This window comes from Aulostomus chinensis, chromosome 3, assembly GCF_037954235.1.
Source record: "Aulostomus chinensis isolate RoL2024-O1b breed Wild chromosome 3, RoL_Achi_v1.0, whole genome shotgun sequence".
Classification (NCBI taxonomy): Eukaryota; Metazoa; Chordata; class Actinopteri; order Syngnathiformes; family Aulostomidae; genus Aulostomus; species Aulostomus chinensis.
In genome coordinates, this window is record NC_141322.1 from 190,001 (window position 1) to 252,500 (window position 62,500).

The 62,500-nt window shown below is 44.5% G+C and overlaps 3 protein-coding genes across 5 annotated transcripts; 2 read left to right on the plus strand and 1 right to left on the minus strand.

Moving 5' to 3' along the window:
* Positions 1-15,639: 15,639 nt before the first annotated feature.
* mitfa (melanocyte inducing transcription factor a) lies at positions 15,640-24,687 on the plus strand. The gene is made up of 9 exons (XM_086200538.1): positions 15,640-15,773; positions 16,507-16,719; positions 16,814-16,909; positions 17,003-17,111; positions 17,431-17,514; positions 17,778-17,834; positions 18,165-18,240; positions 18,548-18,695; positions 23,367-24,687. The coding sequence occupies exons 1-9, from the start codon at positions 15,741-15,743 to the stop codon at positions 23,769-23,771; spliced, it is 1,221 nt and encodes a 406-aa protein (XP_086056664.1). The 5' UTR covers positions 15,640-15,740; the 3' UTR covers positions 23,772-24,687.
* A 1,964-nt stretch (positions 24,688-26,651) lies between these two features.
* Positions 26,652-33,316, minus strand: eevs (2-epi-5-epi-valiolone synthase). 3 transcript variants are annotated; one of them, XM_086197152.1, is made up of 5 exons: positions 33,101-33,316; positions 28,168-28,801; positions 27,840-28,073; positions 27,060-27,312; positions 26,652-26,917 (listed from the first exon to the last, which is right to left on the minus strand). In XM_086197152.1, exons 1-5 carry the CDS (start codon positions 33,160-33,162, stop codon positions 26,829-26,831), a joined length of 1,272 nt encoding a protein of 423 aa, XP_086053278.1. In that variant the 5' UTR covers positions 33,163-33,316; the 3' UTR covers positions 26,652-26,828. The 3 variants fall into 3 exon arrangements, with proteins under 3 accessions (XP_086053278.1, XP_086053270.1, XP_086053261.1); XM_086197144.1 differs by lacking the exon at positions 33,101-33,316 and adding an exon at positions 29,773-30,199 and having other exon boundaries at positions 27,060-27,240; XM_086197135.1 differs by lacking the exon at positions 33,101-33,316 and adding an exon at positions 29,773-30,179.
* On the plus strand, positions 31,801-47,287 carry LOC147267330 (uncharacterized). The gene is given in 12 exon segments (XM_086197123.1): positions 31,801-32,552; positions 35,368-35,557; positions 35,658-35,749; positions 35,834-36,066; positions 36,237-36,473; positions 36,561-36,635; positions 37,312-37,528; positions 41,898-42,106; positions 42,989-43,061; positions 45,384-45,427; positions 45,429-45,502; positions 46,823-47,287. Coding segments are annotated over 12 exon segments (1,656 nt in total). The 5' UTR covers positions 31,801-32,536; the 3' UTR covers positions 47,019-47,287.
* The last annotated feature ends 15,213 nt before the right edge of the window (positions 47,288-62,500 follow it).

Below are 62,500 nucleotides of genomic sequence, written 5' to 3' on the forward strand. Positions count from 1 at the left end.
GTTGATGAGGGGGAGTGAATATTTATTTTTGATGGTGATGTTGTTCAGGCCATGGAAGTCGATGCAGGGGGAAGAGAGGAGTTTCTTTTCTTCAAAAAGAAAAAGCTGCTCCCAGGGCTGATGAGGATGGGCAGATGAGACCAGATGCTTTACGCCTCCTTTATGTAGGTCTCCATTGCCTCCTTTTCTGGTTGTGACAGATTATGGAGGTGACTGGATGTAAGAGTGGCATCAGAGAGAAGATCAATGGAGCAGACTGGTGAGGAGGTAGTGACAGTCAGTTCCTTAACTGAAAACTGGGGCAAGATCATGGTATTCAGTGGGCACAGAGGAGAAATAAGGCAGAGGAGGGACCACTAGGGGGCAAGAAGAGAAGGGGCTGACTGTAAACAGTGGGAATGATAATGGGTACCCCAGTTTGAAATGGAAGTTGTCTGCCAATTGATTTGGGGGTTGTGAAGCTTGAGCAAGGGAAGACCGAGTAGTATGGGGAATGAGGTGAGGGAATTACAAAGAGCTGGATGTCTTTACAATGATTGCCAGATATGATGAGTGATGGGGGCTGTACAGAACCTTACTTGGGACTTACTTGATCAGTCTGCCATGTAGAGGTGTGATGTCCTTGGGGCTGGGTAATGACTCTACGGGAATGTTGAGCTGGTTAACAAGCTTGTCCATGATGAAATTATCATCCGCTCCTTCGTTGATGAGGGCCTGCAAGGGTTAGTAAGTCTTTCTCCCAGAGAGTGCAAGAGGGGACAGAAACATGTGCTGGAAAAATGGAGGCTGAAGAGGTTTAGCTCACCAGTGCACCATTCTTCACTGGTGAGCCTGGCCTTTTTGGCATCTCGGAACAGGAGGCTAACAGGTGTCCTGACTCACCACAGTAGATACAGAGGTGGAGATTTATTCTCTACTGCCTCTCACTGTGGCGTAGGTGGGCTCTGCCCAACTGCATGGGTGCCACCAGAGGGGAGTAAGGGCAGGTAGGACTGCAGGAGGCAAGGAGACATTGGAGAAAACTTACATATCTGAGGGGGGAGCTAGACAACGATTTCTAGAGGGCCTGAGCTGATCTCTCTCTGTCTCTAGCTCACCCTAAGCCGATTATCTATGTGGATAGCCAGGGAAATTAATGACTTGAGGGAGTCGGGTTCATCCCTAAAAGTGGAACCTAAAAAGTTTCATCCTTAAGTTGACTAGATAAGCTCCTCAGGGAAATTCCAGAATGACGAAAGTCATTGGAAAAATGTGCAACAGACTGTCAGCCCTGAAAAAGGGGAAAAGAGTCATTTAGCGGCCTCCTGACACTGCAGAGGGTAAATGGACTCAGTTGGACAGTGTCATCTCATTCCCCCGTTCACACTCACACTCACACACTGATGGTGGAGGCTGCCATGCAAGGCACCAACCTACTCATCAGGAGCAATTATGGGTTCAGTATCTTGCTCAAGGACACTTCGACATGGTCACCAGGGTCGAGGACCGAACCAGCAACCCTTTGGTTGCTAGACGGCCACTCTACCCCTGAGCCATACTGCCCAGGGTGATAAAAAATTCTTTAAATCTCCATAGAAAAACTCTAAAAAGAACCTAAAATAGGGGGGGATCCCTGTTCCCAAAGGGCAGTGGCCCACTTAGAGGGTCTACCTCTCAACGAATTTAGAGTCTAGGCAATTTTAGCTCGATCAGTGGTGTAATTCAGAGGCTGCTGATCAAACACAAAGGAGCAACATAAAGTAAAACTCCAGGCTTTACCTATCCCCCCTGAGTAGGGCTTGTTAGAAGGAACATAAGGTGTCATGTGCTGGTGAGGGAGCAGGGTGGAAAGTGAAGGAGTGGGGAGAGGTGCAGTACTCACTGAGGGCAGGTTTGGGAGGGTGCTGCTGTCTGTAGATTACAGTTGAGTCGAGAGAGAGCTGAGGGATTGTAGTGATTCCATCATGTTTTGTAACAGGTTTTCATGTTGTCCAATCTTGATTCCTTGATGGGTTAAGGCAGTTCTGAAGGGATCCGGATCTGCTGGGTCCATGCTGGCCAGAGTCTTCTGTGACGAGTAGTGTGGAATAGAGGACCCAGGAGTGGAAACAGTACAATGATAATTATTATTTATTGACACCAGGTAATGTGCAGGGAAACAGAGGGGTAACCAAAAGTCCAAATAGTGCAGGGGAATCCAAAAAAACAAAAACAAGAGAGTTAGGCTGGGCTGTGAGGGCGATGAGAGGCACTGGAAGAAAAGGGGACAAAAGACAAGTTAGTTACGTTCGCTGGAGACGCTGGTGATATACTATAAGAGATGATTTGAGAGGCCTTGAGACTGCTAATATCACAAGGCATATGCTGGTAGCCTCTGGGCCTTGGAGGAGTATGCAGCCAACTTGGAGGCACTTGATTGCAAAGCAGTGACAGGTGTGATCAATCCTCCTCAGCGCCATGGGGGAAGAGTGAGCATAGGAGGAAAAATACAGGTAAGTGAGCCGCAGCCACCACAACACAGGAACAGGAACTGTCAAGATAAAATCACAAGAGTGAAAATACCACAGCCACCTCATTAACTCATAACACAAACAAAATAATTCATATTGCAAGGCTGTATGGAGATTATTCCTTCTACCTTTATATTGAGGGTACTGACTACTCCAGTAAATTGGTAGAAATGATCTGTGGTCCGTATAGTACTGATAGGTTGCACTGTGATGATGTAAGTGTTTTAGCTTTGAATATTACTGGATCTATTATAGAAAATTACAGCTGAATATTTAATATCGAGGAAACCATGTTATAGAACAAATGAGCATTCTACTGACAAATTTACCACATTTGGGGGAAATGGACCAGGTGGCACAATGGAGCAGTGATCCTCCTTGTGGCCCCCCAGCAAGAAGGTTATGGGTGGAGCCCCGGCTGCAGCACGGGGTCTTTCTGGGTGAGTCTCCATGTTCTCCCTGTTCCTGCTGGGTTCTCTCTGGTACTCCAGCTTCCTCCACAGTCCAAAGACATCAAGAGGGGACCAGGTTAATCCAGACTCTAAATTGACTGTAGGCGTGGCTGGGAGAGCCAATGGTTGTCTGTCTCTATGTGTTGGCCCTGCCATGGACTGGTGACCTGTCCAGGGGGAAGGCTGCTGGGATAGGCTCCACCCCCACCACCCTCAACAGGAGAAGAGGGGGAACATGGAGGGATGGATGGATGGATGGAAAATGGACCAACACAGTCCAGACTATGTTCAGCCCAGTATTATTTTAACCAGTTCTTGACTGTGAACACAAGCCTGTGACTATTGCAGTGATTCTGTCGTGCAGATGAGGAGGACTAGACTAGGCAGCAGTATGTAACATGCATTAAGTCCTAAAGGTGTTCAGCCTTTCTTTTGCTTGCTCTCAAATTTTGTCTTCCTGTGTACATAGAAACTGAGCTCTAACACAATATCGAACACAGAACTGATCTGCCCACAGAGTGTCATCCCAATTTGGGTCATCAACATGATGTGACATCTTACAATGGAATCACAGTCACAAAGTATTTGATAGCCCAGAAAAGCCCTAACTCCCACAAAAAAAAACCCATCAGATTTAACTCCACGTGCAGACATTTGTGGTTAAACACTGACCTTTTCCTCAAACTTCAGGCGTATTAAGTGGAATAATGCTACATCTATGTCCTCTTTGATTTTCAGGGGAGACTCCCAGTCTGAATCTGAGCTGAGGCTGAGCTGAGAGAACCTTTTGTCTGGGAAAGTTGTCAGACTGTACCTTAGTTACTAGTTACTATTTCTTAGTTGATCCTTCAAAGAGGAAGCTGCACAGGGTCTCTAATTCCAAAGAAAAAATATTCTTGTGCTAGATTTTTTTACTGTGATACATATTCTACTTTTAGCTGTTGCTCTCATCTACAAAGTTTGAGTGTTACCTTTGCCCTTGCTGTTTGCCGGGAACACAGAGTAGCCTCTCTTGTATGAATGACTTTACTGTTTATCTCTGTTGAAGCAACCTAAGCGGGTACATTGCATCGCCCACGCCAGTTTTGATAACCAAGCTCTCTGCATAAATGTAGCTGCAACTTTATGAACTCTTGATGGTCTCAAACATGTTTTCAGTGTCTTGAAGCCTTAGATTTCTTACAGTCTAAAATCAGTGTACACTCATTTGTGTAAGGAGGAGGTGAATTTGTACCCGTTTTCATTTCTGTGTTGTTCATGACCTGATATTGTAAATGTCCATAATGTCATTTGAATTTATCATATTCTATTCAGTTTTAAACATTGAAAAATGTGTCCCTGAAATGAGTGATTTCCCCATCATCAGTGACTGGAAAGACCCGAGGGGTTAAGTTCTATTGTTAGTCTCTTAAGCAAGTGCATGTTCACAGTCCCACACAGGCTGGACAGATGGGGTGTGTTTTCTTCTTGGAAAAGGATGTTACATTCTTGCTAATCTTACCCTCTAGCCACAGGCTACGGAGCAAAGATGTCTCTTTGTTTCAAACTCCTCCCTTTGACAGTGGCTTGTCTTCCTGATATTGCTGTAGTGAATTCTTACTCAGGGACTATTCCCTATTTAGCTGAGGGGGGCAGGGGGTGTTTCAGATTTTTTTTTCATCTTGACCCTCCCCGGAGCTACAAATACTTTTCATTGAGGCTCCCTGAGTGATGGGGAAATGCATGACCCTTCCTCCACCATAAATAACTATGTTTTATTATATTCTCAACAAAGTTGGGTAGTGCCGCATGAAATTAAAACAAAAGCAAAGGTGAGTTTTTTCCAACTGAAATACAAAGTGTGACTCACACACCCCCTATGCAACAAACACTGTGGGTATCACAACCACTGTGAGAGTTTCCAAAACAAAGTGAAAGGATCATGGAATCCAGGGTCTGACACTCTTAAGCCTGGATGTGAACACACAAACTCCTGTGAGTATCACAGGGGAGAGAACATCTCAGCAGCACCAGCTACGAGCAGCGTCAACGTGTCTGAGTGTTTTGGCCCAGCAGCCTACGTGAGCACCACAGGTGCAAACTAGTGCTCTTCATCCTGGATGCAGTACAGCTTCTGCAGATTCAGAGACTCGGACATCAAAAAGAGCAACAGTGTGTAGCTCTCACCATCAACAGACTGTGGAAATGATCTGTCATTGACATCGAATATATTAAACATCAAGCATCTTAAAAAAAATGTATAGCCTGCTCAACTTTCCCTTTTTTTTGAGAAAAATAGGAAAGACATTTGTTCTTCTTTACAATCAGAATGATGGCAAATAAAGTTCAGTTGAGAAAGATGAAGCGAGCAGTAGCAGGAGGAATCGTCAGGCACCTCTTCACCCAAACACAACATAAAAAACATCATGTCAAGAAGTTGCTCAAATTTAAAGATATATTACCATCTCTACCAGGTGAAATTAAATAATAAGAGCTGATAGTATCCCACAAATAACAAGTAATGTCTAAGAACATTAGGAAAGAGAGTGAATTCAACATATATACCATACATAAATAATTAATACAGGGACACAGACTGGGAATTTAGACAATGTACTTTTTATTGTTTTAGAAAACTTTAATGAATGTACAGCTTCTCCTATTCTCTAGTTATGTGTATACTAATTTCAAAGCACATATAAGTCTTTCACACTTAAAACAACATGATTCTAACCTGCAAGAAGAATATTTGTGAGCGCTCAAATCAAAAGAAAAACTTTAAATGAGATAAATCCGGCTGTAACTGTGGTTACCGGGAAACAAAGAATATCTGTCCATTCATATCTCTGAAGGCATCTATTCATGAAAGCTCAAACAGCTCCTGGATTCACGTCATAACAACTGTTTTGAAGTGCAAAAAATGAATGCGTCTATAATGTCTTATATTTCTGGTAGTTTTTACCATGACCGCAAGGTTGTGTTATAAATATGGAAATGTTATCTGATACAGTATTTCATCCAATGCACAGATAATAGTTATGAAATCACCAATAAAAGTGTCATTAATGTTATAGTTACATAACAGATCGTTCTACATTTGTTCAACAGTGTGATGTGTGACTATGTGGCTCAAGGGTCAAAGTCAAAAGGCTGATTTTAATTTACACACCCGAGATTTGATGTCCCTGTTGTTGTATTGTTGTGGGTATTTCCAGTTTTTCCAATCCATTGATTGACTATTGTTTCATACCAACTGTGCACTAAAAACAAGCCAACCCTTAGTAGTCAGTCGCCCTTCATAAATTTTAGCCCTCGGTAAATGTTTAGCATCTGCCTGTGACAAAATGCCTCCAAGTGTGGCTGGTTTTCAAGGAAGGAAGAAACAGAGTGAGGTTGTTGAATGGATCCGTTTATTTCCAGAGGTCAAGGAGTGACGACTATCTCTTGAAATGTTAGTGGTCCTGAAGGCATGAGTCTGAAACACAGGCCCATGTGCTCTCCTTGAGAAGGTAATAAACCTCTGCCTTGACTGGCTGAGGGATAAATGAAATACATCCTTTGTTAACAGTTTCCTCACAAACCAAAGGTTTTACTGAAGGAAAATGCCATGCTGCAGAGGCAAAGAAACACTCTACTATGAGTTTATAAAGAATGCTTTCTCTGTTTTATCATTGCCGGCCCTGTCCAGCCAGAGGGCACTTCCACTGTATTTGTGTTCACCTCTCCAGCTCATAGTGAGTTTCTAGCAGCATCACACAAGATACTGAAGAAGACCTTTTCATCAATTAGTTACACGACTGATTCTAATAAGTTCTAATGGCTTAATTTTGTGGGTAGTTTATTATTCCACATCATGAAAAAACAGCTGTACTTCATGATAGTGTTTGTGATTCACACTGTCACAGAAACATGACACTTGGGAATTACACCTGATACTCAATAACCTCATCTGGCTCAACACCAAATATGGCCCTGTTCAGCCCTGGTTACCTCACCATGGAGGTCATGTTTTTAAAAAAAGAAAACAACAACAACTGTGAGGCCGATTTTTACCAAACCTGGTGAAGGGTTGTTGCTTAGGCTGAGGAAATACCTGTTACTTTTTGGTATACAAATGTTTCACATTGAAAAAAGCAGGAATACTTTATATTGTACTGCAATGGTGACCAAGCTAGCTTATAAATTACTTGTTTGGGTGTTTTTTTTTTTATTACAAACTTAAGCACTCATGGGCACCCTACCACCTGTTTATAATTAAAGAGATAGCATCTCTGTGTTGGCTCTATTATCATTTATTGACATATATGGAGAGCCCACAAACTGGATTTGCATCTACACCAAGATGACTACTTACAGAGTTCACCCAAAATTACTTCATTCAGAACATTGGTCCATCTTAGTCCCAAGACCCCCTCTTCACCCCTCTTCTCCTTACAGCCTCACATCTTTGCCTCTGAGGAGGCCAAGGGGGGCATTCATCATTAACCACCAGACTGGGTGCATCTGTGGGGAGCAGCTGAATGGAGCAGTGCATACAGGCTTGCGCATCATCCTTTGTTTTTCAGAAAAGCATTACAAGGCTTGAGATTTGAGATTACAAAACTGAGCCAGGGGAACTTGACGGTGGCCATACCATTGATTTCACATCAGAGCCTGCCAATGTGACTGGAACTGTGCAGCTCCAAGCAACTCCTTTCTTTTGGGGCTAGTGGACTATGTTAGAGATTAACTGGTTTTCTTCCACCTGCCTTCTTATCTGGATGGGCTCATCAAATTGATTTCAAGGGATGACTGTCACATCCTTGCAAGGCAGCTAAAGTGGCAACAGGGTGCCACGGTAATCACAGTAATCACCATGGTAACTGACCACGGTCTTTGCTGAGCCTTCCAGCATCATGTCATGGCCAAATCCAGAGGGTCTTACTCTTATGCAGGGGATCCTCTGCATCTCCCAGTATCCAACAAAAGACAAGACTCCCCTGTAGCGGGGGACGCACTAGTCTGTCACATTCCGAGACAGCCCCCAATCACAGACCCCTATGCCACTCTCAGCTCCTGCAGGCTAGAGGAGCTCATGCCCTTGCTACCTTCATAGACTCTGGTTCTGATGTCAGCCTTATTCATGGGGAGCTTGCCTTGCCCCTAGGTATCAGACAGGTGTCAAGTTCAAGTTGTCCTGCTCCATGCAAGTCCACCTGACCTTCCCATCTCCAAGGTCCAGCCACGCCATAATAGCCCACTGGTCCCTGTAGCTCCTCCTCTTCCATTGTCCAGGTTAATTGAGCCCAGTCCTGCCTATAGTTACAACTATCCCCTGCTTAAAGCAGGAGAGGCCTGCAGCATCATTTAGGTCAGTCATCATGATCTGGAAGCCAGGCTCATCAGGAGCTTCACTGCTGCCATCTTGACCAATCCTTCAAGACTGCTGCACTCTAGAGACTTTGTCTCCCCTCTCATTCAAGACCCTGGACAATGAAGAGGAGCTATCCTCCGCCAAGGATGGAGAACTCCCTGATGCAGAGGGAGAAAAGGCTGACATGGACTTGGCTGAAGAGAGTTAACAAAGTTGTCTTTGTCCCCCAGGACTGTGTTAAAGAGCAATGGTGTGTATATTCATTCATGTGAGCTGTTGGTATGCTTGTACAGAGGACATCAGTAGGTTCAGTATGGTGATCTGATCCCTGAAACCAGAGTGAGTTCACACTTGTTTTTACGATCAGCAGGAGAGGGGACAAGGACGCTGTGCTGAGGGAATCTGACTACACACTCTCTAAAAAACATCTGTCCGGCTCATGAAACTACAATGTGTAGATGGACTACAGAACAGCCATCTTAGATCCGATAATTTTATTGCTGAGGTTGAACTTGAAATCGTAGCTGCCAATCACAAACGTGACAAGAAATTATATCATATTCCATTCTATCTATCATATTTATCCTGTTATTACTGTAGGAAATGATTGACACCTGAATGACTGACAGGTGTGTTAGTGTACTCATGTTCTGTGACTTCATCTCATCATTCTGTGTCACCGTCCTCCGGCTGCCATGGTAACACCTCTGTTGCCTGCAGAGCCGAGGGTTGAATTGTAGCAGTGTGCTGGCAGGTGATCAGAGATCAACAAACCTATAATCTTCATGTATGTAGTAAACGTGTGCAGGAGCAGGAGGATCCAGCAGGAAGCCTCAACATTCATGATGAATGACACCACCGATACCCCGCCGCCCAGCAGCCATCCTCCGAACAGCTGATTGGTTCCTGCTGGCTGTTGATGTGATGATGTCATATCAGGACCCAAGAGGCTGCAGAAGTCCCTCTCCATGTGTCCATGTGAGCAGCAATAGATGTTGTTGGACACAAGCAGTGTCAAAGTTGCAAACTCTCCAGAGGAAACCCTGAACCCAGATACACCTGTGTTGAAACATCAATAATAAAGATTTGTTGAAGCTGTTTTATCAAACTAGTGGAAAAAAAAACAACCTTCAAAGGAGGCGCCAATATATTTGATGATCTGTGTTCCTGCTGCTTCTGAGTGGTTGTTTTGGTGAACAGCCGAGTGTTCATAGTTCCAGTGTCAAAGTTGCTGCTTCAAGGGATTGTAGGATGGGTTTTTTGGACAGGGTACTCCAGTATTTCAATGTGAAAGGAGCCAATTTAGTACTGAACTTCCTTCCTTTAAGTTTTGGAGAATTTTAACAGCACTAATCATAGCAGCTACAGAAATACTTTTAGGTCATGTCACTCAGATGGATTCTTCTGAAGCAGAACTGATTACTGTCCCCTGGGCTGTACCCACTGATCCTGGATCTGCTCCATCTTCCTGCTGGTAAAGGAAGGTTCTGGTGGCTGCTGTTGCAGGATGTGCTGCTGATGGAGAATTGTTGGGTGGAGGTTCATTGAAGGAGGGAGGTGCTGGACCTGCTCTACTTGGACAGAGTCAGGACAGAACTTTGGTTGGGATTTGGCGCCATACAAATAAAATAAAATACAAATACAAAAAAATCCAGACCTACTGACCCAGACTGTTAGTGTTTGCTTTACATGTTGCCTGGACATGCCGACCTGCTGGATCATCTTGCAGTCCAGTCCAGTGCCCATTGAACAGTCAAGCAACCTTCCACACTGTCCACAGGTTCTTTGTTGATTTCAGCTCATACAATAAGAAGAAGAAGGTAATTCAAATGAAAACTCTTGCAGGGCAAGCGAGATACCTTAGTCCATAACTCATCTCATGTTTTGCGGTAAAACTGACCCCTTCACACGCTGAATCCCTCAAAAAAGTTTTTTCTGTTCCCTCACAAGCTGGTAAGTCAAGTGTCTTGCTGCTGACCAGGAACAACATATATACACATACACACACACACACACACACACACACACACACACACACACACACACACACACACACACACATACATATATATATGGTCCATGTATATATATGTATATACATATATATATGTATTTTTGGTCAAGTATTATAGCAGATTATTTATAGGTTAGAAGGCAATTTTCTGCCTCTTTAGGCCAAGACCTGGGGACAGCTAACCCAGTTAAACCCCCCACCACTGCACCGCATCCTCCTGTCTGTCCTTGCATGTCACAGCACAGCCTGACAGCTGGAAAACAGCACAGTTTTATAATATAATATTCATCACTAGCAGCTCATGGAAGCGTGCAGGGAAACATCATTATCAGCAATGAAACCAATGTTTGTTAAAATACTGTGGATAATCAATGCTTCTGTTTTCCTCAAATAAAAACCTTTGATGAGATTTCAGTTGAGTCAATGAAAAACCGGCTGTATTTTGGTAATAATAATAAATTAAAACAGTTAAATTACTCAGCCCAAATAAAATTGATTACCATTGACGCTATCACTGTATGGTGTTTAAATCATAGCTTAAAATACTTTTTATGTTATAGGTGACACAAAAGCAAACCGATTGTCCAGTGTTGCTATGAGATTTGCAAGAAATGAGTCACTATGAAAATAAAGACTTAAATAAGCATTTTAAATACATGGCATCATCCCTCATTATTTTGAAATGGAAGAAGTTGTATAAGCGGCACGGTGGTTTAGTGGTCAGCACTGTCGCCTCACAGCAAGAAGGTTCCAGGTTTGAGTCCAAGCTTGGGGTCTTTCTGTGTGAGTCTCCATGTTCTCCCTGTTCCTGCTGGGTTCTCTCCGGTACTCCAGCTTCCTCCACAGTCCAAAGACATCAAGAGGGACCAGGTTAATCCAGACTCTAAATTGACCGTAGGCGTGGCTGGGAGAGCCAATGGTTGTCTGTCTCTATGTGTTGGCCCTGCCATGGACTGGTGACCTGTCCAGGGGGAAGGCTGCTGGGATAGGCTCCACCCCCACCACCCTCAACAGGAGAAGAGGGAGAACATGGAGGGATTTCTCCCTGTTTTATTTATAGTTTTGTTTGTTTATTTTTCCTCTTTTGTTTGTTTGTTTATTTTTCTCTTTGTTTTAATTTCCATACTTAAATGGTACAAAAAGAAGAATATTGTGTGTCATATAAGTAGAATCTGAACAATTAAAATATGTGGATATGAGATTCTGAAAAATAGCAAAAAAATAAAAAAGAGCTGTAGTTTGACTTTGTTTGTTTCATAAAAGCATCATGTGTAAAACTTCTACAGAGACTAACATTTTCAGAACTGAAAATTAGATGAAAAAATTTGGACATGTGCTGTTGAACGTTGAGAATTTCTTAAAATTTCAATTGAGACACTTTCAAACAATAACAAATGAATAGGTTCTTAATGCTAGAAGTGAATGTGATGTATATTTATGATGTCAGTGACGTCAGTAAATAGCAAGAACATCTATATCAGGAGGAACATTGGGGCAATGGATGGGTTCCTTACAACCCCAGACAGTAGAATGGGAGAATATTTGTTACATGTTGCTAACAGCGGGTCAAGGGTTTTCTGAAGAGCACGAAAGCTTTATTTCTCCAAACCTATGCAGACATTAACTGTAGCACTGACACATAGTAAAACATGATCATTTCTCAACCTTGATTTGAAATAGTGATGCAAAGAGTATATGCTTCTGTATCGGAGGACACATGGCCTTGTGTCATCTGTCTATATATGTCCTAAATGGTCATTTATGTCAGGAGATGACAATCTTTCCCCAGGGTGTAGGTATTAAGAACTTAGGTGGTGTTAAAATGACAGCAGGATTGGACTAGCTTTCCCGTGAGAGCCGGGTATTGACACTTCAATTTTTTTTAACAGCGAAATACTGCAATCTATAGTTGTAATTTTGCTCTTGGCTGAGGGTGTGATTGTCGAACAGATCCATGAAAACTACTTGTTCAAAGTGCTGGTTATGCTCTGTTTATGCCCCTGTTATCCACACTTCACTGCTAAAAAATACTTAAACTGTTTTGATATCAAAATAACACCACTGACAGTTATAAAGAAAAACAGAGAGGAAGCCACACAAGAGACGACCATTACCCATATTCTTTATATCAACACAATATTTACACCAGCCATATGTCACAGATTCACTCAATCAAATATCTTTGTCAGCAGTTTGCTAGGGCTGGAACCTTGCTCGGAGTTCATTGTAATTGACTCTGATTCATCTGTAGTTGCTTGAAGTTCCATCTCTCCCTCCATCCATCATCCATCCCTCCATCCATCCATCATCCATCCCTCCATCCATCCATCATCCATCCCTCCATCCCTCCATCATCCATCCCTCCATCCATCCATCATCCACCATCCGTCCATCCTTCCATCCATCCATCATCCCTCCATCATCCATCCATCCCTCCCTCCCTCTTCTCCTGTTCAGGGTGGTGGGGGTGGAGCCTATCCCAGCAGCCTTCCCCCTGGACAGGTCACCAGTCCATGGCAGGGCCAACACATAGAGACAGACAACCATTGGCTCTCCCAGCCACGCCTACGGTCAATTTAGAGTCTGGATTAACGTGGTCTCTCTTGATGTCTTTGGACTGTGGAGGAAGCTGGAGTACCAGAGAGAACCCAGCAGGAACAGGGAGAACATGGAGACTCACCCAGAAAGACCCCGTGCTGCAGCCGGGGCTCCACCCACAACCTTCTTGCTGGGGGCCACAGGGAGGACCACTGCTCCACCGCGCTGCCCTTGATTGAAGTTGACTGATTTATATGAAGGTTGCTCTGATTTAGCTTTAGTTGATTTTTATTTAGTTGTAGTTAACCCTGATGTAGCTGTACCTGACTCTGATGTGGCTGTTGTCTCAGATTTAGCTGTAGCTGATTGAAGTTGACTGATTTTAAATGTAGTTTACTCTGATTTGGCTGTCACTGAGTCTGGGTCATAACCATGTCCAAGTGTCCTTGAGCAAGATACTGAACCCCTAATTGCTCCTGATGGCCCTGTGACAGACTGGTGACCTTTCCACGGTGAATCCCTGTTTGTTAGTGTGCATCATGGCAGCAACCTACAGGAAAACCTTGATCCAAAACTTCAGTCCACACCTCAGCCATCTCTCCATCCTGGATCTCAAACGGTCTTTCAAGTGTCGAGGCTCATTGCTCATCAGCACCACTGATACAGTTTCTTTTCCCAAGGTATCAGTCATCCCAAACACATCTTCCGACCCAGAGCTGCCTCATCCTTCTGTGGCTCTCCTATTCCATTCACCACCTGATGAAGAAAGCACAATGCCACTGGTTAAAAAATAAATAAATAAAAAATCTTCGAATGTCATTTAAGTTGTATGTCTCTTTATTACTTTTTCAAATGAGATTTGGTACGTTTATCCAAATAACAGTGTTAGCAAGTTGTCAGCTCTGAGGGAAGTTCCATTCTGCATGTCAAAGACAGGAAGAAGCTTTTGCTCATCAGCTGAGTTTGTCTATAACTGCTGGAACTGAAGCTCACCACCAACTTCCTGCAGGTCAGCCTGATACTGTTGGAGGACCAAAACTACATGCCTTGGATTCTTGTTTTCCCACCAAGCTCCCATCAGATTCCTATTCCAGTCTCCTTAGCCATATGTCTCCATTGTTCTGCCCCTGGCCTGAATTAGTCCGAAGCCACTTAGATAGAAAAAAGGCTGAGAACATTGACATATCGTCACTACAGGATCGACATGATCATTCATTCAGAGTCATTGCTCTGTCCACCTGTTGAACTTAAGTCTATTATTCTTGACCTTTGCCCATTCTACCAACTTCTGAGGGATTTGGCTCTTTCGTGCTCCAGTTCTCCTTTAAGGTCTCCTGCTAGTCACCTTATGTGTCTCTTTTCAAGATGTTTTTTTGGAAATCTTGCTGAAGCTAAAAAAAAAAAAAGGAGCTTTAACGGCTGCAAAAGTTGATCAAAACAATAAAGCTGGACAGCTAACAGTGGGCCGGAGCCCCTCACTCAGCTCTATGAAGACTGCAGAGGTGTAGACATCTGGAGGCTGCTACTGCTCTGTTTTCACCAAATACTCCAATAAACTAAATGTAGTATGTTGATATTCAAAACCTTTGCAGCTGAATTCAGCACACACTTTTGTTGCAGGCAGGAGAAATGAGCGACACATTGCCAGACTTCCAGTTTCATGTTAATAATATAATGATAACACAAGTATTAAAACCAGCTCCCAGTCTTCCTGGGTAAATACAGACAGCAACAAAACTTTTTAAGTTCTACACCAAGACACAAGCCCTCACAACAGGTCAAAAAGAAGAAAGGAGAAAGGCATCTTCTCAGAATCCGATACATTTTATTGACTCTTTACTGACTGATTGAAACTTTTCACTTTGCAGATGCTCTGTTCAAGACCTCGATTTCCCTGCTCCATTTTTGGAAGCAACTAACTCTGGATGGAGAGTACGTAGATACACACATACATACATACATATGTTCTTTACTTGATGAACTCTTTTCATTGGCCAAACAAACATGCCATCTTTTACCAGACAGTTGCATTTTTATCTGATCAACTCAATCACTTTTCACCGTCTTTCATTTCTCATTGCTGTTGTGGCAAACAATATGATTGGATCCTCACGCTGCAGTACCACCACACTTCTATGTCACCGCCCCCAACCCCTCAGGTCCTCAACAGTGAATGCCATGGTCAAGCCTATAAAAAGCTCTGGCAGCGATAGGACATGAACTCCCTTTGACTGCTGCTCTAAAAATATGGTGGCAGATGTCAAATACAGTCACAAAGAGCTGACCATGTCCAAACAAAAACATTTGTGAATGGTTGATATTTTTCTGCTTGAAAGACACTCCCTTAATCTAGTGGTTCACCTTCTTCAGCTGACAAAAGTTACTGGACAACAATTGATGGTTAAACATAATTTTCTTTAAAAATCCCCCCAAAATAGGTGGGGGCTGTTAAACACACCGTATACTGGGGTTTTCATATGGTGAGTTTGTAGTGGAACACTAGCTTCAATTGTGTTCCTGATGATCAGAACAAACGATGTTTTATACTAGATGAGCAGAACGAAAGAATAAACGTTAGTTGGCCTTAAGCAAGCTTTAGTTCGCAGACTACTGGACAACCAGTAAAAAGACGCCTTTGTGCGCTGAGAGCGGTGACGTCAAAAGGGCTCTATAAAGACATAAATTCATAGTTAAGAAGGAACAACACAGCAGTGGGAGGATGAGCCTCTGTGTCCTCCTCCATTTCTTAACTTGCATAACTAATGAGCCTTAAACCCTTGATAAATTAACGGGGACTGGTGACTGCTCTCATTTGCACAGGCTAGCTTGCTGCCCCCACAGCAGACTAACAAGATAAAAGAATCATACAGTGTATGTCGCTACTGTCCGATTTGCTCCACTAGAAAACAAATATCATGCTGGAGATGCTGGAATACAGCCACTACCAGGTGAGGTGGATCGGTCTTTGCATGTTTGCTGTTTGTAGTATTTCTCTGTTATTTCAGCAGACTGTTATTTGGCCTGTAGGAGCATCTTTATCTGTTGACCACATGGGTTCAGTCTAAGGGTTTCGGTGTTTTGTTTTTTGTCATGGACATTATAACTGCAACTGTTTACACCACAGGAAGCATCCAGTAACAGGAGAGAAGCTATAGAGGCTGAGCTTGTTTCTATGTTGGCTTGTTGAAGTCCTGAATGATCTGTGGCGGATCATGTGACACTGCTTCATAGTCCCTTCAGTGGGGAGTTGAAGTCTTCACCCAACAAGTTTTTGGCTACTTGGGGATTACCCTTAATTTCTGGAAATTTAAAAAAAAAAAGGTGTTTTCAGATCGAAAGATTTATACGAAACCGTTTACTGAACCATGGCAGTGCAGCCTGATTGTTTTCCCAACTAAACTAAGACCTCAACGTGAACGTGAAGGAGAATCTAAAGGTTAATCTTTGGGTTACATGGTGTCACATACTTTGTCAAATCAAAGTCCTGATGTTTAAGTTTCCGCTAAATCCTAGAAACTGTTTTTGGAGATTGCTTGATATTTTCTGAGATATTAATCATCAGTTATTTGTCATCCTTAGACCTTGTTCACTATTTTAAGTGCAAAACCCTACGATCTATCATAGACCAGACAAGTGGAGTATCTCGGCTTGTAATGTTTAGGCCTTCCTCTTGCTCATTAGGTGCAGCCCCATCTTGAGAGTCCCACCAAATACCACATCCAGCAGGCTCAAAGGCAGCAGGTTAGGCAGTATCTGTCCACCACTCTGGGGGGTAAAGCCGGCAGCCAATGTCCCAGCCAGCCCCCTGAACACGGTATGCCACCTGGTCCCGGCAGCAGCGCCCCCAACAGTCCCATGGCCCATCTCACCCTCAGCTCCAACTGTGAGAAAGAGGTAGGTCTCATTTTTTAACTACATGTGGGTGCCTGTTGAGGAGATGAAATCTTGGTCTGCATTAATCATGGAATAAATATTGACTGTCATATAGATGGATGATGTCATTGATGACATCATTAGCTTGGAGTCAAGTTACAGTGATGATGTTCTGGGACTTATGGATCCAGGACTCCAAATAAACAACTCGGTAATATTCCCTTCTGTACAAATACTATACATTTGATGTCTGAATTTTTTCACATACAAGTGTTCATTAATGGCAGCATGGAACATCTCGTAGCTCTCTGTATCAGGCAACCTTCTTGACCTGTACGGCAATCAAGGACTTCCACTGCCAGGTCTGGCCATCAGCAACTCCTGCCCCCCCAACATTAAAAGGGAATACACAGGTAAAATAGTCAGACACACATGATCAGTATTTGCAGGTCAATTGAATATTTAGCCTGTTGTCTTGCTGTATGTTTTTGGGTTGAGCTGAAGCCTGCAGATACTTTAATCTCATTCCTCATTCAATCAGAGTAGACCAGCTTGTAACTGTAGTATTACTCTGTAATGTATCTTGTTTTTATCAGTCAGGGAGAATAATACCCTTTGCCAAAAAAATGTAGATGAGGACACCACAACCGTAGCCCAAATGTGGATATTGTGTGCAATTTGGAAAAGCACAAGATACTATTAAGTCAACCATTTACTAAATAATTACTCCAGCTCCTGGCATGAAGCAAGTACTGGACAAGCCAGGATCCTGTGGCCAGTATGAAAACTATCAAAGGCCAGACGGCTTTCCAGTAGGTAAGCAAAATGGAATTAATTACAATTAACAGCTGTTTCCTGTATGAAGAATTTTGTGTATAACTAAATCGCACACAATATGAATAACGACAGGACTTCAACTTTATTTTGTAATTCTGAAAATGTAAATGATTTTGTATTTCCTGTGATTAAGTGGCCTAGGATGGTCCAGTAAAAGATATCCAGTGTGCTAAAGACAGAATAAAGGAGGTGTTGTGAAGACTTTTTATGACTTTGAGTTGATGTTGGTGTTTCTTTCCCAGAGGCCGAAGTTCGTGCACTCGCGAAAGAGCGGCAGAAGAAGGACAACCACAATTTAAGTGAGTCCACAGAATCTCAATTTTAATTATTTAGTGAGTGACTTGATGCTTTCAAATGTAACACAATTAATTTTAACAGCTTTTCAGTATTTAAAAGCTGTAAATGTGAAACCAGTCTTGATTGTTATCATTTTGGAGATAATTTAATGTTTAGTGATGTGTATTTTCTCTGTCTCATCATCAGTTCTTTAGTTGTAAATCTGAGTACAAAATTTCGGTAATTTGAATTAAGTTCTAATTAAATATGAATTTTGTCCATGACTCGTCTGGTTTTCCTGCCAGAAAAGCTACTTGGCTGGCTGGACTCACGTGTGTTGTGTTCAATTGCAGTTGAAAGAAGGCGAAGATTCAATATAAACGATCGCATCAAGGAGCTGGGAACCCTGATACCCAAATCTAATGATCCGTAAGTACTTTTATGATCTTGAGTCTTCTTTTTGATTTACATAATGAACATTAAATAAGAATTTGTGTCTCACACAACCCCCAACCAGTGGTTCAGTTCAGAGAAGCTAAAGTACTGAGCTAAAACACTCTAGTCCATGATGAGCTCCAGGTGTAGGAGCGGCACTGAAATGGCCTCTACAGTGGAGCCATGACCCTACGTCATGGCCCCCTTCAACCACCCTCCTGTTCTCATGCCCAACGGCTCACAGAGCAGTGACGGACCTGACAGTCAGCTGACTCTGACTTCGCAGCTTTGTGTCCCTCAGAGACATGCGCTGGAACAAGGGCACCATCCTGAAAGCCTCCGTGGACTACATCCGGAAGCTGCAGCGGGAGCAGCAGAGAACCAAGGAGCTGGAGTGCAGACAAAGGAAGCTGGAGCACGCCAACCGCCACCTGATGCTTCGTATACAGGTGGGTCACCTGTTCCTCCCTGCTATCTGTGTCACGCTTCAGTACATTGTGGTTGTGGAGGCCCCACCCCTCCAGTTCAGCTTCACATGGAGGAGCATGATCTGGAGGAGAAGAGGAACTTCTGACCGGGAGACTGAAACTTCACATCCCCTGATCAACGGAACCAACTAGTTTGATGTGAGACTGAAAAGAGAAATGAAGGAAGTGGGAACATGAGCTCGCTGGTATGTGGTCAGCAGGGCTGATGACATCAGTGGCAGATTTATCAATGACCAGAGTTGTTGATAAATGATTAGTCGGTAGTTGGAGGAGGCGGGGCTTGTATGCATCAGCAAGCGGTGGAGGACACATGGAAGCACCACTGTGAACATGTAGTACCTGTACTGCAGAAACATAGTACTGCAGGCACATAGTACGATAGACTCGTGACACTGTTGACTCATAATGCAGACACATAGTACTTCAGCCATGTAGTACTGTAGACCCCTAGTACTGTACACACACAGTACTACAGCCATGTAGTACTGTAGACCCCTAGTACTGCAGACCCCTTTGCCTTTTGAGACAAACTGTTTGTGAAAATGGGCTATACAAATAAAATTGCCTTGCCTTGCCATTGCCTAGTACTGCAGGCACTTAGTACTGCAGTCATGTAGTACTGTGGACCCCAAGTGCTGTAGACCCCTAGTACTGTAGACCTCTAATACTGTAGAAACATAGTGCTGCAGACACGTAGTACTGCAGCCATGTAGTACTGTGGACCTCTAATACTGTTGCAATGTAGTAATGTAAACCCCTAGTACTGTAGACCCCCAGTACTGCGGACACATACAACTGTAGACCCAAAGTACTGGTTCTACACCTGCTCTACTAGGAGGGAGGTTCTACACCTGCACTACTAGGAGAGAGGTTCTACACCTGCTCTACTAGGAGGGAGGTTGTACACCTGCACTACTAGGAGAGAGGTTCTACACCTGCACTACTAGGAGAGAGGTTCTACACCTGCTCTACAAGGAGGGAGGTTCTACACCTGCACTACTAGGAGAGAGGTTCTACACCTGCACTACTAGGAGAGAGGTTCTACACCTGCTCTACTAGGAGGGAGGTTGTACTCCTGCTCTACTAGGAGGGAGGTTCTAGTCCTGCTCTACCAGGAGGGAGGTTCTAGTCCTGCTCTACTAATGAAAAATGCAAAGAAAACACAATGCAATAATTTACAAATGTTATAAACGCTTATCTTAATCACTCTAGAACATAGAGAACATATCAAATATTAAAAGTGAGAAATTTTACAAATTCATAAATTGTAGCTCATTTTGAATTAGATGGCAGCAACACATCTCAAAAGAGTTGGGATGAGCTTGGCCAAAGGCTGGAAGAGAAAGTTATACTGAAAAAAAAAGCTTTGGGTGAAATCTGGAGAAACCTCTGTGCACAAAGGACAAGGGTCCTCGGGTGGCACTGCATTAACGGGCCAGATTCTGGCCAGGGACTCAGGAAAACATCAGGAAATCATGGTCACTTACACACAGGCAGATCGAATGAAATAGAATCTACATCATGAAACACCAGCAGGTCAAAGCAGACGTCCGTCCCCACTGATCCTGGATCAGCTCCACCTTCCTGCTGGTAAAGGAAGGTTTTAAACTCTGGTATCTCAAATGTGCTTGTTCATGAAAGGAGGGAGGTTCTAGTCCTGATCTACTTGGAGGGAGGTTCTACACCTGCTCTACTAGGAGGGAGGTTCTACACCTGAACTACTAGGAGGGAGGTTCTACACCTGAACTACTAGGAGGGAAGTTCTTGTCCTGATCTACTAGGAAGGAAGTTCTTGTCCTGATCTACTAGGAAGGAGGTTTTAGTCCTGATATACTAGGAGGGAGGCTCTAGACCTGCTCTACTCGGAAGGAGGCTCTAGACCTGCTCTACTAGGAGGGAGATTTTACACCTGATCTACTAGGAGGGAGGTTCTACTCCTGATCTACTAGGAGGGAGATCCTACACCTGCTCGACTAGGAAGGAGGTTCTACTCCTGATCTACTAGGAGGGAGGTTCTAGTCCTGATGTACTTGGAGGGGAGGTTCTACACCCGATCTACTAGGAGGGAGGTTCTAGACCTGCTCTACTAGGAGGGAGGTTCTACACCTGATCTACTAGGAGGGAGGTTCTAGACCTGCTCCACTAGGAGGGAGGTTCTACTCCTGATCTACTAAGAGGGAGGTTTTACTCCTGGTCTACTAGGAGGGAGGTTCTACACCTGCTTGACTAGGAGGGAGGTTCTACACCTGCTCTACCAGGAGGGAGGTTCCCACACAGAAACCTGACTGGACTTGACCTGACACATAGTACTGCTGACATGTAGCTCTGTAGACATGGAGTACATAAGACACGTAGTACCATAAATATGTAGTACTGTAGACACATAGTACCATAGACATGTAGTACTATAGAAATGTAACACCACTGACAGTACTGCCATAAAAACATAGCAGTATCAACACATAGTACTGAAAACATTTAGTAGAGTAGAGAGGTAATACTGTAGCCATGAAGTGCTGCAGGCACATAGTAACGTAGACAGGTTACTACAGACACATGGTACTGTCGACATTTAATACATTTGGCCAGAGGTGCTGCAGACATTTAGTACAGCAGGCATGTAGTACTTCAGGCACACAGAACCATGAACACATAATACTGTAGGCCTGTAGTACTATAGACGTATAGTGCAGGTGACCTGCAGGGCGAGAGCACAGACACCTCCAGGAAGAAGTTGACGCTGATGGATGATTGACACATGAGGTTGTTGTGGATAAAGATGGAGAGAAACAGAGAGGAGGAGGAAGCTCAGTGCATCATGGGAGTCCCCCGGTAGTCTCAGTCTATAGCAGCATAAACTAGGAGCTAGTCCAGGATCAGCCTGACCGGCCTATAAGCTTTATCAACAAGGAAGGTCTTAAGTCTGCTCTTAAACCTAGAGAGGGGGTCTGGGTCCTGGACTGAAACTGGGAGACGGTTCCACAGGAGGGGAGCCTGATAGCTGAAGGCTCTGGCTCCCTTCTACTGTTAGAACTCTAGGAACCAGCAGGAACCCTGCATATAGTAACATAGTACCATAAGTTGTACTGTAGACTCATATTGTTGACACATTATACCATAGACACCTACTGTAGTCATGTTTTATCATAGACATGTAGTATCAGAGAGTGTCAATAGTACCATAGACAAGTACTGTAGAACATATTGTAGCCACGTAGTGCAAGAGACATGTAGCACTGTAGACATAGATTACCATAGACACGTAGTTCTGAAGACACATAGTAGTGTAGGTGCATAGTACTATCGACATGTAATACTATCGACACATAGTACTATAGACATATAGTTCTATAGACACATAGTTCTGTACACACACAATTTAATAGACATATACTATCATGGGCACGTAGTACAATCAACAGCTGTAGGCACACCCTTCTGTACATAGTACTACTGACACGTGGTACCATGGACATGCAGCATTGAAAGCACATAGTATCATAGACACATAATATTATTGACATGTAGTACCGTAGACACTGTCCACACACAGTACTATCAACATATAGTGTCATAGACACGAAGTGCTGCAGACAAGTATTAAATCAGACACATACTGTAGATTTCACAGTCCTATAGACATGTAGTACTGTAGACACATAGTACTGTAGGCATGCAGTACTCAACACACCTGTTGCTGTATACATGAAGTACTGCAGGCATGTAGTAATGTAGACATATAGTACTGCAGACACATAGTATTGCAGGTACGTAGTGCTATAGACTGTAGGTATGGAGTACTATACCCACAAAGTATTAAAGATAAGTAGCGCTGTAGACATGTAGTACTGCTAGTTTAATTGTCTTGTATTGCTATGCTGAACACACACACACCTCCTTCAGTGTCGTAGGGAAGTCGCACCCAAACGCTAACCAGTTTACAGTCGACATCCAGCTCACTGCCTGAACTCTTCACGGTCAGAACCCTCAAACTCTGACACAGCATCACTTGCAGATATTGAAGTACTTAGCCAGATGGTTTCTTGTTGTGTAAAAATATATTTTGCTCATTTTCTTTTAACTTCTAAAACATTTCTGTCTAGTTTTATTTGTTGCTCACGTACTCATTGCTTTTTCTCTGCGGGTGTTTGGGATCAAGTGAATTTGCTTTGTAACAACAATACCCAGGGCTTGAGTTGTAAAACTACATTGTTACACTTTCAGTTTCTAATCATTAATACAAATGGACATCAAAACGCAATGAATGAGATTTTGCTGTGGACAGTATGCTAAGCTAACAGCAGACTGGTTTTACCTTCAGTAGATAAATAGTCCCGTCTAACTCGGCAAGGCAACAAATACACTTCTGAAACATTAAGTTGTTCAGTTGGATCTGGCCACTTGTGTGTACAAAGGATCAGATAGGTGCATGTTTTATTTAATTTATTTATCTATTTTAAACTGTTGTACGGCGACCTTGAGTGCCTTGAAAAACGCCTTATAAATAAAATGTATTATAATTATTATGATTATTAGGGGCACCAGAATTTACTGCTTTTTATATGTTACACAGATAAATGGCCGTGTTGTAGCATGTCAGCTCCATTCTTTTTTGTTTCTGTGTCTACTCAGGAGTTGGAGATCCAAGCCCGTGCGCATGGTCTCACCGTGGTGTCGTCCCAGTCTGTCTCTGCATCAGAGTTAATGGGCCGGGTCATTAAGCAGGAGCCCGTTCTGGACTCCTGCACCTCAGACCTCTACCAGCATACCTCCGCTCCTGACATGTCTCCTCCAACCACACTGGACCTCAACAATGGCACCATAACCTTCGACCTGATTCCAACAGATGCTGGGGTCCCTGACCCATATGGAAACTCCAGGACCTGTAAAATGAAGGAATTGGTGAGGGACAACGCCCTGTCGCCAATATCCCCCAGTGACCCCCTGTTGTCCTCGATGTCCCCTGATGGCTCTGTCAATGTCAGCAGCCACCACAGTTCCAGCTCCAGCATGGAGGACAAGGAGCTTAGCTGTTAGCAGCACGACACTCTGGAGCGTCACATCAGTGTGCCCATAAAGGAACTATTTTTTATCCTGCCTTTGTCCAGGTATACTTCCAGAGATTTATGGCCCTCTGCTGAGCACTGTGTTAAAGTTCCCATTGAACCCACTGAGGATCATTGAGCCAAAGCTTAATGCACAACATGCAAAACCATCAACACAGTAACACTTTCATTAGTGAAGGATCAAGTCAGTGTGTCCAAACATCTCCAAATGTATGTTAATTGTATGCTGTACTCCTATTACAATCCGATAAAATAACAAATGAAATACTAAAAGATAAATATCACCATATTATAATTTATTTGTAACAATAAGTTGTTTTTTTGTCTGATTCACTGAGACCATGTTTTGTTTGAGATGTAACACATTTATGATGTCAGATGTCGTCTCATCCTTTAACTTATTTTGTTTTGTGCTAGTTTTGATGAAAGAGCAATGACAGAATCTATGGTAAATTAACTCTTTACTGGTAATTTCCCAAGTGTGGATGAGATCTTTCTCCTCCTTTGTACTTTCTCAATCTAACATTTTGTGAAAAGAAAAGAAAGTCTTTTGATTCTTGTCTCTTCATAAAGAATGATTGAAGTTTTGCTTTATTTAAAGTTGCTGCCATGTCATTTTACCTTTTCACAAAATGATAAATATGTGATATTGAAAGAGTGTATTGGACATTTTAATGGAGGAGGAGTGATGGCAGGTGGGTCACTTAGCAGCTGCTTGGGTGTGAACGTAGTAGTACCAGGCGATTATTCCCACAGCATTGCAGCGGGATCTTCATCCATTGACCTTCCTCATGTTGGCTGCAAATGGTCAAAATGGCCTCATGGACATGTCATAAGGTGGACTAAAGGGCACTTTTAGAAGAACTTCATCCACGGACAAGAAATTATATCAATTTAGCAAAATAATTGGCTTTTGAACTTGAGTGACCTTATCAATACACAAACAGTGGTAGAAGAAGCTAATGAATAAATTCAGACACAACTGAAAAGTGATGATGAGACATTACAAGACTAAATAGAAGCTGCATGAGGAGCTAAACCATGGCGGTGTGTCTGAAAGTCAGCGCTGGGATCCCAGCCTCTCAAAGCCAATCCTCCATCCCTCCATCATCCATCCATCCATCCATCCATCATCCCTCCATGTTCCCCCTCTTCTCCTGTTCAGGGTGGTGGGGGTGGAGCCTATCCCTGCAGCCTTCCCCCTGGACAGGTCACCAGTCCATGGCAGGGTCAACACATAGAGACAGACAACCATTGGCTCTCCCAGCCACGCCTACGGTCAATCTAGAGTCTGGATTAACCTGGTCCCCTCTTGATGTCTTTGGACTGTGGAGGAAGCTGGAGTACCAGAGAGAACCCAGCAGGAACAGGGAGAACATGGAGACTCACCCAGAAAGACCCCGTGCTGCAGCCGGGGCTCCACCCACAACCTTCTTGCTGGGGGGCCACAGTGAGGACCACTGCTCCACCGCGCTGCACTCTTCTGCAGGATATAAGCATTAAAGTAGTAGTACTGATACTTGTATTACCAGGATGCTGATGTTGCTGCTAGTACTAATCATACTTGTACCAGTGGTAGTATGACTAGTACTCATATTAATGCTACTAGAGGTAGTACTATGTGTACCAGTACTACAAGTGGTAGGAGGTGTCAGCCTGAGACTCTGCAGGTCTGCAGCATTAGTCAGGGATCTGGAAGGTGAGAGAGTCAAGTCAGGTCAGTTTTATTAGTGTGGCACCAAACCCCAACCAAAGTTCTGTCCTGACTCTGTCCAAGTAGAGCAGGTACAGCACCTCCATCCGTGGAGCAGATCCAGGATTAGTGGGGACGGAGGGAGAGCAGGAGAGACTGATGCACAGAGACAAAGACAGAGAATGGAGGAGGACAGAGAGACAGAAGGAAAGAGAGGGACAGAGATGAAGAGAGAGAGAAAGGAGGAGAGACTGATGGACAGAGACAAAGACAGAGAATGGGGGAGGACAGAGACAGAAGGAGAGAGAGGGACAGAGATAAAGAGGGAGAGAAAGGAGGAGAGACTGATGGACAGAGACAAAGACAGAGAATGGAGAGAGACAGAGAGACAGAAGGAAAGAGAGGGACAGAGAGACAGATGGAAAGAGAGGGACAGAGATAAAGAGGGAGAGAAAGGAGGAGAGACTGATGGACAGACGGGGACGTGAGCAGTGGGGAAACACAAAGGCTCCAGAGAAGCAGATGAGTTCGTAACACTTATGAGGACAGGAGGACAGAAGGAGAAGCCCAGTGCATCATTCGAGATCCCCACCAGTCCAGGCCTATGGGAGCAGAGTTAGAGGGCGGGGATAACTTGAGCCCCCCAAACTGTCAGCCTTATTCTACGATTGTACAGTTTCATTTAACGGACCATTTTGTCCAAAGCGTCGTACATCACAAGCAAGAAATTAGACTGGAATGTGAAACCTTACTAAGTAGAGAAAGTGCTTTAAGATTGATTGCCCGCAGGTGCTGCCATCTAGTGGCAGAAGCAACAGGTTTGGGGTTTCTTTCTTAATATAATGTAACCACAACTGACCACAGCCAGTAATTCAACATCAACAATATCTTCAACATTCAATATTGTCAGTGCTGAGTGTTCACTCAGAGCCGGTCATAGACCTCCAGACTCGTTCTTCCCCGAAGGACAAAGAGGAGGAGGCTCAGGTTTGAGTGTCTTGGTGTTCCCTGAACAGTTGAGTCTTTATCCACTTGAGTAAATCTAATTTTCATCTTTTAACTCCCTAATTGCTCAAATGCTGATATATTATGTGAAGGCTGTCAACAGTTCCAACACAACAACACGTACAGATTGTTCATCAATAGAAAACTCTTTAATGTGTCAAACTGCTGCTGTTACATGCTGATCAAAAACGTTGACAACAAAGGCGCCATCTACTGTTGGCTCTATTGAAATAAATCAATCAAATACACTTGCAGTTGGCTGTCAATTATTACATTTCCCCTACAGTATAGCAGAGTGGACAAAGCTGTAGTTCAAGCTGGTTCCAGGGCTCAGTGGCTGTCAGACGCCACACTGAGCTCATCACACCACTTCTTATACGCTCTGCACAGGATTTCATGAGATGTGCTGTTAAAAATATCTGCGAGGAAAGAAACAGAAGAAAAGACGTAAAATTACAACTCACGTAACAAAACAAAAACCTTGTGGTCGCATTCCAACCCTTAGTCGTTGTATGTCAGTACTCAGTACTTCATGTTTAGACGAGCACTTATGATTTGTACCTGCTTGTCCAAGACCAACAGGCAGCGGCATGCGGACCAGGCCACCAGAGTGCTTGAGCCTGTCCTGCAGAGACTTCTGTATGAGCTCCATGGTGCAGGATTGATGCCACACAGGCAGCTCCAGGCCTACCATGCAGCTGAGGATCCTCTGCTTCTCCTCCTCCGTCAGAAGCCCTCTCTCCTGGGACACGTACACCATGTAAGACATGTCAATGTTCACCGCCTCTCCATGCAGCAGAGATGGAAGAACTTTCTGTCAGGAAGACAGTGAGACAGTAGTTGTGCATCCAATTAATGACAAAGTGACTTTTTTACAAACAGTGGAAATGTGACAAAAAAGAAAAAAACTCATCAGTGTGTTTCAGTCCGTTCAATCATATATTTGGAGCTAATTAAACAGGCAGTGCTGACAGAAACTGGTGGTAAGGCAGTGTTACAAACAGCTGATGCACAGTAGTAGAAGAGGTCATGTCCGATTGTATCAGCCATGTTGCTGCTGTCCAGACATGAAGGAAAACTTTGGGAAAAGTTGGTCGCAAAGATGCCAGCAGCAGAAACAGCTGATCGTCATCTGAGTTTAAGAGTCAGAGCTTGTTTGTCTCCAATTTGGCACATTTACTCTTTTTCTTTTTAGGAAACACAAATGTCACCTCAAGGGAGCATAAAACCATTTTTGTGAAACTGAGGGTGATTTTACTTTATTTTACAGTTTCCATCAACTTTTTCTCATGCGATACATTGACAGAAAGGAGTGCCGTGTTGGACTGCAAATGTCGTTACCATCTCTAATGCTGGGCTGATGAGGTGGCCAAAGTCCACAAGTCTGTTTAAGTCATCCTCCCAGAGGTTAGGAGCAAGCTCCTCCAGCATGGTTGTGATGGCGATGCGAGTCGACTGGGACGCCACCTGTAAGCAATTGCAGCCACTCCTGTCAGCCTGGAATTTAGTATCCAACAGCAAACGACCGTGTTTCTCCAGAAGCTCAAAGAGGCCTCTGTGCTTCATCAAGGCCATCTGCCAAGGCAAAGACAAAGACACCCGTAAGAAGCTCTAATATTCACTGGACAAAAGCAATAATATGAATATGGTTATGAGGGCTTGAACTTACCTTCAACATCTCTGCCAGGCCGTTGGAGATGTGTCGCCTGGGAACACTCTGTATGAAGGCCAGGTCAAGAAAGGCAGCGGCTGGTGGGATGTAGGAACCCAGCTTGTTCTTGCAACTAGCAAAGTTAACCCCATTCTTGGCCCCCACGCTGGCATCAATGTAGGAGAGCAGTGTGGTTGGGACCCTGATGTAAGGAGTGCGCCTCCTGTAGAGTGAAGCCGCCAGGCCAACGATGTCCAGACACACTCCTCCCCCAATGGCAATGATGGGCTCTGTGCGGCGGTCGAGGGAGAAGCTGTCGATCTCCTCCAGGATCTTCATGACCATTTCCATGGATTTGTTCTCCTCAGTGGTGGGTAGAGCCAAGATCTTGTAGAGGACATTGTGCGCCTCTAAATATTCAGCCAGCTGGGCTCCATAGGTTTTGTTGACCTCCTGGTCAACAACCACAAAGCGCCTAAGAGGCAGGTTTGTTTTTTTAATGTCCTCCAGCTGATGGGGGTCGGTGATGTGGCCCAACAGTAGTGTGTCATTGGTCGGGTCCAGCAAACCCAAGGTCTCAACTACCTGGTATGTCAAGATGATGGGGCTGACCACGGTCCAGGTAGTGCCCTTCTCCCCAGTGCTTTCATAGCTGCCAGAGAGCACGGAAAGATGTGTGTGCAGTTAAAGTTCAAAGGGAGTTCTTAGTTTGTGAGAAAAATCCACAACACAATCAACTGGAGCACAACTGTGATCCCTGCTGGGATCTCTTCTTGTTAGAACGGTGCAGACTTGGTCTGGCTTCATAAACATACGTAGGGTGGATCTTAATGTTAGAAACACACTCAAAGTCTGAATTAAACAATAGTTGAAGTTTGTAAAAACTTGGACTAAACAGCAGCTCTTATCTCGGTGCCTGGAGAGCTGCGCTGCCTTGACCTCAGCACAGCTGATATGTCAGAGCCTCATCACGCCGAGCTGATTAAAGGACATCTGACATTCTTGCCTTGTTTTGGCTGGAGAAGCAAATCTGGGCTCTTCTCTGCATTTCTCTTCTCACATCCCTCAAGTCCCAACATTAAGACAAAAACTCTTACATTTGACTGAGATGAACCTCCCTTGAAACAGAGGATCATGAGGAAACATTCAAATGACATTCTTTTTAAAAAGGCTTCAGAGTAGATTGAATTATTGAAAATAGTCAGAGAAAAGGGTTTGTTGTGTTTTTGAACTCTCCTGTCTGCATGTCATGCACTGCAATGCGCTGCACTTTCGCAATAATGGGACCCGGTTATACCCTGTGGCAGTTACAGTTACTCACAGGCTGGAGATTTGAACATGTACTTTAAATAGTTAAATAGCTAAACAGCAACTTCACATTGGCCAGAAATTCCTGGAACATGAGAAAAAGAATTCTGTTTTCACAAATCATAGAGGCTACAGATTTTGTCAGTAAGTTTCAGTCGGACAGAATATTTCTACATTTGTTGCTGTACAAGCAATTAAATACTGAGGCGAGAATCCTCGGTCAGTCTCCATGAGTCAGAGCATTTCGAACATACATCATTTCAAACACACGCATGTGACATGAGATTATTGAGGGAAGAACATTCTGACACTCACATCTTTGCGGCAGACACACAGTCAACTGAGTCCTTATTGACCTTCTTCGACACTCTGCTCATCCACGCACCTTCAACCCGGACTAAACTAAACTCGGTTTTCTCATCTTTGCTACTGTGGTCCTCAAGTTGAACTGGTCCCATTATGCTTATTGGTATAAACAGAGATTTTCCCAGCACCTCTTGAGTATTTAAATGATCCCCTGAAGTGAAGGAGGGGCATCTACTTTGACGACCTCACATGTCCTGACATGCCAAAGGAAATGTGTGAGATAACTCCTGATTCAGGATCAGCACGTGGGACTGTTACCAAACGCCATTAACACCTCAGTCTGGTGGAACCAAGGGGAAACGTGGTGTAACCGAGTTATCGCAACTTCTACCAACGGGGTTCAGATAAATGTTGGTTCTACAAGTGGAAACACGCATGCACACACGCACGCATGCACACACGCACTGAGCCGACCTGAGCACACTTACATTACCACCGCGCTGCACACAGAGGCTAACACGACGCTGTGCCCAGTGGAGTCTCCAGTTCTCGGCAGCTTGATCCTGGAGCAGAGGGGCTTCTCCCCTCAGCTTAATGAAACTACTGAGCTGAGGCCCGCCTCCTCCGGCGAAGCAGGAGCATGAGTCTCGTGGCCTGGATGAGGGGACACTCAGATCCACACCTGCCTCTGTCTGTGAGGCAACAGAAAAACCTTAAATCACAACTTCGTTTGTTTCCTTCAACAACGGAGGATTTGTTTTCCCATTTAGTGTTAATCACAAACACTTCCCAGTATGGGGCGCACATACACACACACACACACACACACACTCACACACACTAATACAAGTGTTGCAGATGAACAAACATTCAGCACTAACCTTTCTAGAGTTGATTTTGACTAATTTAACCTGGTAGGCTACTTTGGGTTGTAGTGGGCAGGGAAAAAATGCTGTATCCTAATTTTACTTTTTTCTGTTGCTGTTCTTTTTCCTCGGGTTCCTCACGAATTCCTCCGAAAAACGTCTGACAACTCAATTTAGATGTTAATGACAAAAAGTTCATTGAAGTGCTATCAGCTAATGTTTTGATTCTTTAATTCTACAATCAACTGATTATTCTTTGTTAGCATTCCCAACCTTACATGCAAATTGGTAATGTAGTTTAATACTTTTACTAGTAACATATAACTAATAAACTAACAGTATATCAGTGTGTTTAACTGCTGTCAAAGTGCACCTAAACTCAAATGCAGGTTTATAACTTGTTAGCTTGAAACATGCACATTCAGTCGCTGCATAGAAAGAAAGTAATGCACCTAAGCTTACTTCCTTTACAATTACGCACTTAAAATGTACATTTATCAATAATTAAGTGTTAAGAACAACCAATACACATCAGTGGCATTAGAATACCATGGTATGCAGTATAGACAAAAATTACTGAGGAAATATACGTCAGCACATCTAACAAGAGCTCCAAGTGAGTTCCGTGGCCCCCCTGGGGAGACGAGGATGACCGTGGAGAGGAGCGTTCCTCGCTGCTCCGTGTTTTCAGAGTGGGAGCAGCTGCTGGGCCACAGCCTTTCTGCCACTAGACAATACGACCTTCATGACAATGTTGAAGAAAAATACTGATAAAAGCAGAAATGTGAACTAAACATCCTGTGACCTGGTTCCGCCGAAGGCCTCTGGCTCTAACGTCACACAGGGAACTGGCTATTCCAGATGCTGACAGCTGTACGGTCAAGACCTGCTATATTAACAACCACTATGTGGCGTGAATTACAGAGTTTTCACCCTCAACCCTACAAACTCTGTTTGATCTGTAAATCCACTTCAATCGTCCAAATAAACACCTTCACTTGGGACCAGTTACTCATTTACTCTCAAAATCTCCCGAATATTTGACCCGTGCTCATCACTAGAGCCCACGTGATGCCCTCAAGGGGCCACTGTTGTCTTCCAAACAGTCCAAAGCCCAAAAAGGCTTCATTTATTGTCATCAAAGGCAAAGAAGCAGAGAACCCTCACGTGAAGAGTCCTGCACCAAGAGATGATTGATAACCAGTCAACCGAGTTATTGGCAGTTTACTGTCTGATCGATCAGTAGTGAAGTATTCAGCTGTGACACTGCGGACCGTTGCTTGTCTGGAGCAGGAGGGGCGATGCCTGACCCCGTCCAGCAGGCACCGGACGACAACTCCCTGCGCTGACGAAGGAAAAACAACCGGCGCGGTAGGAAGACCACGCCGGGACTCTGACGTCCAGCTACCGAAGCAGCAGCAGAGCTCCAGCAGTGGACCAACGGAACCAAGTTCTCATCAGTTCCAGGTGCTGTTACAGCGCTCATCGCGCCGGCCTTCTCTTCCGGGTTCTGAGGACGAAAAATACAGAAAAAAAAAAACGACAAATGACTGAAACTGCAAATTCGGACTCGTGCGTTCAGGGTCCGAGGGTTGGAACATCTGGACTGCAGGGGAGATCAGACACAGAGGTTCTGGTTTAGGGACATTTTGGTTTTTATTTCTAAAAAGTGTTTATCATCATAGTGAACACGAATGAAATACGAATGAGGACGTGTGACGTGACACGCCCGCGGCTGACAGCAACACCTGCTCTCCTCACGGGGAGCACGTGCGGGCGCCGGTTGGATAACAGCACCGTCTCCTGTTGTGCAAACTGTCTGTTACCTCATCTCGTCTCATCCCTGACATAAGCGCTCCTGCACCTCCAGCCGCTCCAAGTGCCCAGCTGCCGCCACGCCCAAGACCATGTCTGCAGACAAAGGTAAGACGGCGCCTCTTCACCCGGTCCAGCTGCTCCAAGCCCGGGCCGCGCTCATGAGACTCACGGGGAGGCAGCAGGTTTCGTTCAACTAGCGCGCGTGTGCGTGTCTGTCTGTCTGTCTGTCTGTCGACGCTTTAACATCAAACCAACGTGCGACTTTCAGCATTTGGTCCGCCGTCAGTTTTCACACCGAGTTTTTTTTCTGAATGGAATGAATTTTCCCTGAATGTGACTGACGAGTTTTCCAGGGTTTTCGTTTAATTTCACTCTGAAGAACAGGCAGGTCAAACCACGTGGGAATCTTGATCGTTAACGTGTCCTGGCACATACCTGTTTCATTTCACTGGGGATGGAGGCAAAAAGTCTCCATCACGATGATGCATTAAATGATTGTTGTCAATTGTATAGAAGAAGTATAACATTTACCCCGAAAAATGAACGTCACATGATGGCCAGCGAACGTATCGCGTGAATTCCAGCAGGGTCCGACAATGAGGTGTTTAACTTTGACTCGGAGCCAGTGAGCAGAAGTGGTCCAGGAGACTTACCTGAAACATGTCAAGACCAGCAAAGAGTCAGGAAGTCTCAGAGTCCATGGGTTTTCAGTCATACACCTGAAATAAGGTGTGGAAGTGGTGACTACAGGTTTGTTATTTTTTGCCAGGAGAAAAGATACTTTGTTCCAGATGATAGCGGTTTGCTTATTTATGGCTGTAGGTCAAGAGAGAAAACAGTAAAGTAGGACACAAAATACACACAATACAGGTGTGTGTCAAGTCACATGGCATTTTATACCTGCACCTCCACCCACACATATGTAACACAGAAATTCAGCATAAGCAGCTTTGAATGTTAGAGATGGAAAACTAAACCATTGTTGGCTGATGTTTCAAGGATTTCTTCAGTGGATCAAAATATACCAGTAAGTATCAGAGTGTTGATCATATTTATACTTCAAACATGGTCAAAGTTGTGCTCGTTTGTTTCAGATTATCTTGAAACATGTAAGTGACAAACTTTTGTCCACCACAGAACTCATTTTCACCAATAATCTAAACGGGCTTCTTTGTTTGAGTTCTAAAAACCTGGGTTGCTAACAAGAGTCTAAAGGAGCCGACAGAGGTTCTGGAGGTCATTAAAGTCATCAGGGGGAACACAAGAAGCCTGAACCCTAGTGGTGGTGACCTTGAAGCCATGTGACACTGGTGTAGCTCCTTTATTGGCTAACAATAGCTTTGTTTCATTAGGACCTGAGCCTGAAGAACCTTCAGGCTCAGGTCCTATCATGTTTGCTCAGCAGAGCAACACATTAGCAGCACTACAAACACTACAAACACCCACTAGCCAGTGTCCCAGTCCCCCCCCCCCCCCCCCCCAACACCATAAATTATTAGGGCCTGAGCCTGAAGAATGTTTGCTCCACACACTCGCCACTTCAAATGTTAATGTGACCCCCTAAACACGCTCAAACTCACCAAATTTGGTACACACATCAGGTGTAGCGAAAAATTCGACAATTAAAAAAAATAAGAAGCGCTCTACTCAATAGCGCAACCTACATACACAAAAAACTACGCCACGGCCTGGAGGAATGTCCTACAGACATGGGACCAACACCATTTTATTCGTCTCGTCAAGACGGACAAATCGTACACAGACACCCCTGACCTCACTCCAACAGGACGTCCACAAATTGGACACGAATGTCCAGTTTTGGACAATTTTGCGCCCCGAACAAACGCTATCTTTTCCTAGGGAGATGGCTATATGCTATCGCTTCCAAAACTTCATACATGACACTCCAAACTCTGCTAATTAAAAGTTATTAAAAGTTTTATATAGCGCCAACGGTTTGGGTTTTATAAGCCCTCAAAGTGGGGGAGACACGTTTCACGCTTACAATGGAAGCCTATGGGGAGACGGTGTCCACTGCATTCCTGACAAAAACCCCTCCAAGAACATGGTGTTCTGTGTCCCTCTGGACCAGCGTATGCTGACTTCTTCCTCTTGTCCCACTCCAGTTCTGGTGCTCCTCCTCTCTCTCCACTCTAGCACAGATCAGAGACAGAGCAGTGGGGGAGGGGTTCTTAAAGGGCCAGCTCTCAGCTCTGCTCTCACTGTAGCACAGATCAAAGACAGAGCAGTGGGGGAGGGGTTCTTAAAGGGCCAGCTCTCAGCTCTGCTCTCCACTCTAGCACAGATCAGAGACAGAGCAGTGGGGGAGGGGTTCTTAAAGGGCCAGCTCTCAGCTCTGCTCTCCACTCTAGCACAGATCAGAGACAGAGCAGTGGGGGAGGGGTTCTTAAAGGGCCAGCTCTCAGCTCTGCTCTCCACTCTAGCACAGATCAGAGACAGAGCAGTGGGGGAGGGGTTCTTAAAGGGCCAGCTCTCAGCTCTGCTCTCCACTCTAGCACAGATCAGAGACAGAGCAGTGGGGGAGGGGTTCTTAAAGGGCCAGCTCTCAGCTCTGCTCTCCACTCTAGCACAGATCAGAGACAGAGCAGTGGGGGAGGGGTTCTTAAAGGGCCAGCTCTCAGCTCTGCTCTCACTCTCTGATCAGACTCAGGCTTCTAACTCCTCAACTACAAGGCGTCCACACTGGACCAGGACACCCTGGGGTTCAGGCCAGGGCTCAGGCCCTCACAACGCTGCTTGCAGCTTGAATTACATACATTTTTGTTATCTGTCTGAAATGTTCCATCAACGTCATTAATTGCCCTCATCAGCTCAGAGAGGCGCACAGCCAGAGGACGTATGGATGTGCTGTGATATTATTAAACTGAAGCTGCAGCACAGTCTTCTCCTCCTCCACCAGTTCCAGACACTCCAATGGAGGTTCTTGTGAGTATTCTAAGGAGCGCCAAGGAGATGGCTGCAACAAGTGCTGATGTCCCAGCGGAACTGGCGAGCTGCCTGCAGGAGGCGCTGGATATTGCCAGTGGTCTTGATGACTACTTGGAGAAAATGACCACAAAGGAAAGCGAACCCCTGGCAGAACTTTTCAAGTATGACTTAAAGTCCTATGCAAACTAGCTGAAATTTTTAATAAAAAGGACCAATGTTGTTATTGTATGTGTGTTTGTGTGTGTGTGTGCACGCATGTAGGAAAACAATCTCTCATGATTGGGACCAAGCACACAAGGAGGGCAAGACCATGTTCCGTCTTCCCAAAGAGTGCATCACAGGCCACGTGGAAGGTTAGCTGTCAGCTACTGACTGGTTGTGCTTCCTTGTGTGCTGTGTAGTGATGGGAGCTGTCTCGTGCTGTTTGTACCTGGCAGGCCAGACCCTGAAGATGCTTGTTCACATGAGTCAAGCTAAGAGGATCCTAGAAATCGGTATGTTCACTGGCTACGGCGCTCTGTCCATGGCTGAAGGGCTGCCGGAGGACGGCTGTGTCATTGCCTGTGAGTTGGAGCCTTACCTCAGAGAGTTTGCTCAGCCCATTTTTGACAAGTCTCCACACGGCAAGAAGATTATTGTGAAGACAGGACCTGCAATGGATACTCTGAAGGTGTGAGTCCAGGATCCAGACTGTCAAAGATCCTTCAAAAAAGTGATGTGGACACTTCCTTTTTAACACGTTTTACAGTTTGCAGCGTGAGAAGCTTTGTGTAATCAGACCAGGTAATCAGCAAACCCTCTAGAAAACTGTCCTGAGGGTTTTGTTTTGTTTTCTTTTAGGAATTGGCTGAAGCTGGTGAGCAGTTTGACATGGTCTTCATTGATGCTGATAAGAACAATTACATCAACTACTACAACTTCATCCTTGACAACAATCTACTGAGATTGCGAGGTGTTATATGTGTAGATAACTCACTCTTTAAAGCCCAAGTTTATCTGAAAGACACCAGTGACGAGAACGGCCTGGCTCTGCGACGGTTCAACCAGTTTGTCTCTGATGATCCGCGTGTGGAGCAGGTCAGTTTCACACCAGCACCCTGATTCTGCTGCATGGGTCTGGCAGTTGTTGTTTTCTATGTTAACTCTGTTGTTACTGTTTTCAAGGCCATCATCCCTCTTAGAGACGGCATCAGTGTTATTCGCCGGGTGTCTGTGGCGTCTAAGGGGACAAGCATGCAGGTACTAGGCAGTGATTCCAGTAATCTAACAGCACTGATGGTCCCATGAGCTGCTTCAACTCTTACCTTGTTTAGTTTGGTTGAAATGATCTCTGGTCTGTGTCCCCTTTCGGCGTAGTTCACCCCAACTAAACAAGTGGGCAGAGACCTTGTTGATGATGAGAATGTAATCCAACTTTGGTGCAACCCAACTGCCAGTGTAATTCTCGGGTTTGCACCTTACAGGCTCCTTAACCAACGGTACTTTGCATCATACCTGTGTTCAAACATTGGCTGTCCCAAATTTAACGTAAATGTCTGTTGCAGCTCATGGATGAACTGAAGCGATAGTAGTCAAAGGTCAAGGTCACAGGCTCTGGTGTCAGATCATCCAAAATCTAGGAGCCTACACTGCTCACATAGCAGCACACAGGAAATGTAGAAGAAAAATGCCCCAGTCCTGAACCCTGAACTGAATGTCTTGTTACCGCATGTCTGAAACACAGTGGAAGTTCTCATGCCCCTTGTTCTGGTTTGCTCAGATTATTTTTTTTGTGTGAGGAAACAAACTGTACCAAGGAGTAGATGCACAAAGCTGATGGACTCGTCAGCTGATGTACACTAGAGCAACTGAACCATAGGTGAGAAAGCAGCCCACATGATATTGTCTGGTATAATTGTCTTCTTTACATGAGCAGAGTAAAATAATGGATGACAAGGTCTTCCGTGGGGTCCAGGGGCGCCCCATCCTGGACCGCATGCGCCTGGATGGAAAGGTGGCCTACGTGACAGGGGCTGGGCAGGGCATTGGCCGAGGCTTCGCTCATGCTCTGGGTGAGGCAGGTGCCAAGGTGGCCGTGGTTGACCTGGACGGAGTTAAAGCTGAGACAGTGGCTCAGGAGCTCCTTCTGAAAGGTAATGGGCATAAAATGGTCTCAAGTTTGTTTAATGTGTTCTGATCCCACCAGGGTCTTGACTCAGCCACTTATACCAGATTCCATGACACGACTGTTAAAATGCGAACGCTGCTACCATGACTGGCTCTGAGTCTCTAGGGTTGCACCTCCATGCATTTCTACACAGATGCAATACTGTTAACTTCAACAGGCTGTGTAAGGGGGGCTGGAGCTCCAGTCACAGGTCTGCAGTATGCTTGGGGGTCCTGCATATTTTCAGGTTACAATTTATTTATTAAAATTTCAGTAAATAATGAAAAATGCAAAGAAAACACAATGCAATAATTTACAAATGTTATAAACGCTTATCTTAATCACTCTAGAACATAGAGAACATATCAAATATTAAAAGTGAGAAATTTTACAAATTCATAAATTGTAGCTCATTTTGAATTAGATGGCAGCAACACATCTCAAAAGAGTTGGGATGAGCTTGGCCAAAGGCTGGAAGAGAAAGTTATACTGAAAAAAAAAGCTTTGGGTGAAATCTGGAGAAACCTCTGTGCACAAAGGACAAGGGTCCTCGGGTGGCACTGCATTAACGGGCCAGATTCTGGCCAGGGACTCAGGAAAACATCAGGAAATCATGGTCACTTACACACAGGCAGATCGAATGAAATAGAATCTACATCATGAAACACCAGCAGGTCAAAGGAGGGAGGCTCTAGACCTGCTCTACTAGGAAGGAGGCTCTAGACCTGCTCTATTAGGAGGGAGATCCTACACCTGCTCGACTAGGAAGGAGGTTGTACTCCTGATCTATTAGGAGGGAGGTTCTAGTCCTGATGTACTTGGAGGGGAGGTTCAAAACCTGGTTTTCTTGGAGAGAGGTCCTACACCTTCTTGACTAGGAGGGAGGTTCTATTCCTGATGTACTAGGAGGGAGGTTCTACTCCTGATGTACTAGGAGGGAGGATCTACTCCTGATCTACTAGGAGGGAGATTCTACACCTGCTTTACTAGGAGGGAGGATCTACTCCTGATCTACTAGGAGGGAGGTTCTACTCCTCATTACTGGGAGGGAGGTTCTACTCCTGCTCTACTAGGAGGGAGGTTCTTGTCCTGATCTACTAGGAGGGAGGTTTTAGTCCTGATCTACTTGAAGGGAGTTCTACACCTGCTCTACTGGGAGGGAAGTTCTAGTCCTGATCTACTTGGAGGGAGGTCCTACACTTGGTCGACTAGGAGGGAGGTAATACTCCTGATCTACTAGGAGGAAGGTTCTTGTCCTGATCTTCTAGGAAGGAGGTTCTTGTCCTGATCTACTAGGAGGGAGATCCTACACCTGCTCGACTGGGAGGGAGGTTCTACTCCTGATCTAAGAGGAGGGAGGTTCTAGTCCTGATGTAATTGGAGGGAGTTTCTATTTCTGATGTACTAGGAGGGAGGTTCTTCTTCTGATGTACTAGGAGGGAGGTTCTACTCCTGATGTACTAGGAGGGAGGTCCTACACCTGCTCGACTAGGAGGGACATTCTAGTCCTGATCTACTTGAGGGGAGGTTCTACACCTGCTCTTGTCGGAGGGAAGTCCTACTCCTGATCTACTAGGAGGGAGGTTCTACTCCTCATTACTGGGAGGGAGGTTCTACTCCTGCTCTACTAGGAGGGAGGTTCTTGTCCTGATCTACTTGGAGGGAAATTCTAGTCCTGATCTCCTAGCAGGGAGGTTTTAGTCCTGATCTACTTGAAGGGAGGTCCTACACTTGGTCGACTAGGAGGGAGGTTATACTCATGATCTACTTGGAGGGAGGATCTAGGCCTGATCTACCAGGAGGACCTTTCTCGACCTGATCCACCAGGAAGGGAGGGTCTACCCCTGCTCTACTAGGAGGGAGATTTTAGTCCTTATCTTCTTGGAGGGTTGTTCTAGTCCTCATCTTCTAGGAGGGAGGTTCTAGTCCTGATCTAATAGGAGGGAGGTTCTAGTCCTGATCTACTAGGAGGGAGGTTCTCGTCCTGATCTACTAGGAGGGAGGTTCTAAACCTGCTCTACTAGGAGAGACATTCTTCTCCTGATCTACAAGGAGGGAGGATCTACTCCTGATCTACTAGGAGGGAGATTCTACACTTGAACTACTAGGAGGGACGTTCTATTCCTGATCTACAAGTAGGGAGATCCTACACCTGCTCAACTAGGAGGGAGGTTCTACTCCTGATCTACTAGGAGGGAGGTTCTACACCTGCTCTACTAGGAGAGACGTTCTTCTCCTGATCTACTAGGAGGGAGGTTCTAGTCCTGATCTACTAGGAGGGAGGTCCTACACCTGCTGGACTAGGAAGGAAGTTCTAGTCCTGATCTACTTGGAGGGAGGTTCTAGTCCTGATCTCCTGGGAGGGAGGTCCTACACCTGCTTGACAAGGAGGGAGGTTCTAGTTTTGATCTACCTGGAGGGAAATTCTAGTCCTGATCTACAATGAGGGAGGATCTCGTCCTGATCTAGTAAGAGGGAGCTTCTAGTCCTGATCTACTAGGAGGGAGGATCTCCTCCTGATCTACTAGGAGGGAGGATCTCCTCCTGATCTACTAGGAGGGAGGATCTCCTCCTGATCTACTAGGAGGGAGGATCTCCTCCTGATCTACTAGGAGGGAGGATCTCCTCCTGATCTACTAGGAGGGAGGTCCTACTCCTGATCTACCAGGAGGAAGTTTCTAGACCTGATCTATCAGGAAAGGAGGTTCTACCCCATCTCTACTTGGGAGGGTCTTGTCCTGATCTACTAGGAAGGATGTCCTTCACCCACTCGACTCGGAGGGAGGTCCTAGGTCTGCTGCTAGGAGGGAGGTTCTAGACCTGCTCTGCTCGGAGGGAGTTTCTAGACCTGCTCTGCTCGGAGGGAGTTTCTAGACCGGCTCTGTTAGGAGGAAGGTTCTCGTCCTACTCTGCTGGAAGGGAGGTTCTAGACCGGCTCTGCTGGGAGGGAGGTTCTAGACCTGCTCTGCTGGGAGGGAGGTTCTAGACCGGCTCTGCTAGGAGGGAGGTTCTAGACCGGCTCTGCGAGGGGGAGGTTCTCGACCGGCTCTTCTAGGACAGAGGCAGCAGTGACTGATGGAGGGATTTGTGCAGGACTCGATCGATGTAAACATGATGCAGAACTGCTTCCTCAGTTTTCGGCTTGGCCTCCATCTGTTTGAGCTTTGGCCACAGAAAACGCCAGAGGTGTTGCTTCTGTGGGTGGTCGAGCTTTCATCTACATTCAAAGTCACAGCACAGATTTCGTATTGACCATTCTTCTGAACGTGTTCTCCCACTTCAACCAGTTTTTTTCTGATTGGTGAATCTCCCCATCTTTGCTCCTGAGAGACTCTTTTATACCCTATCATGGTATAAACTTGTTACCATTTAACCAAATTATTTCAAAAATATTCCTCCACCTGGTTATTTCTGAAAAGTTCCTTCTTTGTGGCGCCTGTCCCAACTTTTTTGAGACCTGTTGCTGCCAGCAGATTTAAAAGAAGCTCATATTTTATTCGTAGCATTTCTAACTTCTAACATGGGTTATTTTGTCTGTTTTATTGTGATTAAGATAAGGGTTTGTGAGTTTTGTGAACCATTGGATTCCATTTTATTTTCATCTCACACAATGTCATACTTTTGGGGATTTGAGATTTCATACAGCTGTAATAGTTTTATGAGAACACCACATTCACTGAAGAAATTCCGTCGTTCCCGGTGTGAGGGACATGTTCATGGCTGGCGGATGCTGTTGTATCACAGTCAGCACACAAATGTGTTTAACAGCACCTCGAAGTGTAGAGGATGAAACTGCTCACTCCAATGTCGTTCTGTAATAATCTTGATATTATTACAGGCAATGCTTTTTTCAAATCCTCAACACTGATTCTGTTGCCGTGTCAAGCGATCCCCATGGAGACCACGTCAGTGATTGTGTTGTCTTCTGTTTTTGGTGGAATGATGCAGCTGCCTGCTTTATAGCAGCTGTGGGTTTGGAAGCCAGTCAAATAATTTGCCTAGCAGTGATAGCACCAACTGGTTCCAGTGTTCAGCATCGAGTTACTGTGTCTAGAAGATTACGGCTTTCAGCTGAAGGAAAAAATATGGTGCAGTCATTTGTTTGTCTGCCAGCAGAGGGCAGCCCACTACAGGATAAACCTCTTCCACTCAGCCTGCGCATGAGACTGATGGAGAGGAAACAGAACTCCATGTCAAAAGTAGTATGATGTGACATTATGTTGTCATTCATTCGAAGGCTTTTTTTTTGTCACATTGTACATTTGTATGTACTTCGGGTTGTATAAAATACCTTTCCAAAGACTCGTGTCACAATCAAAGAGGAAATAGCAGGACTGTGTTCTCACAACGCACAGGTATCAACTCCATCGCCATCACTGCTGACATCAGCAGGCCGGACCATGTCCAGAGGATGATTGACACCATTGTGTCCAGGTGGGGAGCGATCCATATCGCCTGTAACAATGCTGGCATCAACATGAACTCAGCCAGCGAGGACACCAGTCTCGAGGAGTGGGACCAAACTTTTGACATCAACTTGAGGGGGACATTCATGTGCTGCCAGGTGTGTGTCACCTGCATATCTGCCACTCTGTGTGGGGGAGTCGGAGCTGGGACACTGTGTTCATGTCAGAAATTTAAATCGGACCTCAGGCTCAGCTTTCCCTCTCTCATGTAGTACAAAAAACATGTCAGTAAAGAGGAATTACAATTAGAAGATAATTAATTAAAACATATGTGTTCCACTTGGATTATCTACAAAGATTTGTTTTCCCACAGTAGGTTTTAGAATATTAGTCAGAGGAGGAAAGTGAGAACATGCAGTTGGCAAAAAGAGTTTCCTGTTGTTGTAAAATATCGCAGCGACGCTTGACGCACGACTGAGATACGGCGCTTTGGAAACTAGAATTATTTCACAGCCTGTCAGTGCTATGAATCAAAGGTAGAAGAGGGCCAATTTAAATCATTAGCAGGGTTTTCTTTTTATAGACAGATCAGCTTTGTAATGAGAAAATGTTGAAATCCGACATTAATTGAAACATTTCGTTTCAACAGACCCAGAAGTATCACAGCAGGTATAAATGAGTCATTTCCAGTCGTGCAGTTTATATCTCACATTACAAAAGACAAATCTGTTGACTAGTTACAAATGTGGGAAGAGAGAATCAGTTTGACATGTGATGTTTCTTCATGTCACTAGTTAAACTCTGTTTTTCTCATATTAGTTCTGAACCAGCTGCTGTCGGATGTCTATATTTATGCCCTGCCAGGCCTCGCTGCAGCTTTGAAATCTAGTCAAGTAGACCGAATGTTGTTAAAGTGCTGTTCCTGTCTCCAAGGATAAACCACATGTTTTTGTGTTGATCTGTGCTCAGGCTTTTGGTAGCGTGTCAGCGCTATAATAAGGTGTTTAGTGTGTCTCTCTTCCCCTGAATCCTTGCCTTAGGCAGCAGGTAGAGTGATGCTGCAGCAAGGATACGGCAAGATTATCAACACAGCCTCCATGGCCAGTCTAATAGGTGAGTGATGATTCTATTCCCCACCTTCTCTCTGGAGCCCAGCCATGTCTGCTTTTAATCTCTCCATTTGGCGTGGAGTGTCGGGGGGGTTAACGCACTTCCCTATTGTACAGCTATGTGCAGGAGTACTCGTTACAGCAAATATTTCTATCAACAGACAGAAAATAATCAGGCGTGAGTTTAGATTATCGCAGCTGCCAGGATGAAAAGCTTCAGTGTCTTAAAATGTTTATTAGACAACTTTGACAGGATTAGCCAGCTTTTTAAAAGGAGACTATCCAGTTACAGGAGGAAACACTAAGTCTTGTGATTGCATCTCACCGAGGCACTTTTGCATCATAATAAACATCCCCTCAGTGCCGAGCTGCTTGGAGGATGTGGAGGTCCAACTTGGGAAGGGAGGGTTCCTGTGCAGCGGCGAAACCCCAGCCAGTGCCAGGGGCCTTGTTGGAATAGAGGAAGACACTTTTTGAGTTTAGCCAGAGTCGAGTAAAAAACATAAGCTGTGCAACTCAGGGTAGTACCATTCCTCCTCCAACAGGTTCTTCCAGAGGAGCTGCAACACTTCATCAGCAGTATAGTCAAACAGCCATATGGGCCCCGGTCCCGACTGCAGGGCCAATCTGTAAAACAGGAGCATGCTGGTAAATAGAGGCCAACATAAAAAAATGATCAATTACTCACATTACGCACAGTCCTCCAGGAATTTCCTTTATTGGTCTGGACATCTGTTTTAATATTGTCATAATGTGTAATCAGATGGGACCTGTTCTCGCCAAGTGGAAGCCCAAAAAGCAGCTATAAACGCCCAATTAAAATGCACAATGACAGCTTTTTGTCCATCTGCCGAATAAAATGTGTCCACTAAACCCACCTACACACACACACACACACACACACACACACACACACACTCTCTCTCTCTCTCTCTCTCTCTCTCTCTCTCTCTCTCTCTCTCTCTCTCTCTCTCTCTCTCTCTCTCTCTCTCTCTCTCTCTCTCTCTCTCTCTCTCTCTCTCTCTCTCTCTCTCTCTCTCTCTCTCTCTCTCTCTCTCTCTCTCTCTCTCTCTCCCCCCCCCCCCAAACCATCTTCCTCTATTTTACTGAATGATAGCAAGAAACTCAAAGGACGCTCAGCCAGGAAATCTCCACGCTGACCTGTACGGGGGATTAGTGGCGCCATCACACTCACACCTGCATACTAATATACATGACTACAGCAGTGCCATTCTGGGGAAAAGTGTGTGCATCATTTGAACTCCTTATCTTCTCAGAATTCCAAATGTAAAAGGCGTTCCTGATAAAGAGCATGTTTCCTCCCACTTCAAATGGGCAATAAGTAGCAGGGTGAATGCTAAGGAGGGCTTTAGAGAATGCTCTTCTTCTACCTCCTTTTACCTTCTCTGGGGATTACTGCTCTTAAAGACGGCAAAAACATCAATGCAGGTTTATTTAAAGGATGAAGGCCTTTTCTCAATGGTATTTTGGGGCTGTATCATCAGGTCTGAGTGCGGATTAGTGCTGTTAGGCATTTTGAGCTGTGTTTCCTGTCCTGATAAATCGGATTTCACCTTCAATCTGTGTGTAAGCCCGGGGCTCTGCTCCTCCTCGCTTGCTCCTCCGAGGTCCTAGCCTACCCTTATCCAGCCCAGCCCATCCTTACCTTCCCCTGCTATCTAACCGTACTCCCCACAATCCAGTCCACCTCACTTTCAGCTACACTGCTGCGGTTCCACCTTTTACATCTCATTTCCTCAGCAGTTTCCAACTTAAAACCTCTTTCCCTGCACATTTTCTCGCAAGTAAAATCATGCTGGACCTGTCGGCCACTCTCCCCAGGACCGGCCCGAGCCTCTGCAGCTGGCTGGTATTCATCATCCCTGTCTCACACTGAAGCCATTTGGCAGTCAGATCGGCGGGTGACGAGGTTAACTACTAAAGTTGTATGTAACTTGGAGCCTTGCTTGTGATGATTAATCAACGAGCAGAGAATGAGCTCCTGTTCCGGCATCCATGCAGCGTGCAGCATCTGTGATGGTCAGGCAAACAAATGGCTCCCTGCCTTTGTTGCTGAGGACGGAGTCTAACTGGACATTAGAAGCTATCAATTTTACATGGCTGCATCCACAGAGGCCCCGGCGACTCATGGAAGAGCTTTGATGTGTCCGCAAGAAATATCGGCATCGGCTGTGTTATAAGATGTTGGCAGCTTTATGAGAAAGGAGCATTGTTTTATTTCTTTGTTCAAAAGATGTGAACTTAGCTGTCTTTATTTAGCTATGTTGAGGCCATTCTGATTTTCTTGTACTCCCCTATCCTGCAGTCCCCCATCCTCAGAAGCAGCTGTCCTACAACACCTCCAAGGCCGGGGGTGGTCAAACTGACTCAGACGCTGGGCACTGAATGGGTTGGCAGAGGAGTGGGCGTCAACTGCATCTCACCGTGAGTGCCGTCAACCCTCCGCCTGTTTGATAACATCGTGAGCTGCAACTCACCAGGCACAGACATTCCTATTTGCCTTCATATGGAGAACCTCTTTTGAAAACGATGCACCAATTGAAGTCCTCGACCAATGAATCGGTGCTTAATTAGATGACGTCTTGAGGGATCAATCAACCAAACATTTGCTCATCTTCTATTCAGTTAGGGAATCAAATTTACAACCTTACTTACTCCAAGTGTCGGCAAAACAGTGTTTTGTTTGCATCTGTTAGTCTGTGAAGCTGTTTGTGTGTGTGTGTGTGTGTGTGTTGGAGAGAGAGAGAGAGAGAGAGAGAGAGAGAGAGAAGTGGTGTGTCCCTTGGCCCAAAACCACCAAACAAGTCCCCGCCAGGCCCAGGAACAAAGCCCAACACATGCTCTGCTTTATTTATCAGAGGCTTGTTTGCTAATTTTTAATTTGCAAAGACGCAATTCTCTTTCCCTCACTAACCGCGCGTCTCAATGGGCAGCTGATTTCTTTGAAGTGACAGTCGGTAAATATGCATAAAAAAGGGGACACAATTAGCGCTCATGAGGTTGACTGGAGCCTGATTCCATTGGCAACTTTAGCCGCCCAGCAGTGATAAGCTGCATTATCTAGAAAATTGGCCGAGGGAAAACAGTAGCGCTGATTGCCAGGAAAGGTTCCAGATAACAGGGCAGCTGAAGAGAAATATAATTGAGGTGGAATATGTTAACCAAGGTGTCAGGCGCTCCTTGGAAGTCATTTAGCCAGATGTAGGAATTCCATATCAAGGCAGAGGAATACATGGAACAATGATTCCAGTCTCACAGCTTTCAGCTATGTGAGTGTGTGTGAGACGCACGTGTTGACACATTTATTTAAATGCCTGCTCTTCTGTGTCCTCGCAGCCTATAAACATTTGTACTTGGTAAATGATCCTTGTTCCTTGAAGATATCCAGGTTCACATGTCGTGTTTGTGACGGATGCAGCCATTCGTCCTTTAATGTGCGGCGTGCTGTTCGTACCGAATGTGTAATGGAGTCCTAGATGGCAAAAGCTGCTCGTAATTTCACTGCCACTAATCAACACTGAGAGGTTTGAAGCCTGAACAGAGGAACCTGTGTCATACCCAGTGCCACCAGTCCCCCAGTAAACATCATCAAATGCACCCTGCCTTTTCTTAGGAGGATAATTGGGTTTATTTTTGTCACCAAAAGTGGTGGCTCTGAGACAATGCTGTCACATCTGGCTCTGAACTGTGCTGCTGTCTGATTTCCCTCCCATTCTCCCTCCCTCTTGCTGTCGTTCCTTTCAGGGGGATTGTTGACACCCCTCTCATCCACTCGGAGAGTCTGAGGCCTCTGGTGCAGCGCTGGCTGTCAGATATCCCTGCTGGAAGACTGGCTCAAGTGACAGACCTGCAAGCTGCAGTGGTCTACTTGGCATCTGACGCCTCCGACTACATGACAGGGCATAACTTAGTCATAGAGGGTGGGCAAAGTCTGTGGTAGATGTGGGGTGGGGGTGGATATGAAGGGATGAGAACTGTTTTCTCTTCTCACCCTTTTCCTCACGTCCAGTGGCTCGAAGAGGGATGTCTGCCTCCTCCTTGGATTATATCTGAGTGTATAGGTGTCGTATGTAGTCTCGCAGTGGACGCCTGCTCATGTGCCTGAGAAATATCTGAACTCCAGAAGGAGAAAAGGAGGCCCCTCAAAGTGTCTCTGGGCCATGTTTGGTAGGCACTGGCTGTTGGGTACCTTAATAAACTGGAATGTTAAAACTGCGGTCTTGAGCTCATCTTTAATGTGACAGAATTTCACATCAGTCTATGATTCAGATTTAAAATGGTATTTGATTGATTGTTTTTTTTTTCCAACACAAATGTTTCCTTTTTCTTTCCAGTTGCCATTCCCAAGTAAGGTTGTCACTGATTGAGACCCGGCAGTAGACACAAGTTTAAAGTTTAGTTTTATCGGGAGAAAACGGGATATTGATATTGTCTGTACTACGAAATCAACTAACCCCAATGACAGGACAGCTGACTCGTCACAACGGCCGATTCCTTGAGTCAACGTGATGCTGAAATAAGAAACGTGGTTATGTAAGACAATGTAACTACAAGATCCGGCTTGAAAACCGAAAACTGCTCCTTCTCAGCTTCTGTAGTTTAGGATTCACATCTCATTCACAGTTGAATCACATTTATTTTTGATTTTAAGCATAAATCTAAATGTGTTGCTACCATTTACAAGAATGGTGGTTCATTAGGTAGAAAGACGTACCACATCCACAGTTGATGCGTGTTCTCAGCTCAGACGCTGGCTGATTGTGCCGCTGTATTCATCTCGACTCCCGCAGGTCTGGTGCACGGCAGCCTGCCTCTCTCCAGCTTAGTCTTGCCAAACGCTCCCTAAAGTGGTGCTTGTGTGCACCATCTTAATCGCTCCATTAACTGTTTGTGTGCTGGAAAACAATACTTAAAGGAGAGGTCAGCTGAGGACGTGACCCTAGTCACTGCAATTATATGAAAAGTAGTGGCCAATTAGCCCTCTGCAATGTGACTCTGTTGCTGTTTATGAGCAACTTCTCAGTCGTAGTGACCGTTCTCTGATTTACATAATTGGAGGATTGGCCATTAATGGGAACGGCGCGCGAGAGGATCCCATTAAGATATGAGAGAGATCTGATCATCTCCTCTGCTCCGTCTGCTATTTATCTCCAGCTGCATTGGCACATGAGAAACTATTGTGATTCTTATCCTCACATTTTATAGTGAAATATTGAACTTTGCTATGACGTCAGTTTGCTGTCTCACCACTGAGGGGCAGTATAAAGGCAGCACGATACAGAAGGCCACAGTGACCACAAGAGGCCACTACGTTATTTGCCATCTTCTAAAGGTAATAACTTTGATCTATTTGGGCAGATAAGGATTAAACAAGAAGACCTCACCTATTCTGGTGTGCAAACACAGAAAAACGTATAAATGTTCAATGAAATTAGGTTTGATGGTGGACAGTTACATTTCAAATGCATTAAAAATGTAATTCGTCACTTGTCAGATTGAAGCAGTTGCTAAATTCAGAGGCGATGAAGTGCAAATATGATCTTTGTAAAGTGCAGCATCCGTCTGCATTTGCCAACTGAACGTGGACTTAAGACAAGCAGGATTTCACTTATCAGCTTCATCATTTTCCTTTGATAATTTTACACGTTGAATAAAGTTGAGACATGTGACGCAGTTAGTTTTGATGGCAAATAAAGAGACTGTTGCATCCCCAAGTCTACCAGGAGGGATTCAAACGGACCCTTGCAGTGCTGTCAAACACTCGAAACCAAAGCTGCTGTCACCCACAGCGGCTCGCTTTCATCATGTAGAGCCAAAGTCTAAACTGTTGTTTCGCAGCATGTTAAACTCTTTCGAAACCCTCTTGGAAAGGTCTTCTCTTACTTTACAATTGCTGTTGAAAGAGCTGGAACACGAACTTGAGCAGCATCGTATCACCTTGAACACCACAGCATGCTTCAGGAGCTCCAAGTGATCTTGAATCCATTACTTCTGACCCCTTTTGCCACCGTTACACTCCTGAGTGGAGTCCTGTTGTACATTATTGTACATGGGATTGTTGTGTGAAACGGACCCTTGTGACCAAACACTTAAAATAAACTGTGATTCATGTTTACGTCTGTCATGGCAGGCAACCTTCTACAGCAAGCGTGTTCGGAGGGAGACTGGAAGAGCGGCTGAACAGTGCGGTGGTGTTGAGCAGGCCAGAGGACCCAAGGCTCTGTGGATCAAACATTAACATCTGAAAGTATCAATGCACCTTTATTGATGGGTTAGAGGGTCGGGTTATGTAGTCAGTCAGTGGAGTGTTTGAAGATGAAATGTTACCCTTCTTAAAGTGTGTGCGGCCCTGTGATGCTATCATCAAACGTGCGTGCAGCAGCAGGAGGGAACATCAACAGTTGGCTTCTTATAAGGCTCAGGGTGTCATGTGAGCTCAGCAGTCCAATGATCCTGCAGCAATGCATGACATGATGGCCTATCTGGTGGAATCATTTCTTTCTAACTACACTTTGCTGTTTCACTTTTCACTGTTTAAAATCCATTCAATTGATCAAAAGGATGACAATTTTGGCAGGTTTTCATTTCTTCTTCGTCTGCTATCACATGTTCTTGTTATTTTACGTCCTCATTCTGTTCTTATCTGCTAAAGTTTTAATTAGGCCAAGTTGTGACTTAGTCTTTGTCTGTAAAAATGTCACTATGTTATTCGATGAAAATTGATCTGGGATTTCTTTGTGTGGCGGCCTGGTGGAGCAGTGGTCCTCCCTGTGGCCCCCCAGCAAGAAGGTTGTGGGTGGAGCCCCGGCTGCAGCACAGGGTCTTTCTGGGTGAGTCTCCATGTTCTCCCTGTTCCTGCTGGGTTCTCTCTGGTACTCCAGCTTCCTCCACAGTCCAAAGACATCAAGAGGGACCAGGTTAATCCAGACTCTAAATTGACCGTAGGCGTGGCTGGGAGAGCCAATGGTTGTCTGTCTCTATGTGTTGGCCCTGCCATGGACTGGTGACCTGTCCAGGGGGAAGGCTGCTGGGATAGGCTCCACCCCCACCACCCTGAACAGGAAGAGAGGGGGAACATGGATGGATGGATTTCTTTGTGTTGAGCCTCAACATGCCTCTCCAGATTTATTATGATTATTTATGATTAATTGATAATTGTTAGGTTTAGTCGTGATACAGCTGATGAAATCTGAAAAAAATCACACCAATATTTTTATTCTATTGTTTTTTTTTATCAATGAAATTAACACTAAAATAATATTGACAATATTTATTCTAGCTGATACTAGCAGAGTGATGTGATGCATCTAGTGTGGTCTGCAGACCGAGCCATTGCATATTGAGATGTCTGCAACTTCCTGCAACAGCAGCTGAGCAAGGTCACATGATCTCATTGTGCCACTGGAAGGAGGATCTTGGGGTGTGAAGATGGTGTCACTGACCGCTCCATCCTTCTGTTCAAAAGTTGATCTGCCTGGTCTCCCTTTGAAAAGAACCTCCATAATCTGATGCTCATCTCGAAAGGCTTGATGTAATAAATTTAGAAGGAAGTTTGGATCATCTGAATTAAAGAAAAAAACTGTTGAACATGCTCAAATGGAAACAAACCAATTTTGTTTTATCCTCAGGTCCATCTTTAGTCGATGTACCATAATTGCCCGTCACTGGGGGACTCAATCAATCTGTTTATTAACAAGAAAACCCAGAATGAGCTTTGGCATCTTTGTGCAAATTATTGTGTGCTAACACAATACACAAACAACAAAAAGACATAGATGGACAAGAGCAGATCATCTGGATCTGCTGGAATGCTGCTAGGCTAGTAACCCCTGTGTGAAGGGCTACATGCAGAAGCTGCTAACTCTAACCCATGAAGGCTTGGAAACCCAGTATCTAGTCTAAAGAAGAAACAACTTCTCGACTAGTGTTCAAACATCCGCAACACCAACTATCACAACTCGAGACTGATGACATACAGCGGACATGCTATGGCAGGAGGAGCCAGGACCACAGGTCAGCGGGAATTGACCCTCATCATCCCCACACCCCAGGGACGTGCGGTCAGGGGAGGCAAGTGCGGCCGTGCCTCACCTGTCATCATGCAAAGAAAAAATGTAAATTGAAAAAAATAAATGTCATTATTGTGTTTATCCTTTGATTTGTACTATAAAGTTATTTTGCTTTTAACTAAACCAGTTCTAAGTTATTGTTTATTCAAAATCACTGATTTGTCATATTCATCGTTCAAGTACTGAGGAGAGCCGTGCGGTGAGGCAGCAGGCAGCTGAGCCTCCCCAGGGACTGCGCCATGACTCGGCTAATTGTGCTGCTGGCTACGCAGGGACCGTCTTGCTGTCTCTTTCTATGGCGCCATTAAAATGTTCAAGTACTTTTGCTATATGAACTACATTTCTGTAGTTTAGCTGGTGAATAGAATGTACGGTATTTCTGTCGAAAACTGGATGAGTGTGCGAAAAGGTGCCGGGTGAGGCACGCAGTTCTCCTGCCTCACGGAGGAGGCGCTAGTGAGCCCAGGGATTCTGCTTGCGCCTCCTCCGCTCCGCTGCAGCAGAAGAGACAGCGCGCTCCAATTTACTGTCAGGAAAGTCAAGTGCAGTCATTCAGTTGTTTTCTCCTCCTGAGAGGCCGTAATGTCACAATGGAGGGTTACATTTCTGAGCTAAAACAATTCTCTAAACTGGATTTTCAGTGGAAGCAGGAGGTTCACGCTGAAGTAGCCAAAGCTCTGAAGAAGCTGTGGCAGACAGGAGCCAAAACATGTTTGTTTTTATTATTAAATGCAGTTTTTTTCCATATGTTTTCAGATCTGATAGCGATGAAGTCAGCGCCTCAGCAGCCATGAACCTCAGCGCACGTCACTGCCACACTCCCAGATTGGCTACCAACCCCCAATGACACCAACCCTTAACACCTGGGCTACTGACCTGAGAATGAAGATCATAACCAAGCTGGACACCCAGCCCCCTCAGACCTGGTTATCAAGACTAAGTGATAAAGTACTCTTTGCTTTTGCCATCTTTCTGCCCCCTAGATAGCATCCCACCTCATCTCTTCAAGGGTGCCTTTCGTATCCTTGGGCCATGTATAGTTGATCTTATTGATTCCTGTCGGATGCCTAGCTGTATTCCAACTGCTTTCAAACATGCTGTAGTGCAGCCCCTCATCAATAACAACAATCTCCACCTTTCTGTTCTAACTTCAGGCCCTTTTCCAAGCTCCCGTTTCATCAAAATTTTTAAAAAGAGTAGGATAAGACCAACATGCGATCATACCCTGAATTAAATGGTATTTCTGATAAGTTCTAGAATGGTTTTAAATTGTGAAATAGCACAGAAACAACCCTTTCAGCATTTTTAATGACCTGCTTTTTACTTTTAATTCTTTTTATTCTGTTTTCCTTGTTCCCTTAGCTCTGACTGCTGCCTTTGACATGGTACATCACAACATCCAGCCCTTAAATGGTTCCAGTCCTGTTCATCAGGCAAAAATTTCACTGTCCACCTCTTAACTGTGTAGTACCTCAAGGCTCCATCTTGGGCCCCATCCTTTTCATATTATACATTGCCTTCCTTGGGTCCATTTTTTAAAATGACATCTCCTTATATTTTTTCAAAGATAAGTTACAATTCTATCTGCTCATACAAGCTAAAAGTCATGCTTCTATTCAGGCCCTGCAGAAATGTCTTAAGGATATGCAATTATGGATAGAGACAAATTTCTTCAACCTGAACAAGAACATAACATAATAGGCAAGGCAAGGCAAGGCAAGGCAATTTTATTTGTAGAGCCCGTTTTCACAAACAGTTTGTCTCCAGGCTTCATGGCATCATAACAACATCCTCTGCCCTCAGACCCTCACATCAACTGAGGAGAAACTCCATAGAAAACCCTTTTAACAGGGAAAAATCTGAGAAACCTCAGGGTGAGGAGGGGAGGAGGATCCCTCACCAGGACGGACAGACGGACAGGAGATGTTGTTACAGACAAGAAAACTGTTTTCAATGCAGAATGTGAGAAACACGGAAATGTTAAGAACAGCTGAAGAAGGAAGCTTCTGGAGGGGGAGGCAGGGAGAGCAAGCCAGCTTGATGGGGGACTGGATGGTAGACTGGTTCATGGGAGGGGAGGCAGGGAGAGCAAGCCAGCTTGATGGGGGACTGGATGGTGGACTGGTTCATGGAAGGGGAGGCAGGGAGAGCAAGCCAGCTTGATGGAGGACTGGATGGTAGACTGGTTCATGGGAGGGGAGGCAGGGAGAGCAAGCCAGCTTGATGGGGGACTGGATGGTAGACTGGTTCATGGAAGGGGAGGCAGGGAGAGCAAGCCAGCTTGATGGGGGACTGGATGGTGGACTGGTTCATGGAAGGGGAGGCAGGGAGAGCAAGCCAGTTTGATGGGAGACTGGATGGCAGACTGGTTCATGGGAGGGGAGGCAGGGAGAGCAAGCCAGCTTGATGGAGGACTGGTTCATGGGAGGGGAGCGCAGGCCGGTGTGACAGTAGGGAATAAGGGGGGGGGGGGCGATGCAGGCGGTGGTTAGGGCTCTGGTGGATCTGTGGAAACACAGAGAGACAGGGTAGGAGATTGGGTGACCCTAACTATGGGTACCAATATGCAATATGCGCATAACGCGCATAGTCTAATTTCACCCCCTGAACATGCATGAAATTCACTGAAATTCGGCACACTTGTCCGGTCTGGCTAAACATTCACTTAAAAAAAACAAACACCACAAACGTCTATAGCGCCACCTAGGGAGCCACACAACTAAAAGATAATTTAAAGATAATTTGGAGCGCTATAACTCCTCCCAGGAATGTCCCACAAACATGGGAACAACACCGTTGGACTCGTCTCATCAAGACGAACAATTCCTGTCTACAACAGAATGTCCACAAATTGGACAAAACTGTCAAGATGAGGACTTCTTTACTCCCCGAACAAAATCTATCTCCTCCTAGGGCATTCATGCTATCGCTTCCAAACTTTCACACATTACTCTCCCAACTGTGCTGATTAAAAGTTATTAAAAGTTTTTATCTGAATTACTTGGTTTCCATTTTACAAGCCGTCAAAGTGGGGGAGACACATTTCACCGTCCAATGGAAGCCTATGGGGAGACGGTGTCCTCTCAGGGTACATACTGTCAAACAAACGCTTCTCACGTCTACACCACAGCTCTACCAACCACACCACTGCATTCCTGACAGAAACCCCTCCAAGAACATGGTGTTCTGTGTCCCTCTGGACCAGCGTATGCCGACTTCTTCCTCTTGTCCCACTCCAGTCCTGGTGCTCCTCCTCTCTCTCCACTCTAGCACAGATCAGAGACAGAGCAGTGGGGGAGGGGTTCTTAAAGGGCCAGCTCTCAGCTCTGCTCTCCACTCTAGCACAGATCAAAGACAGAGCAGTGGGGGAGGGGTTCTGAAAGGGACAGCTCTCAGCTCTGCTCTCACTCTAGCACAGATCAAAGACAGAGCAGTGGGGGAGGGGTTCTTAAAGGGCCAGCTCTCAGCTCTGCTCTCACTCTAGCACAGATCAGAGACAGAGCAGTGGGGAGGGGTTCTTAAAGGGCCAGCTCTCAGCTCTGCTCTCACTCTAGCACAGATCAAAGACAGAGCAGTGGGGGAGGGGTTCTTAAAGGGCCAGCTCTCAGCTCTGCTCTCCACTCTAGCACAGATCAGAGACAGAGCAGTGGGGAGGGGTTCTTAAAGGGCCAGCTCTCAGCTCTGCTCTCACTCTAGCACAGATCAGAGACAGAGCAGTGGGGAGGGGTTCTTAAAGGGCCAGCTCTCAGCTCTGCTCTCACTCTAGCACAGATCAAAGACAGAGCAGTGGGGGAGGGGTTCTTAAAGGGCCAGCTCTCAGCTCTGCTCTCACTCTAGCACAGATCAAAGACAGAGCAGTGGGGGAGGGGTTCTTAAAGGGCCAGCTCTCAGCTCTGCTCTCACTCTAGCACAGATCAAAGACAGAGCAGTGGGGGAGGGGTTCTTAAAGGGCCAGCTCTCAGCTCTGCTCTCACTCTAGCACAGATCAAAGACAGAGCAGTGGGGGAGGGGTTCTTAAAGGGCCAGCTCTCAGCTCTGCTCTCACTCTAGCACAGATCAAAGACAGAGCAGTGGGGGAGGGGTTCTTAAAGGGCCAGCTCTCAGCTCTGCTCTCACTCTAGCACAGATCAAAGACAGAGCAGTGGGGGAGGGGTTCTTAAAGGGCCAGCTCTCAGCTCTGCTCTCACTCTAGCACAGATCAAAGACAGAGCAGTGGGGGAGGGGTTCTTAAAGGGCCAGCTCTCAGCTCTGCTCTCACTCTAGCACAGATCAAAGACAGAGCAGTGGGGGAGGGGTTCTTCAAGGGCCAGCTCTCAGCTCTGCTCTCTCTCTAGCACAGATCAAAGACAGAGCAGTGGGGGAGGGGTTCTTAAAGGGCCAGCTCTCAGCTCTGCTCTCACTCTAGCACAGATCAAAGACAGAGCAGTGCAGCAGAGCAGCTTCTAACTCCTCAACTACAAGGCCTCCACACTGGACCAGGACACCCTGGGGTTCAGGCCAGGGCTCAGGCCCTCACAACGCTGCTTGCTGCTTGAATTTATATTTGTATTTCTTGGAGAGCACTTTTGTCAACTCAGGTTGTTTTTAAATGTGCTATAGAAATTAACTTTGACTTTCCTTGACTGAAAGTCTGCTAGAAGATGTGAATGCAGCATTACATAATATCACCATGAGGACCATAGCTGAGACCAATGAGCTGATGGACACCACAGGAGTGATCCTACAGTTGCACGAGGAGCCACCGGGAGCCACCATGTCTTGCTCCCCATGGAGGAGGAGGCTAGACAACTAGATCAAGACAGCTCAGGCAAAAGTTAGTCAGCTCTCAGAGTTCCAAGAAGGTGTGGGGGAGGAAGAAAGGACACCCAGGAAGTCCGGTACCTGTCCACACCCAAGGCCCTGGAGACTCGCAGCTCTGGTTACCTGCCTGGAGAGATAAACAAGAGAGGCAGAAGACTTCAGAATAAATAAGATGTTCTCTATATAACCATGCAGAGTTCTCGCAGTGACCCAGCAATAACACCAGAACCAGCCAGGGCTGACACTGAACAACATTGGAAGAGCATATGTGAGAAGGAGGCATCACAAAACACAGAGACTCAGTGGCCAGTGGATCTAAAAGCAGACCACAGCAAGGTCCCAGAACCAGAACGGTCTTCATGAACTATCATTCAATCAACGCGTTCAGCACAACACTGGGTACTCGTACTAACACAAGGTGTAATGAAAGGACCACCAGAAGGACTTTATAACTCCTGAATGTCTAAAATTCAGAATGGATTCCTCCACATCCTCCATCCACAAGCTTTTGCTGTTCTCACCTGCTGCTCAGGGCCCTGCCGACCCTGCAGTGGCGACAGATCTCAACTCAGAAGTGAACATGATGAACAGCACAGTGGATTGTGATGTGGTGATCGATTTGTCATCTTTGATAATTCATACAAGCTGTATTAAATCTGCAATGTAAGAGAAGTCACCATTTTGGGAAATACTTGTGTTTTGTTAAAAGTTGGAATCCTTGGAAAATGTCCAAATTGGACACTTATCCTATAGAGGTAAGAGGTCTGAACATCAGCCCGGGATGAGGGTCCTTTAGCATGCTACTTGATAAAACTGAACAAAACAAGGCTTCATTTCACAGCTGATTATTCATGTTTTTTTCTTGAACAAAAGGACTGATACCAATTCTACTGATGTATCATCAGTGTGATTTCACCTTTGCTGCAGTGGAAAGGGAACGTCCACTTGATTAGCAGACGCAGCGTATCATTGTCCACCAATATTTGTTATCTCATGAGTTATTCATTGAAAGCTGTTTTACTGTTTGCTCTCCTCGTGCTACCTGCTGACTTCACACAGGTCGCAGTCACTGGCTGGTGTTGTTACCCAAGACAGTTTTCCATGCAGTTCATACGATGGCGCTTGCACGGTCATGCATTATTAACAAGTTATCTATCCTTTCACCCGCCTTTGTTGAGTCGCCGTTTACATTCTTGGCTATGAAACATAAATGTCATAATCAAATCAAATACTTTCACTGACTCCAATAACATGATTGTGTCCATGCACAAAGGGATTAGTACTGGATTTTTGTTCCATCTTAACATGTATCAGGTTTGATACGAATGCCTAACAGGATCACGATTGTTTCCTTTCTTCTAGAGAGCTCTCCTTTGACACCTCAAAAGGTGTTGAGAAAACAGCTCAGACATCCCGTATCCACTCTGAATGTACCAGGCTTTTATTCAACATTAATTCTGAGCTGGGGAAACATTGTACTCTGAGTTCTCTAATTACAATGCAGCTAATGTATTATTTCCTCCCCATGTGGGATTACTTTCATCTTTCCCATTAAGATGCACATTTTGTTTGGATACTCAAATTACAAACCCCATATTAAATCTGACTGTGCAAAAGGCATTGATCATAGCCCCGATTGCTGCACTCCAACTTTGATTTAATTTGCACTTCCATTAATATCTATGAGACGTCCGATTGTCGTCTTGGGCATATTGATGGTATTGTAAAGCCCTGCCTTCATATAATGTTCCCCAGCGGCAATGAGGAAATGTTACAGAGAATTAGGCCGAGAAGCAGGCTCAGTGGAACTGGCACTGCAGTCGGAAATTCATTACCCTAATAAATAGAGAGGGGCAAAAATGAGAATCTTAAAAAGAAATTTCTCTATCCCTCTCTCACCACACACACACACACACACACACACACACACAAAAACCCCACAAAAGCCCTCACTTCAGTCAAAGAGTGGATGACTGGGGGCTTCTCTCTTTTTTTTTGCAAACTTGCACCCAAGGGTCTTGTTGGGATCCTGAGCAGTCTTTAAAACATGTGGATGATTCAAAATTCTGTGACTGTCTGTCACCGGGTTTCTGTGCACACGCTGAATATGAGTGGCTGTCATCACAACTTTTTGATTATTACACGAATGAAAATTCATAAATACAACGAACACCATTAAAGAACGACACCATACGACGAAAGTGGTAAACTCATTTGAGTGTCAAGCCACACTGATGTTTTATGTTGATGAATGAAGTGCCGGCTGAGTAGATCTACTGTTTCACTCCTGCGTGGAACCCTTGACAGGCTGTTTTCTATGGGGAAAACACAACTGGAGCCGTGACATGCGAGTTATACAGTAATTAATGTGATCATGGCGATAAAAATGCTGTTGTTGCACCTCGAAGATGAAGAGCAGGTAAAAACCAGATTCATTTGTACAGTAGGTTGCTGTCCTCTGAGACTGTGTGTTCTTTTAGCATCTTAACAAATTTGTTTTAATGCATCTCTCACTTCAAGTAGCACAGCTTTTATGCGAGACATCCGCAAGATTTTCAGTGAAAGGAACAATTTCCCCTTTTTTGTTTTTAAAGAGGAGGAGGTCTCTGAGTCTTACGATTCTGCCAGAGTGATTCATTTGCAGGTCATTAAAATACTCGTCTTTTGAAAGTGTTGGGCTGCTCAGGTGGCGAAGCTCTTCCAGGGGAGACATGTCGTAAATAAAGGCAGCTGCATTTCAAATGCCATAAATAGGGGACACCTAAGGACCTTGCATGATTGCAGACATCTAATCATTTAATTTATGCGTGTCTAAAGGAGCCCTCATTAACATTCAAGTAGCACTCATCTGTCTAGCGGGAGCATTCTGAAGGCTGCATCACTCTCCGATGGAACGTATCTATTTGGGCAGCACAGCATGGCTGCGGACTCAGCAAGCACCTTCTTGCCTTCTCCCTCAATGTCACCAGAGACACAGCATGCAACTCTCACAATTTGTGTGTGATTTGTGATCCAGTGATTGTGTTGCTGCTGTTAATGCAGGGGAACCTTAGACAAAGTTAAAGTCACAGTCTGGAGGTCACTGTCCTACTGGGACGAGCACATCGCACTGTGTGCAGCCAATCATTCTAGAATTTCTTAGAAGATAGATGGATGGAGAGAGAGAGATGGAGAGATGGATGGATAGATGGATGGAGAGAGAGACAGATGGATGGATAGATGGATAGATAGATGGAGAGAGAGAGAGATGGATGGATAGATGGATAGATAGATGGAGAGAGAGAGATGGACAGATGGATGGATAGATAGATAGATGGAGAGAGAGATGGATGGATAGATGGATGGAGAGAGAGAGATGGATGGATAGATGGATAGATAGATGGAAAGAGAGAGAGATGGATGGATAGATAGATGTAGAGAGAGATGGATGGATAGATGGATAGATAGATGGAGAGAGAGAGATGGACAGATGGATGGATAGATAGATAGATGGAGAGAGAGAGATGGATGGATAGATGGATGGAGAGAGAGATGGATGGATAGATGGATAGATAGATGGAAAGACAGGGAGATGGAGAGATGGATGGATGGATAGATGGGGAGAGAGAGAGATGGATGGATAGATGGATAGATAGATGGAAAGAGAGAGAGATGGAGAAATGGATGGATAGATAGATGGAGAGAGAGAGATGGATGGATAGATGGATAGATAGATGGAGAGAGAGATGGAGAGATGGATGGATGGATAGATAGATAGATGGAGAGAGAGAGATGGAAAGATGGATGGATAGATAGATAGATAGAGAGAGAGATGGATGGATAGATGGATGGAGAGAGAGAGATGGATGGATAGATGGAAAGATAGATGGAAAGAGAGAGATGGAGAGATGGATGGATAGATAGATGGAGAGAGAGATGGGTGGATAGATGGATAGATAGATGGAGAGAGAGATGTAGAGATGGATGGATAGATAGATGGAGTTAGAGATGGATGGATAGATGGATAGATAGATGGAGACAGAGAGAGATGGATGGATAGATGGATAGATAGATGGACAGAAAGATAAATGGAGAGATGGATGGATAGATAGATGGAGAGAGAGAGATGGATGGATAGATAGATGGACAGAGAGAGATGGAGAGATGGATGGATGGATAGATAGATGGAGAGAGAGAGATGGATGGATAGATGGATGGAGAGAGAGATGGATGGATAGATGGATAGATAGATGGATAGATAGATAGATGATAGATGGATAGATATTTTGATAGATAGATGGATAAATAGATAGATGATAGATAGATAGATAGATAGATGGATAGATAGATAGATAGATGATAGATAGATAGACAGATGAATAGATAGACAGATGGACAGATAGATAGATGATAGATAAATAGATAGATGGATAGATAGATAGACAGATAGATAGATGATAGATAGATATTTTGATAGATAGATAGATAGATAGATAAATAGATAGATGGATAGATGGATAGATAGACAGATGGATAGATAGATAGATAGATAGATAAATAGATTGATGGATAGATAGATAGATAGATAGATAGATAGATAGATGGATAGAAAGATGAATAGATAGACAGATAGATAGATAGATAAATAGATAGATGGATAGATGGATGGATAGATGATAGATGGATAGATGGAAAGAAAGATAGATAGATGATAGATAGATAGATATTTTGATAGATGGATGGATAGAAAGATGATAGATAGATAGATATTTTGATAGATAGATAGATAAATAGATAGATAGATAGATAGATAGATAGATGGAGAGAGAGATGGAGAGATGGATGGAAAGATAGATGGACAGAGAGAGAGATGGAGAGATGGATGGATAGATAGATGGAGAGAGAGAGATGGATAGATGGATAGATAGATGGAGACAGAGAGAGATGGATAGATAGATGGATAGATAGATGGAGAGAAAGAGAAATGCAGAGATGGATGGATAGATAGATGGAGAGAGAGAGATGGATGGATAGATGGATAGATAGATGGAAAGAGAGAGATGGATGGATAGATGGAAAGATAGATGGAGAGAGAGAGATGGAGAATTGGATGGATAGATAGATGGAGAGAGAGATGGATGGATAGATAGATGGAGAGAGAGATGGATGGATGGATAGATGGAAAGATAGATGGATAGATAGATAGATGGATGATAGATAGAAAGATATTTTGATAGATAGATGGATAAATAGATAGACGGATAGATAGATAGATAGATAGAAAGATGATAGATAGATAGATGAATAGATAGACAGATGGACAGATAGATGATAGATAAATAGAGAGATAGATAGATAGATGCATAGATAGATAGATAGATAGATGAATAGATAGACAGATGGACAGATAGATGATAGATAAATAGATAGATGGATAGATAGATAGATAGATGATAGATAGATATTTTGATAGATAGATAGATAGATAGATAGATAGATAGATAAATAGATAGATAGATGGATAGAAAGATAGATGATAGATAGATAGATAAATAGATAGATGGATAGATAGATGGAAAGAGAGGAATGGAGAGATGGATGGATAGACAGATGGAGAGAGAGATGGATGGATAGATGGATAGATAGATGGAGAGAGAAAGATGGAGAGATGGATGGATAGATAGATGGAGAGAGAGATGGATGGAAAGATGGATAGATAGATGGAGAGAGAGATGGATGGAGAGATGGATGGATAGATAGATAGATGGAGAGAGATGGATGGATAGATGGATGGAGAGAGAGATGTATGGATAGATGGATAGATAGATGGAAAGAGAGAGAGAGATGGAGAGATGGATGGATAGATAGATGGAGAGACAGATGGATGGATAGATGGATAGATAGACAGATGGATAGATAGATTGATAGATGGATAGATGGATAGAAAGATGATAGATGGATAGATATTTTGATAGATGGATGGATAGATAGATGGAAAGATAGATAGATAGATGGATAGATGGACAGATAGATAGATAGATGGATAGAAAGATAGATAGATGATAGATGGATATTTTGATAGATAGATGGATAGATATTTTGATAGATAGATATATATATATAGATGATAGATAGATATTTTGATAGAAAGATAGATAGATAGATCGATAGATAGATAGATAGATAGATAGATAGATAGATAGATGGATAGATAGACAGATAGATGATAGATAAATAGATAGATGGATAGATAGATATTTTGATAGATATATTGATAAATAGATAGATGGATAGATAGATAAATAGATGGATAGATAGATGAATAGATAGATCGATAGATAGATAGATAGACGATAGAAAAATAGATAGATGGATAGATAGATATTTTGATAGATTGATAAATAGATAGATGGATAGATAGATAGATAGATGAATAGATAGATGGATAGATAGATATTTTGATAGATAGATTGATAAATAGATAGATAGATAGATAGATATTTTGATAGATAGATTGATAAATAGATAGATGGATAGATAGATATTTTGATAGATGGATTGATAAATAGATGAT

What these genes read in the sequence shown, in the direction of transcription:
- mitfa (XM_086200538.1), top strand. Translation starts at nt 15,741, where the DNA reads ATGCTGGAGATGCTGGAATACAGCCACTACCAG. An exon ending in CATTAAAAGGGAATACACAG is followed by an intron (nt 17,112 to 17,430) that starts GTAAAATAGTCA and finishes TAATTACTCCAG; the next exon opens with CTCCTGGCATGAAGCAAGTA. An exon ending in ATACCCAAATCTAATGATCC is followed by an intron (nt 18,241 to 18,547) that starts GTAAGTACTTTT and finishes TGTGTCCCTCAG; the next exon opens with AGACATGCGCTGGAACAAGG.
- eevs (XM_086197135.1), bottom strand. Translation starts at nt 29,915, where the DNA reads ATGGGACCAGTTCAACTTGAGGACCACAGTAGCAAAGATGAGAAAACC. An exon ending in GCCTGGCAGAGATGTTGAAG is followed by an intron (nt 28,074 to 28,167) that starts GTAAGTTCAAGC and finishes TTGCCTTGGCAG; the next exon opens with ATGGCCTTGATGAAGCACAG. An exon ending in TCAGCCCAGCATTAGAGATG is followed by an intron (nt 27,313 to 27,839) that starts GTAACGACATTT and finishes TCTTCCTGACAG; the next exon opens with AAAGTTCTTCCATCTCTGCT.